The sequence below is a fragment of the Malus sylvestris genome, chromosome 10, assembly GCF_916048215.2.
Source record: "Malus sylvestris chromosome 10, drMalSylv7.2, whole genome shotgun sequence".
Classification (NCBI taxonomy): Eukaryota; Viridiplantae; Streptophyta; class Magnoliopsida; order Rosales; family Rosaceae; genus Malus; species Malus sylvestris.
Window position 1 is genome coordinate 14,959,441 of NC_062269.1, and position 72,089 is coordinate 15,031,529.

A 72,089-nucleotide genomic window follows, 5' to 3' on the forward strand; every position below is an offset into this window, starting at 1 on the left:
TCAAAGTTTGTTTTCAAAGTTTCTGTTTTCAAAGTTAAAATCGTCCAAAATCAATCCCCCTTTTCTTAGTTGAGTCATAATAGTTAGACATCACTTTCGTTTGTGTTTTTAAGTATCTTAGGTCAAGTTAAAACCAATTTTCATCCAAGTTTGTGTCTAGTGTTCAAAACTGCCCAGATTGTGGTTTTAAGGCAGTTTTGAGTGTTTTTGGGTTGTTTTGAGTCTTTTGGTTTGTTTTGGTGTTTTAAAGTTTAGTTTTGCATTCTTTGAAGTCTAGTTTAGTGTTTTAAACTTGTTTTTACGTATTTGAGTCAGTTTTCAAGTGATTTTGCAATCCCTCCTAATCCCCGGTTTAGAACGATCCCTACTTACATACTTTGCTACAATTGATAAAAAGAGGGTTAATTTGAGTGTCAACATAATTTTCACATCAAATTTTGGCGCCGTTGCCGGGGATTAGCAAAGTTGCTAATCCCTTGGATTATTTTATTTCAATTTGTTGATTTGAGTCCAGATTTTTACTTTGTTTTTGTTTTGTGTTTTTAGGTACTAGTTTATGACTCGGAGCTCTCATCCGGTTCGTGAACACATCTTGGACTTTGACGACGATTTTGAACCAGAGTTGAGACGAAAGAGGAAGAATCCAGAACCTAGTGAATCAAGTTCAAATTCAGAAGTCGAAGTTGAGATTGAGGAAGAGGAACCCACGGCACAAGTGGGTGAAGTTGAGACAGTCATGGCACAAGACAATCGTACAATCAAGGAGCTCTCGTCTTCGGGATTGGACAATGCCACACCTCTATGTATTCAATATCCGGCGGCTGCCCAAGGAAAGACCGAGGAATTCGAGTTAAAGTCAAGTTTGCTCCACCATATTCCGAAGTACCATGGGTTGTCCATGGAGGATCCTAACAAGCACTTAAAAGAATTCGAGGTGGTGTGTTCAAGCATGACTCCAATCAATGTCGACGGGAGTATATTGAAGATGAAGGCCTTTCCCTTTTCTCTCCTGGAAAAGGCGAAAGATTGGTTATATGAATTAGCTCCCGGAACGGTCACATCTTGGGAGAGCATGAAAAGAGCTTTCTTGGAGAAGTTTTTCCCAACTTCTCGAGTCATCCTCCTACGAAAAAGGATAAGTGGAATTCAACAAGAAGAAGGTGAGTCTTTTCCTACATATTACGAACGTTTTAAATCACTTGTTGCTTCTTGTCCACAGCATCAAATGAAGGAGGAGCTTCTTCTACAATACTTCTACGAGGGACTTCTACCAATCGAACGACAAATGCTAGATGCCTCGGCGGGAGGAGCCTTGGTGGACAAGACCCCTACGGCAGCAAAGACATTGATTGCCAATCGAGCATTAAACGCTCAACAATACGAAGGTGTTGGACAAAGAGGCACCCCACGGCAACACCAAGTGAATGAGGTAAGTGCCATAATCGAACTTCAAAATCAAATGGCTAACCTTACTACTTTGCTTTCTCAGGTTGTGGAAGGGCCAAAAGTTCAAAATGTAAGTGCGTGTGGCGTATGCTCCATGCAAGGACACCCTACGGACAAATGCCCACAATTGATCGAGAACGGAGGGTGGGAGACCCTCAATGCCGTGGGCTTTGGGCAACAATACCAACAAAGGAATGATCCCTTTTCTAACACCTACAATCCCGGTTGGCGTGATCATCTAAATTTCAAATGGCGAGAACCCCAACAAGGCCAACAACAAAGCATGTTTAGGCAACAACCCCCGGGTTTCTATCAAAAGCCGTTTGCACCAAATCAAACCCAAGCACAACCCGCCCAAAAATCAGGTTCTTCTATTGATAATGATCAAATTTTTAATTTACTAACTTCTATGGCGCAGGGCATGCAGACTAGGGACAAGAAGGTGGACGAGTTGGAGAAGCAAGTGGGGCAAATTGCCGAGTTTATGGGACAGTTTCGAGACCAAGGAAGACTCCCTAGTTCAACCGTTGCAAATCCAAAAGGGGGATTCGAAACCGCCAAAGCAATTACATTAAGGAGTAGCAAACAAGTTGGAACCGAACCCCAAGCATCCAATTCAAGTCAAAAAGAGGATGAAAAGCTATCGTTTGAAGAAGAACCCCAAACCTCAACCACGGCAAGGATGGAACATCCTTTGCCGCAGCCATAAGTGAGAATGTTTCCGCTGTTTTGCAAAGAAAACTACCCCCTAAATGCAAGGATACGGGTAGTTTTACAATTCCATGTGTTATAGGCAATACTAAATTTGAACATGCTATGTTAGATCTAGGAGCTTCAATTAACGTCATGCCATACTCAATCTATGCATCCATGAACTTAGGAGAGCTTAAAAACGATGGTGTTATAATTCAATTAGCCGATCGTTCTAATGCATATCCGAAAGGAGTTTTGGAAGATGTGTTGGTGCAGGTGGATAACTTGATATTTCCAGCGGATTTCTATGTCTTAGAGATGGAGGACTCACCAAATGTCACCCCATTGCCGATTCTACTTGGGAGGCCCTTCATGAAAACAGCACGCACCAAGATCGATGTGTTCAAAGGGACGTTGACAATGGAATTTGATGGGGAGATTATTAACTTTAACATTTCTGAAGCTATGAAATTTCCTAAAGATGATCATTCTTGTTTTTCTATTGATATATTGGATGAATTGGCGCAGGATTATCTTGATATGTTGGAAGACGATCCCCTTGAAACGACGATAGCACAAGGACTTGGCATAAAGCCCAATCTGGCCGTACTTAAGGAGGAGCATGCCGAGCTTGTGGCTCCCTTGGAATCATTGCCCCAACATCGTGGTAAGCCTTCTAACCCAATTTCAATTCCCGTTTCCACTAATACGTTGTTACCTTCCGTGATTCAGGCCCCCGTTCTTGAACTTAAACCGTTGCCGGATCATTTAAAGTATGTATTCTTGGGAGATGAAGAGACGTTGCCCGTCATTGTCTCTTCATCACTCACGGCATTAGAGGAAGAAAAGTTGATTCGGGTGTTGAAAGAGCACAAAACAGCCATTGGATGGACATTGGCCGATATTAAGGGAATTAGCCCTACAACATGCATGCATCGCATATTTCTAGAGGAGGGGGCTAAACCAACTCGAGAGGCTCAACGCCGGCTCAACCCTCCGATGATGGAAGTCGTGAAAAGGAGATTATAAAGCTTCTCGATTGTGGAGTGATTTATCCAATTTCGGATAGCCGTTGGGTCTCACCGGTTCAAGTTGTCCCGAAGAAGTCCGGAGTTACTGTGGTGAAGAATGCTGAGGATGAGCTTGTGCCAACCCGTATTCAAACAGGTTGGAGAGTATGCATTGACTATAGGAAGCTCAACAACACCACAAGGAAGGACCACTTTCCACTACCATTCATCGATCAAATGTTAGAAAGGTTAGCCGGTCATTCTTTTTATTGTTTTCTTGACGGTTATTCGGGATACAATCAAATTGTCATAGCTCCGGACGACCAAGAAAAGACCACCTTCACGTGCCCATTTGGTACTTTTGCTTACCGGCGCATGCCATTCAGATTATGCAATGCACCGGCCACGTTCCAACGATGTATGGTAAGTATCTTTTCCGATTTCATTGAGAAGATTATTGAAGTATTCATGGATGATTTTAGTGTCTTTGGCGATTCGTTTGATGGGTGCTTGGAAAATCTCACATTAATCTTAAAACGATGCGTTGAAACGAACCTTGTTTTAAATTGGGAAAAGTGTCACTTTATGGTAAAACAAGGCATCGTTTTAGGGCATATCGTTTCTGAAAGGGGAATTGAAGTTGATAAATCAAAAATAGATCTTGTACGCTACTTACCCTCTCCAACTTCGGTTAGAGAGGTTCGTTCTTTTTTGGGCCATGCAGGATTCTATAGGCGATTCATCAAGGATTTTTCGAAGATTTCCACACCCCTATGCCGACTTCTCCAAAAGGATGTGACCTTCGATTTCAACGAGGAGTGTGAAAAGGCATTCAAGCACCTCAAAGAGATGCTAACTTCGGCCCCCATCATTCGGCCACCAGATTGGAGCATTCCCTTCGAGCTTATGTGCGATGCGTCCGATTATGCTCTAGGCGCTGTTTTGGGACAAAGGAAGGACAAACAGCCACACGTCATCTATTATGCCTCTCGGACCTTGAACGATGCTCAGTTGAACTATTCCACAACGGAAAAAGAACTTCTCGCCGTTGTTTTTGCTTTAGATAAGTTTCGTTCGTATTTACTTGGTACTAAAGTCATAATTTACACTGATCATGCAGCGTTGAAGTACTTGCTCACAAAGAAGGAGGCTAAACCAAGGCTTATTCGATGGATGCTTCTTCTCCAAGAGTTCGATATCGAAATCCGAGACAAGAAAGAAAGTGAGAACGTTGTGGCTGACCACTTGAGCCGTTTGGTGCATGAAGAAGAGGTTGTGCCGATCCCAGAGACATTCCCGGACGAGCAATTGATGTCCATTGAGGTTAGTATGCCATGGTATGCGGATTTAGTTAATTATTTAGCATCTAAAGTCATTCCAAGTGAGTTCAATAAAAACCAACGTGATAAACTTAAGTATGATGCACGAAATTATGTGTGGGATGATCCGTATTTATGGAAATATTGCTCTGATCAAATCATTCGTAGGTGTGTGCATGATTCTGAATTTCAATCTATTTTAAACTTTTGTCACACTTATGCATGCGGAGGTCACTTTGGCACTCAAAGGACTGCACGTAAAGTACTTGAATGTGGTTTTTATTGGCCTACTATCTTTAAGGATGCTAGAACTTTTTGCATGGCATGTGATCGTTGTCAACGAACTGGAAGTATAGGACCAAAAGACCAAATGCCGCAAAGTCCCATCTTTAATGTTGAAATTTTTGATGTGTGGGGCATAGATTTCATGGGTCCCTTTCCTTCATCTCATGGTTTTGTTTATATTCTACTTGCGGTTGATTATGTTTCGAAATGGGTGGAAGCAAGAGCCACCCGTACTAATGATTCTAAAGTGGTTGCAGATTTTGTTAAGACTAACATTTTTGCAAGGTTTGGAATGCCGCGGGTACTTATAAGTGATGGGGGCTCTCATTTCTGCAATCGCACCATTGAAGCGCTACTCAAGAAATATGGTGTCACGCATAAGGTGGCAACACCTTATCATCCTCAAACAAGTGGACAAGCGGAGGTGTCCAATAGAGAAATCAAGCAGATTTTGGAGAAGACCGTAGAGCCAAACCGGAAAGATTGGAGCTTGTGCTTGAATGATGCATTATGGGCGTATCGTACGGCCTACAAAACACCAATTGGAATGTCCCCATTTCGGCTCATTTATGGGAAACCATGCCATCTTCCGGTTGAATTGGAACACAAAGCACATTGGGCCATCAAAACCTTTAATATGGACATTGATGCCGCAGGTCTTCATAGGAAACTTCAATTGAACGAGCTTGAGGAAGTTAGGAATGAAGCTTACGAGAACTCTCGTATTTACAAGGAGAAAACGAAGGCATTCCATGACCGGATGATTCGGAACAAGACGTTCTCTATCGGGCAGAAAGTGCTACTTTTCAATTCTCGCCTTCGGTTATTTCCAGGTAAGTTGCGTTCTAAGTGGATTGGACCTTTTATTGTTACTAATGTTTTTCCGCATGGTGCAGTTCAAATTCAAAGTCTGAAGACGCAACAAGAGTTCAAAGTCAATGGACATCGTTTGAAGCCATATTTCACACCTTTTAAGGAGGAAACCGTGGAGGAAGTCAATCTCCAACCCGTGGGCCCTATTCCAGCTTGATTGGAAGCATCGTCCGGCTGGAAGACGTTAAAGCAGGCGCTTCTTGGGAGGCAACCCATGCAACAGAGGACCTAGGAAGCTCCGGCATCATAATCAGATTTGCGTTTCTAAACCCTACTCTTTATTGCTTTTACTTTGCCATATTTGTCATGTTTGCTAGTTGTGTTATTTGCTTGTTTTTGTGTGAGTCTATGTTTGAAACATTGAGGACAATGTTTGGTTCAAGTGTGGGGGGGTAAACAAAGTGTTTTTATGTCAAAATTCGAAGGGTTTTACCACCTAACATTTCAAAGGTTGTTTTTCATTGTTTTTAAGTGTTTTTAGAAAGTTTTGATGTGTTTTGATGTGGTTTTACCAGAAAATCCGAAAATTCAAGTAAAAAAATAGAAAAAGTTTTGGACAAACCCAAAAAAGAGTCGTTTTAAAGTTGTTTTTGTTTGTTTGTGTCGTAGAGTACCTTCCAACACAATGATGAGGATTCGGTTTTTAATTGCATGACTGTTAAAGAGAGTTATAAACATGGATGGACGTTTGATTTACTCTTTGGTTTATGCTTGGTTGTGGTTATAACTTATGAATTCACATGTAATCAAAAAGAAAAAAAAATCAGTTTTTGTGACATGCTTGAAGGAAGGAACTCAAACTAATGCTACAACCCTGTGAGACTTGAGCCTAAACGTTTATTTGGAGAGTTAATAATCTGTGAATTTGTTGTTTTCTAAAGTCGTTGCATGATCTCATCATTCTTTGCTTGGTTGCTACTTAGAAGGCGTGTCATCATTATAGATCCAAATATTAGAACTCATACCTATTTCATTCAAAGCATAAAAAATTGATTAGCATAACTAACAAGATGAAGTTGCTTAGTAGTTATCACCAGAGCCAAAAAGCCTTCAACCCATGCATTTGTTTTTGTAGGATTAGCCCCTTTGAGCCTTATTTAGCCTATTTTGTTGTTAGCCACATTATCCTTACCTAGCCTAGATTAGGACTATCCATACCCTTGTTCTTAAAGGATAATAAAGCATGACTTAGAGGGAATTCCTTTTGATCAACATTGTGCAGAAAACTAAGTGTGGGGGAAGGAAAATTTTGTGTGCCAAAATAAGTAGGAGGGCACGGGTTAGAAAAAGAAAAGAGAAAAAATTCGTAGAAAAAGAAAAAATGAAGAAAACAATGTGAAGAGTATGAAAAAGAGTTGAAAAAGATGAGAAAATAAGCTCTAAGTTGTTGGTTGTTGAAGAAAGGGTCCAAAAAGCTTGAATTTGGCCCTAAGTGTTGCATGAGTCTTCCCCTTGTGTTTCAAAATCGTTTTTTTTTTTTGCATGCAAAAGTGAATTCTAAGTGTCAATTTCATTACTTTGCTTATTATTCTTTAAGAATGTTTGTTTATCCTTACCTTTCTTTGTTAGCCAATACCTTAGCCCCGTTACAACCCTTTGCTTCCATCTTGATTGTTATGTGTTTCAATATGTGGAGTTTGGAATTGGTATGAGCATATGATATCCCTGGTTCTCGCATCTAAGTAGTAGCATTCCATTCATGAGATCATATCTAAAATGCTTATTAACTCCCGACAATGTTTTCTTTGTTATACATATGTGAGCGTTCGTTTTCATATTTACATCAATCTTCTCACATATAACTAGTATAGGGTGTGGAGTTAGAAAATCTGTGTGAAAATTGAGTGAATATCTAGTAAGGAATTGAGCAAATTCTCTAAGGCATGTTACTACATTCAAAATCATGTTTTAAATGGTTATATGTGAACTAGTACGTAGTGACTATGATTAAGTATGTGCTTAAGTGTGAAGATGACTAAAATCTATGGGAATGATGATTTTTAATATGTCATGTACATTGGGAATCCCTGAGGCAAATGTTGGAAGGTTTAGGTTATGTTCTGATTATTTTGTTTCGTTTATGTTTTGTTTCATTGTTTTGCTCGAGGACTAGCAAAAGCTAAGTGTGGGGGAATTTGATAGGAGCATATTTATGCGCTTTAGTTAGTTAGTTCTTATGCATTTATGTTATGTTTTCTTAGTTAAGTTAGTCTTTTAAGCTATTTTCATGTGTTTTCAGGTTTTAGAGACAAAGTGAGCAAAAGGATGCAATTTGGAGCATTTTGGAGCAAAATTGGGCTAGAATGAAGTTCATGCACATGAAGCACAAGGGATGGACGAATTTGAGGAATTGATGAAGCTAGGAAGGCGTTTCAAAGTTGAAGAATTGAAGATACAAAGTTTCCTAGTTGAAGAAGGAAAGGGCTTAAACGAAGAATTCCAAAATGAAGAAGGATTCCTAATCAATGTAGGAGTCCTAATTGAAGATGGATTCCTAGATGAATGAAGTTTCCTACTCAAGCAAGGTTTCCTACATGAAGAAGAAGAATTAAAGCCAATGAATCAGCTCAAGATAAGGTATCTTATCCAAAACCTCATCCATAACCTTATCTTAGCTTATCTTATCCAAATAAACCTTATCTTATCCTATCTTATCCTAATCCTAAACTATCCACATTCCAGCCATTTAGGAGGGTTTCTAATTAGATTAGGATGCTTAAATTGGGATTTCTAGAAGACCTTATCTTATCCTACAAAGATGACACCTAGGAACCTTTCTAGAAGCCTAAAAATCTGCCTTGCATTATCTTCTAGAACCCTAGATCCTTGCCGCACCTAATACCTATTTCCCTTGGGATTTTTGGTTTCTAGAAGCCTTATCTTTTCACACTCTTTGTGCTGCACATTATCTCCCAATCCCTTTGGGTTTTTAACTTGTTTTCCTTATAGGATTGGATGTTATTATCCTATGCAATTTAGGCCTTTAAAACCTTGTCCTTTGCTACCTAGGAGATGGGATTTTCAGCCTATATATACAACCTATTGCCGCACCCTTTCACTCACCACCCTCTACCAGATTTTCACTACACCATTCACCAATCATCCCTCATTGTGCCGTGAGTTTGCAAGGAGAAGAAGGAAGACAACTTGGAGCCGTGTATGCCATTCAAGACGTTGGATTGTTGGAGCGTTTCTAGGTGTTTTCTATCTTTGTTTCAATGTTTAAATTTATTTATCTTTGTTTATTTGCGAACATGAGGAACTAATTTCTTTATAGTTAGAGGGGAATTCAAAGCCATGATCATATGTTTTATATGACTTGATTTCCTCCAGTTATGATTTCATAAATCGTGAATGTGGTTTACTTATCTATTTGATTGATAACTTGTTCTTGTGTGTTGATTAAGGATGCATACTTAGTTTGCATGCATGAATTTGATGCTAGAATATAAGGGAATTTCACCTAATCGTTATTAACTTATATTCATAAGTAGTAAAAGTCGCTAGTCACGATTGTGTTAAGTAAATCCTTGGCAAGAGTAACATGCGTATTCCATAGTTATGAATGCCTCGTCAATGCTTATGATTTCCATTGAACTTAATGATCTTTGATATGTGTCTCTATCATGCGTATTCCATAGTTAGGGTCCTTGATAAGAATAATTTGGTTGTAATGCGTATTCCATTCAATTCAATGAATCTAGGGAAATCTGAGAATTAATTGGTGCAATCTAGTTAATTTGGGCCATTGTCATTCATGGTTTGTCGAAAGAATAACTGGAAATCGAGTCGTATGCATATGTTTCATGTGTGGAGAAGGAACCTTCTAACTAGCCTTTCACCATCTTAATTTTCATCAAAACGTTTTTGTCAAAGTTTGTTTTCAAAGTTTCTGTTTTCAAAGTTAAAATCGTCCAAAATCAATCCCCCTTTTCTTAGTTGAGTCATAATAGTTAGACATCACTTTCGTTTGTGTTTTTAAGTGTCTTAGGTCAAGTTAAAACCAATTTTCGTCCAAGTTTGTGTCTAGTGTTCAAAACTGCCCAGATTGTGGTTTTAAGGCAGTTTTGAGTGTTTTTGGGTTGTTTTGAGTCTTTTGGTTTGTTTTGGTGTTTTAAAGTTTAGTTTTGCATTCTTTGAAGTCTAGTTTAGTGTTTTAAACTTGTTTTTACGTATTTGAGTCAGTTTTCAAGTGATTTTGCAATCCCTCCTAATCCCCGGTTTAGAACGATCCCTACTTACATACTTTGCTACAATTGATAAAAAGAGGGTTAATTTGAGTGTCAACATAATTTTCACATCATTGCACATTCACTTGCCTTCATGGCTAAGTGGCTTAACCCCAACTATGCCGTGGACACCCGCGAATGAAGTGACTTTGACATAATCAAAGATCAAGGACCTAACCACAAGACAACTATGATGCCTCAGGTCAAAGGACTACTTTGCATTATCCCAACCATGAGTTCTCATGTGACATGAGTATGAGAACTTTTCGTTGATCGTGTTCAGAGAACTCATTCCTTTTTGAGCACCTACGTACTTGTCTTGGTGTCAGTCACACCAATGACTCGAGACCAGTCACTCTCACTAAGAGAAGACATAGCACATACTGATCTTAACGGATTGTTAATGCCCAATTGGCAATCCTATGATCATGAACGTTTAGGATATGTATACGAAAGAGAATGGTCTTGTGAATCTAACTTCTTTAAATTACATTCTCCTAATTACATATTCCTTGGACTCATCGTTTAAGCATATAACATTTATATGAGACGGCTTAAAACAATAATCTATGCCCTTGATATTAAACTAGATTAGTTTAACATGTGAAATGTCCGTAAAGTATCATCATATGATTGGTTTTAGGGCACATTTCCAACAATCTCCCACTTGCACTAGAGCCAATCAGCTTGGTCATCAGTGATGATACCTCTTTTGTAGTCATTTCAAAAAATGGCTGAGTAGTAGGCTTAGACAATGGATATCTATATGTTATCCATAGAAGCAACCTTGAGAATAACGACGTCACCATTATACATGATTCTCAATCATGTGGTTCAGTCTCTCATTTGAGTTCGGATCTTGATGAGACCTTGATTCCCTGGCTTGACCTATCGCCCCATTAGTGTTGTAGTGTCGGTACACTAGAGACACTTTATGGTTGGAACCGAATAGATAGTTCATAAATGAACTTTCCCATCCAAACAGCATTGTTGTAAGCTTCTATAAGGCAATATATTTTGCATTCATAATGGAACACACTAAAGTCATTACTTTTAATGTTTCCATCCAAATATCTCTTTTAGTCATAATAAACAGATATCTGATTATCTCTTCATTCATAATGAAGAAACATCCAATGATGGATTAGATTCATAATCTAATACATTTACGCTTCCATTTCGTTACTCTAATTCTTCCTCATTCTTTGAGGAATCTATCCTTTAGTATTTCTTAAATACTCAAGGAGTCACTTGACAGTTGCCATGGTTCTGATCCTGGGCTTGCACTGATATCGTCTTTTACCTTTCTAGGTACAACTCATATCAATGTTTTCATACTGGAAGAATAGGTTTCTCCAAGTTCTCAAAGTTGAGAACCTCTAAGTCTCCACACCAAGGAAAGATTGATGAAGAAATGAGTGACCTAGAGGAAGTAAGATTACTAGCTATGTTCCTCTAGGGTGGCTGGCCTCTTAGAGAGAAAAGAGAGTTTGTGTTCTCATCTTTTCTCCAAAAGAAAACCTTAAATGAATTTTGGCTATAAAGTCATATTTATACCTTCCTTCATTGGAGTGGCAAACTTGTAATTAAAGCAAGTTCACTACCCTCCTCTAAATGGCCGGCCTTAAGGGTTTATTGGGCTTTCAAGCCCTTTGTTTATTCAAGTTGTCATACAACTTGAGTTAATGGGCTTGACATTCAAATCCCATTGGGCCTTGCGGCCCAAAACTAACCCTAGGTCTATAACAAATTTATTCATTTGATTAATTAACATATTAATTAATCCTAGCCATAAATAAATAATTAAACCATTTAATTATCCTTACTCATCTCCGTTGTTTCTTCAATCTCTACCTTACACGGTGTACGATCCATTGGGTTCCTTTTAGCGAGGCAGTGGGTGATTGTTACTCTTAACGATCGATTGTGAATTGAAACTTACTTTCAATTCTCCCTTTAGTGATTACTCGCCTTTAGGGCTACCACAAACCATGAGTGACACCTAGCAGTATGTCATGGCTACCCAAGCTAATCAGAAGATGTGGAGAACCTATTCAGTTTAGGATTACAATGCAATACGGTCTTTCTCTAATACAATACTCTTGATCACATTGTTTGGTTTGATAGTTTATTCATGTCTACTATCCAATGTGATTCATTTACTTATATGATTACTTTGAATGTGATTTGGAACGACTTCCTAAATCTCATTCATACTCTGGCCCGAGATTCTTAATCATATCATAGAGTATTCTTCCTCAAACGGTTTGAAGGTTAGAGATCCCTTGTTGCACATTCACTTGCCTCCATGGCTAAGTGGCTTAACCCCAACTATGCCGTGGACCCCCGCGAATGGAGTGAGTTTGACATAATCAAAGATCAAAGACCTAACCACAAGACAACTATGATGCCTCAGGTCAAAGGACTACTTTGCATTATCCCAACCATGAGTTCTCATGTGACATGAGTCTGAGAACTCCTCGTTGATCGTGTTCAGTGGACTCATTCGTGATTGAGCACCTACATGCTTGTCTTGATGTCACACACACCAATGACTCGAGACTAGTCACTCTCCTTGAGAGAAGACGCAGCACGTACTGATCTTAACGGACTGTCAATGCCCAATTGGCAATCCTATGATCAGGAACGTTTAGGATATGTCTACGAAAGAATGGTCTCATTAATCTAACTTCTTTAGATCACATTCTCCCAATCACATATTCCTTGGACTTATCGTTTAAGCGTATAACACTTATATGAAATGGCTTAAACAATAATGTTTGCCCTTGATATTAAACTAGATTAGTTTAGCATGTGAAATGTCCGTAAAGTATCATCATATGATTGGTTTTAGGGCACATTTCCAACAGTTGGAACTTGTTTAGGGTGTTGGGAACTTGTTTAGACACCAAATACTTGACCAAATCAGCATACCAAGGCTCACTTACTTGAATGGACAGTAGTTGCTCATCTAGAAACATTCTGGAATGGGAATGGACTCCTCTTCACGCACTAGTCTGCTTAGGTTATCAGCCACCACGTTGTCACTCCCCTTCTTAACCTTAATTTCAATGGCGAACTCTTGAAGTAGCAGCATCCAATGAATGAGTCTAGGTTTAGCTTCTTTTTTTGTGAACAAGTACTTCAAGGCTGCATGATCAGTAAAAACAATGACTTTAGTGCCAATTAAATAAGATTTAAACTTATCTAATGCAAAGACAATAGCCAAGAGCTCTTTTTCAGTTGTGGAATAGTTTAATTGAGCATCATTTAAGGTACGAGAAGCATAATAAATAACATGTGGTTGCTTGTTTTTCCTTTGTCCCAAAACAGCCCCAATTGCATAATCTGATGCATCACACATGAGCTCAAAGGGAATGCTCCAATCTGGTGGAGTGATGATGGGTGCCTAAATGAGCAAGGTTTTGAGATGTATGAATGCTTCCTCACATGCCTCGTTGAAGTCAAATGATGCATCCTTTTGGAGTAAATGGCAAAGAGGTTGTGCAAGCTTTAAAAAATCCTTGATAAATCTTCTATAGAAACCTGCATGCCCAAGGAAAGAACGAACCTCTCTAACCGAAGTTGGAGAGGGTAAGTGACGTACAAGATATACTTTGGATTTATCTACCTCAATTCCACGTTCAGGAATTATATGGCCCAAAACTATACCTTGTTTAACCATGAAATGACATTTTTCCTAATTAAGAACAAGGTTAGTTTCAACGCAACGTTTTAAGATCAAACTAAGATTATGCAAACAACCATCAAATGAATCACCAAAAACACTGAAATCATCCATAAAAACTTCAATAATTTTCTCAACATAATCAGAAAATATGCTCAGCATGCATCTTTGGAAGGTGGCAGGTGCATTGCATAAACCAAATGGCATACGACGATAAGCAAATGTTCCAAAGGGACATGTGTAAGTGGTCTTTTCTTGATCGTCTGGGGCTATGACAATTTGATTATAACCAGAATATCCATTAAGAAAACAATAAAATGAATGACTCGCTAACCTTTCAAGCATTTGATCAATGAATGGCAATGGAAAATGATCCTTTCTTGTTGTGGCATTGAGCTTCCTATAATCGATGCAAACTCTCCAACTGGTTAGGATACGGGTGGGCACAAGTTCGTTCTCTTCATTCTTCACTACCGTGATTCCAGATTTCTTTGGAACGACTTGAATTGGTAAGACCCAATGGCTATCTGAGATTGGATAGATCACTCCACAATCTAGCAGCTTGATAATCTCATTTTTCACAAATTCTATCATTGGAGGGTTAAGACGGCGTTGAGCCTCTCTAGTTGGTTTGGTCCCCTCCTCAAGAAATATGCAATGCATGCAAGTGGTAGGGCTTATCCCCTTGATGTCGGCCAAGGTCCAGCCTATGGCAGATTTGAATTCTTTCAAAACACCCACTAGTTTCTCTTCTTCTTGGGCTGTGAGTGAGGAAGACACAATGACAGGTAGGGTCTCTTGTTCCCCCAAGAAAATGTACTTGAAATGGCTTGGTAATGGTTTTAATTCAAGGGTAGGTGCCTGAATTACTGAAGGAAGCATTTTATTAGTCGAAACGGGAATTGACTCAAAGTTAGAAGGCTTACGATCATGCCTTGGCAATGATTCAAGGGCAGCAACTATCTCAATAAATTCCTCACAAGGGGGCACAGCATGGAATTCCTCAAATGGGTCGTGGGTTAGCATAGGTGCCCATCCTTTGTTGTTGAGTTGCATTCCTCGTGTAATAGCCGTTTCAAGTGCATCGTCATTCAATTCTTCAAGATATCCCTGTTGGAAATGTGCCCTAAAACCAATCATATGATGATACTTTACGGACATTTCACATGTTAAACTAATCTAGTTTAATATCAAGGGCAAACATTATTGTTTGAGCCATCTCATATAAATGTTATATGCTTAAACGATAAAGTCCAAGGAATATGTGATTGGGAGAATGCGATCTAATGAAGTTAGATTCATGAGACCATTCTTTCGTAGACACATGCTAAATGTTCCTGATCATAGGATTGCCAATTGGGCATTGACAGTCCGTTAAGATCAGTACGTACTGTGTCTTCTCTCAGGGAGAGTGACTAGTCTCGAGTCATTGGTGTGTGTGACATCAAGATAAGTACGTAGGTGCTCAATAGAGAATGAGTCCACTGAACACGATCAACGAAGAGTTCTCATATTCATGTCACATGAGAACTCATGGTTGGGATAATGCAAAGTAGTCCTTTGACCTGAGGCATCATAGTTGTCTTGTGGTTAAGTCCTTGATCTTTGATTATGTCAAAAGTCACTCCAAAAGGAGGGTGTCCACGGCATAGTTGGGGTTAAGCCACTTAACTATGGAGGCAAGTGAATGCGCAACAAGGGATCTCTAACCTTCAAACCGTTTGAGGGAGAATACTCTACGATATGATTAAGAATCTCTGGCCAGAGTATGAATGAGATTTAGAAAAGTCGTTCTAAATCACATTCAAGGTAATCATATAAGCACACGAATCACATTGGATAGTAGACATGAATAAACTATCAAACCAAAAAATGTGGTCAAGAGTATTGTATTAGAGAAAGACCGTATTGCATTTGTAATCCCAAACTGAATAGGTTATTCACCTCTTCTGATTAGCTTGGGTAACCATGATATGCTGCTAGGTGTCACTCATGGTTTGTGGAAGCCCTAAACGTGTGTAATCACTAAAGGGAGAATTGAAAGTAAGTTTCAATTCACAATCGATTTGAAAGAGTTCTAATCGCCCACTGCCTCGCTAAAAGGAACCTAATGGATCGTACACCGTGTAAGGTGGAGATTGAAGAAACAATGGAGATGAGTAAGAATGATTAAATGGTTTAATTATTTATTTATGGCAAGGATTAATTAATATGTTAATTAGTCAAACGAATAAAGTTCGTTAAAAGACCACGGGTTAGTTTTGGGCCTCAAGGCCCAATGGGCTTCGAACGTCAAGTCCATTGACTTAAGTTGTATGACAACTTAATTCACATAGGCCCAAAAGCCCAAACAAAACCCCATGGCCGGCCATTTAGAGGAAGGGTAGTGAACTTGCTTTAATTACAAGTTTTCCATTCAAATGAATAAAGGTATAAATATGACTTTATAGCCAAAATTCATTTAGGGTTTGTTTTGGAGAAAATTGGAGAGAACATGTCTCTCCATTTCTCTCTAAAGAGGCCGGCCCCTTGGAGGGTGTATCTAGCCATACTAACTACTCCAAGGTCACTCATTTATTCTCCAATCTAACCTTGGTGAAGATACTTAGAGGTTCTCAATTTTGGGAACTTGGAGAAACCTTTTCAACCATCCAAATCCATAGATTTTAGATGCAAGGAATGAAGGCCCTCTCTTTGGGTGATTAGCCTTTGCTTATGCAAAGAGGAATCTACAAAGGTATCAATTTCAACTCACTTTGATTTGAGTTGAGTCTTGGTTCACCAATCTACTAGGCTTTGAATTTCATGGGTAATGTTTTGTTTTTGAATGCATGCAAGCATGATTCCGCCTTTTAATTGTTAAATGCATGCTATAGATGTTATTCAAATGAACATGTTTTCACAAAATCTTCCTTCAATCCCTGCACCAAAGAATCAAGTATATTAATAGAGAAACAAGAATGATCATCACTAGGATATCTCATGGTTTCAGAAATATTGAAATCAATAACTTCCCCATCAAATTCCATTGTCATTGTTCCTTTAAACACATTGATCTTGGTGCGGGCAGTTTTCATGAATGGCCTTCCAAGAAGAATTGGCAATGTCAGAGATAGGTCCGAGTTTTCCATGTCAAGTACGTAGAAATCCGCTGGAAAGATTACTTGATTGACCTGCACCAAACATCTTCCAAAACTCCTTTTGGATATGCATTAGATCTATCGGCCAATTGAATAATCACACCATCATTTTTTAACTCACCAAGGTTCATAGATGCATAAACTAAGTAAGGCATGACATTAATAGATGCACCTAAGTCTAGCATAGCATTTTCAAAACGATTATTGCCAATAATACAAGGAATTGTAAAACTACCCGGATCTTTACATTTAGGGGACATTTTACATTGTAAGATGGCTGAGACATTTTCACTTACCTTTAATACCTTCTTGTTTGAAATTCTCTTCCTAGTTGTGCAAAGTTCTTTCAAAAACTTGGCATACCTTGGCACTTGCTTGATTGCATCAAGGAGTGGAATGTCGACTTGAACTTTCCTAAATGTCTCTAAAATGTCCTTTTTAGCTTCCTCTCTCTTTGTTTGCATGAACCTGCGGGGAAAAGGTACATTCGAAGGAATAACGTTAGTAGGAATTAAATTGGACACGTTCTTACCTTGAATGGACAAATTTGATGGTGTAGGATCACTTAGGGCCTGCGACAAAGGTGTTTCCACCCTTGTTGTGGGTTGAGTGTACTCCTCCTCTTCCATTTGCAACCTTTCATCTTCCTTGTGACCTGATTTTGATGATTGAGAACCTGCCCCAACTTCCTTGCCACTTCTTAAAGTGATTGCCTTGGCCGTTTCGAAACCTCCCTTTGGATTTGCAATGGTGGAACTAGGAAGTTTTCCTTGGTCTCGAAACTGCCCTACAAACTCGGCAATCTGCCCAATTTGCTTCTCCACTTGATCCAGCCTTTTGTCTTGGTTTTGCATTGCTTTGGCTTGATTTTCTTGCCCTTAAGACAAATTGGTGAGTAACTTAAAAAGTGTGTCATTATCCAAAGAATTACCTGAAGTGTTTTGGGTAGTTTGTTGTGGGGCTTGAGTGGGTGCGTATGGCTTAGTATAGAAGCTCAAGGGTTGCTACCTAAAGCCTCCTTGTTGTTGGGTTTGTTGGGGCTCCATCCACTTGAAATTTGGATGGTTTCTTCAACCGAGATTATATGTATTGGAATATGGATCGTTTCTTGGCTGATTTTGTCCTTGAAATCCAATAGCATTAGCGTTTTCCCATCCACCATTCTCAATTAGTTGAGGGCACTTTTCAAAGGCATGTCCTTGGATAGAACACACGCCACACACCATTGGTCCTTGGATCTTCATTCCTTCGGCCATCTGAGACACAATGGAAGTAAGATTAGCTAATTGAGATTGAATATCGGATGTGAAACTTACCTCATTCACTTGCTGCCATGGGGTGTCCCTTTGCCCAATGCCTTTATATTGTTGTGCATTCAATGCATGATTTGCAATTAGTGTCTTGGCAGCCATGGGTGTTTTGTCCACTAAAGCTTATCCCGCTGAGGCATCTAGCATTTGACGTTCAATTGGTAGAAGCCCTTTGTAAAAGTATTGAAGAAGAAGCTCCTCTTTCATTTGGTGCTGTGGACATGAAGCAATAAGCGTTTAAAATGTTCATAATAAGTTGCAAAAGATTCACCTTGGTTTTGCTGAATGCCACTAATCCTTTTGCGTAGAAGAATGACTCGAGAAGTTGGAAAAAAACTTCTTCAAAAACGCCCGTTTCATACTCTCCCATGATGTGACAGTTCTGGGAGCGAGTTCATACAACCAATCTTTCGCCTTGTCCAAGAAAGAAAAGGGAAAGGTCTTCATCTTCAAAATACTCCCATCAACATTCACGGGAGTCATACTCGAACAAACAACCTCAAACTCCTTCAAGTGTTTATTAGGATCTTCCATGGACATTCCATGGAACTTAGGAATATGGTGCAATAGGCTAGACTTTAATTCGAACTCGTCACTCTTGTCTTGGGTAGCCCATGGATATTGAATGTATAATGGCATAGCATTGTCCAATCCCGAGGCATAAAGCTTTTTTATTGTTCGATTGTCGGCTGCCGTGACTTGTTATTGTTCTTCTTCTTGAGTCGTGGGCTCTTCTTCCTCTTCTAAAACTTGTTCTTTAAGGTCAGGTTCAGGAATAGGTTGGTTATGATCTTGCTGATTCCTATTCCTTCTCAAAGTCCTCTCAAAATCGTCGTCGAAGTCCAAGATATGCTCACGAATAGGTTGGGACCTTCGAGTCATAAACTAGTACCTAAAAACAAGAAAACAAAACAAGTCAGCAACTAAAAATAAAAACACACGAAAATAAATAAAAAGAAACAACGAGGGATTAGCAAAGTTGTTAATCGCCGACAACGGCGCCAAAATTTGATACGAAAATTAACTTAACACATAAATTAAACCCTTTTGTTGTCAAATTATAGTACAGATAAGTAGAGATCATTTTGGACCAGGGATTAGGAGGGATTGCTAATCTACTCTAAACTGACTCAAATATATAAAAATAGGCTAAAAACACTTTAACTAGACTCAAAGAACTCAAAACAAACTCAAAAGACTCAGAACAAGCTAAAGGCACTCAAAACTGCCTAAAAACATCAACTCGGCAGTTTCTGACTCTAACACAACTTTTGGACGAATTTTGGTTTTATATTGACTCAAAACACTTCAAAACACAATCTAAGACAAGTTCTAACTAATATGACACTCTAAAGTAAAGGGGGATTTGGTTTTGGACGAAAATAAAGTAACATAAAGAAAGAACTAGAACTAGACAGATTTGCACGAAAGTGATTGAATTAGATGGATGATGGGCTAGCTAGAGGGTTCTTCTCCACACATGACACACTTGCATTCAAATTGATTTCCAATTGCTTCTTTCAATAAACCAAGAAACTCAATACTGCAAGTTAACTGTGACAGCACTTTTTTAACCTTCAAGTGTTGGAAGTATGCCCACAAAGCCAATCATTTGATGTAATAGCTTTTGGAATACTTATTGTATTAAACTTTTATATGTTTAATGAAGGGCAAAGCTTATTGTTAATCACTATTTATTGTATCATGTGTTTAAGCAATAAGGGAATCCAAGGAATGTATTTGATCTAAGAGACAAGTGATTTAAGTAAGTTAGATTAACGAGACTTTTTTCTTATGTTCATTCCTAAAACGTTCCTAGCCATAGGATTGCCAATTGGGCATTGACAATCTGCTAAGGTTAGTATGTGTTATGTCGACTCAAGCGTGAGTATGACTAGTCTCAAGTCATTTGGTGTTGGACACTTAGACAAACACATAGGTGCTCAAAAGAGTAATCGAGTACACTGAACTACGATCAAAAGAGAGTTCGAACATACATGTCATGTAAGAACTCGATAGTTGCAATATGCAAAGTAGTCCTTTGACCTGAGGCATCATAGATGTCTAATGGTTAGGTCCTTGACCTTTGATCATGTCAAAGGCATTCCATTGGAGTGTCCATGGCATTGTTGGGGTCAAGCTATCTAGTCATGTAGGCATATGAATGCACAACAAGGGATCTCTAACCTTCCATGGTGGAAGGAGAATACTCTAAGATATGATTCGAGAGTCTTTGGCCAAAGCATATGAATATGACTTAGGAAGTTTGTTCCAAATCTTATTCAATAGAATCATATGGAGAAGTATCACATTGGATAGTAGACATGAAACAAACTATCACTTAAACAATATGATTAAGAGTATTGTATTAGAGAAGGACCGTATTGCATTGTAGTTGTAACTGGATAGGTTCTCCAACCAATTCTACTTAGCTTGGGTAACCATGACATGCTGCTAGGTGTCACTCATGGTTTGTGGAAGCCCTAATGATTAGCAAACACTAATTTTAAGGGAGAATTGAAATGTGGTTTCAATTCACAATCGATCGTTATGAGTAACAATCGCCCATTACCTCGCTAAATGGAACCTAATGGATCGTACACCGAGTAAGGATGAAAGTGAAGAAATTAAATGAAATGGATATGCAATTAAATGGTTTAATTGAAGAATGGTCAAAGTTAATTAATTATACGAAATGTTCGTATTGGGCTTTTAAGTTGGTTTTGGGCTTCGGGGCCCAAAAGCGTTTTGGTCCACAAGGCCCATTATGTTTAAGTTGTATGACAACTAAAACAAAATGGGCAATTAGCCCAATAACATCAACATGGCCGGCCATAGGGTGAGTGGATGCAAACTTGGATTAATTACAAGTTTGCCACTCACATGTGATGAAGTATAAATTCAACTTTATAGCTTTATTTTCATTTAGGATTTTCTTGATGAAAAGAGGTGAAACATTTTCTCTCTTTTTCTCTATAGAGGCCGGCCACTTAGAGAAGTTTTAGCTAGCAATCTATTCTTCTCTAAGTCATCCATTTCACCTTCACAATACATCCTTGGTTAAAACTAAACACATTAAAACTAAACACATATGTGATTGAGTGTATATCCCGTGAGAAGGTTACTAGTTTGCATATGATGATTTTAAAAATAAAAACTTGAAATTGCATTAGCATGGCTATCTCACACACTACACTTCAAGGATGATTCAAAGATTACTGCTAATATTTGAATAAGGAAGATGAACTTGGATTAATTTGTTTGGTGCTAGCTATGGTTCTTGATGATTTGTTTTCTTGAATGAAATTCTATGAGGGTCACATAGAGGGAAACTAATGTTTTTCATGTTATTACTTTTTCATGTTCTCTTTGTTTTGCTCGAGGACTAGCAAAAGCTAAGTATGGGGGTAAAGTGATCGGATCATATTTATATATATTTTTACTTCAAATTCACTCGTCTTTTCTTAGTTAGTTCCTTATATTTTTGAGCTATTTATGTTATTTTTGTGTTTATAAGATCTGTTATGTAAAGAAAACAAAAATAGCACAAATAAGATCTATTTACGTTATTTTCATGACTGCTTTCTTTTATTTGCTATTGTCAATTTGCTGAGTTATGCTTTCCATATATTTATTTTAAGCACCACATGATTTCAGGTTAGTGCTTGCTTGCACACTGGAAAACTTGCTGCCTTGGTAATTTTGGTCTCTGGAGGAATTGTATTACAAATTTTGGCAGTGTGGTTGGTGAAGCAAATAGAAAACAAAAAGAAACAGAAAATGATAAAAGCAAAGAAACAGGCAGACAAAATGGATTAGTGGAAGAATAAAATATAAGAAGCAGTTAAGTGGAGGGGGAGGTGAGCACGGGGGGAATAAACAAAGAGGGTACTGACAGAAAATAAAAAAGAAAAGGAAATAAGAAGCAGCTTATAGCTGCCTTGGCGGGTCAGCAGCAAGAGGGGGGGATTGGTGGAAGGCAGAGAGCTGCCTTTGGCAGCGAGACTGACAGTCCACAGAAGGAAAGAATAGGGGCTGCCATTTGGCAGCTTGAGCAAGGACTGGTCAGCAAGTCAGTAACGAAAGGGAGAGATTAGGTGCTGCCTTTGGCAGCAAGAGACTGGCGCAGCCAGAGGTTAGTCAAAGTGGGCAGCGTGGGGAGAGATTGACGCGGGGAGAGAAGGCTGGACGAAGAGACAGCTGCCTTGCGGCAGCAGAAAACCGAGAAGGCACGGGCAGCACAGAAAACTGTGCGGACAGAAGTCAGAGGGAGAGAACCGAGAGCTCTTGCTGCTCTTGGCAGCGTGAAACAAGGCGACGTGCAGAGGCGGTGGGCAGGAAAGGAAAGCTGCCCTACTGAGGGCAGAACCAGCGTGAGAGCACGGATAGAAACAGAAACAGCAAGCTTCTACTCTTTCGGTTAAAACTTTCCAACTTATGTTTAATTTCTGGTTTAATTTGATAATAATGTGTAACTAAATTTATTTTGGCTAGAGGTTAATTCAAGCCATGAATATATTTGTAATATGAATTGATTACCTTCAGTTGTGATTTCTGAGTTGTGATTTAATTTGCTTAACTGCTTGATTTATAACTTATTTTTGTATGTCGATTAAGGATGCATACTTAATTTACATGCATGAATTTGATGCTAGAATATAAGTGAATTTCACCTAATCGTAATGAACTTATATTCACAAGTAGTGAAGGTTGTTATCCACAATCGTGTTAAGTGAATTCTTGGCATAAGTTTCATGCAAATCATAGTAACGAGTGCCTCGTCAATGCTTATGTTTTTCATAGAACTTAATGATTCTTGCTTGTATCTCTATTATGCAATTCATGTAGGGAACTTGTAGGGAATGTTTTGGGTTGTCGTATGCAATCATCCAACCCAATAACTTGTGGAAAAACTGAGGGTTAATTAGTGCAATTCACGGTTAATTTGGGGCGTTGAGATTTACAATTTATTGAAAGAACAACTGAAAATCAATTTAGGTTGCATATGTGTCATGTGTGGAGAAGAACCCTCTAGCTAATCCATCACCTATCCTTTCACCTTATTTTCATGCTTTTGTCAATTCTGTAATTTATTTAAGTTTAATTTACTTCTCATCAAAACCAAACACCCCCCATTATTAAATTATATTTTTTAGTTAGTTTTCATTGTTGTTAGTCTTTTAATTCAATTTTCGTCCATTTCAGTTCCTAGTGTCTAATTTGATTGTTTTCATTATTTTAAGTCATTCTAAGTGTGTTTCGAGTTATTAGAGTTTTTAGCCTAGTTTTGTGTCATTGAGTCTTGTTTAATATTTTTAAATTAATTTAGAATAGATTAACAATCCCTCCTAATCCCCGGCCTAGAACGATACCCTACTTACATCTATACTACAATTGTCAAAAAGAGGGTTTAATTTGTGTGTCAAGTAATTCTCGCATCAAATTTTGGCGCCGTTGCCGGGGATTAGCAACTTTGCTAATCCTTTTATTTTTGTTTATGTTTATATTGGTGTTTGTGTATTTTACTTTTGATATTTGATTTATTTTTCTTTCTTTGATTTTAGGTTCAAATGGAGCCGAGGGAAATTTAAAGGAAAGATGCGTCCGGCTAAAGACGTTAAATCAAGCGCTTCTTGGGAGGCAACCCAAGCATTCAACGAAGGGAGACTTTGGAATCACTAACCCAATCAGCTTTGCATTTTTCCACCCTTATCTTTACTGCTTTCATTTTGTTTTGTTTAGTTAGTTGTGTTATTTGGTTGATTTATGTGAGATTGTGTTATTTAGTTTAAGTGTGGGGGAAGGTTAACCAAAGTCTCTTTACATTAATTTACATATATATAAAAAAAATAAAAAAAAAGAGATAAAATTTAAAATTAATGAAAAAAAAAAATTACATAAAAATAAAAAAAAATTAAAAATAAAAAAAAAAAAAAAAGTACAAATATTTTACAATGATGTAAACTAATAGTATTCATTGGTCGGGTGGGGCTTCAGCAGTCGGCGGGGCCACAGAAGGAGGAGGCGGCAGAGGTTGATTAGTTGGAGCTTCACTACGCGGTGCCGCTCCAGAAGACGAAGGCAGATGTTGTTGGAACAAACCCACAAACCTCCGATGATCAAGTAAAATTTGACCATCGGTGTCCTGCATCTGGTCAATCTTCCTCTTCATGCTGGTGTCATAGCTGTGTGCGAGCTTGTGCAATTCCTTATTCTCATGCTTGAGCCCTTTAATCTCTTGCTTGAGACTCTGTATTTCAGCCACCAACGATTCAACATGACGGGTTCGGGCAAATAGGCGTTGGGCCATGTTGGACACAGAACCAGCACACTGCACGCTAAGAGCCAGAGACTCCTTAACCGCCAATTCATCAGACCGTCTAGCGAGCAGTCTGTTATCTCTGGGAGTGACAAGGTTCCGGGCCACCACCGCAGCGGTCATGTCATTTTTTATCACCGAATCCCCCACGGTAAGAGGACCAGTAGGGGATATGAAAGATGGACGCCATATGTTGTCTGGTGAAGGCGGAGCTGCCTCTTCACCACGGTTCAAGTCAAAACGACGATCGGAAGGGCCAGACATTTTTCAGAGGTGGTGAAGAAAGAAGAGAGTCGGACTGATCAAGATTAAACAAGTGCAAGAAGGGAGTGTTTACTGGAGGGATAAGTGTGTTGTGGAACAAGATTAACGCCTCTATAAAAAGGAAGAAATCGAAGAAGCGTCCTCTCGCAAATCGAAGAGTCGGGGCTCCGTTCTCAAAAGCCGGATTCTTTTCTCAAAAGAGGCATTTAATTTCTTAAAAGTTGGGCTTGCTCAGAAACCACGAGCCGAATCCCGGATTTCGAAAGATCACTTTGTCCAGACGTGTCGTCACTCATCACATGCAACCGGTAGCTTTGCGGAAATTACGGGCAGCTTTGTCAGAAAGCGCGTAATTTGTACTATTCATCCATCCACCGGCTACCGACAATGAGTGAGATAACAGTTCCGGTTGTGAAGAGAAGTCTTATAAGTTTCTACCTTCGCCTTCCACAGCAGAGGCACACCCTCTCAGCACTTCTCTCTCAGCACTTCTTCATCTTTGAAAATGCATTCCCAAAGAATCCTCCTAAGTTACTCTGTGTTCCTCATTCCTTGGGATACTCCTGCGAACAACCCATTCAAAGCAAAAGTATTTCATATCATAAAGGTTGAAAGCAAGAGTATCTCATATCATGCATTCTCCATGTCCTTTTCCTTGTCTTTGTTCTAACCTGCAGGACATGGAGAAATTGCTCTCGAGTACTCGTCTTCCACTGTTGATGTACTTCCAAAGAAGCTGCCACATCTACCTGAAGAACAGATAAGGCAAGCGAAAATGATACCAGCAGCATGTGGAGACAACGTACAGAAGAAACAAGCAGAGAAGAATGCAGCTTGCACAATCATCCCAGCGGAAGGAGTCCGAGCTGAAGAACTAGAGAAGCTGCCACATCTGCTTGGAGAACAAATTAGGAACTGCAACATAACCAAAGAGCAAAGCTTCGCCGTACAATATCATCAAATCATCACTTGCAAGTAAAAAGCTAAGTGTCACCCAGTTCAAGAGGAAAGCTGTGGAAAGTCAACAAGCACGACCAATGATCACTTATTAGTTCTATTCATTGTCTTTTATCGTGATTTTCAATTTTTCGTTTGCAATTCTTTTCTTTATATATATTTTCTTGTGTTACTTAACTGAATTATTTCTTTTCTTTGCAGGAAAATTTGGTTATTTCCACCCTTGAAGTTGATTGCAGAATTTTAGCTTGGGGGTCATCGCTTGATTTTACTGCAAATTAGGGAAGTTTTCAGTCCACTTGTTTTATTTTGTTTCTTATTATTTATTTTATTTTTATTTGCATTATAGTGTTTTCTGACATTGGGGACAATGTCAAGTTTAAGTGTGGGGGTAGAAATCTCTAGAATTTCATTTGTTTATGTGTGTTGTTTTTTGTTTTCTTTAAAAAAAAAAAAAAAAAAATTCGGAAAATTTAAAAATCAAAAAATATTTTCTTGTTTCCCTTATTGTTTTGAATTAGATTTTTGTTAGTTTCCCGACCCAATGATATAATTAGATCAAATTTGAACCATGATCATCAAGAACTTAGTTAACATGTGTTTGGTGAAATTCCTAATTCTCTTGTTAGTTTTGTACATGTTTGATCATCTTTGAAAAACCAAATGCACATAGCCTTGCTAATGTGAAACTAAAGTATGAATTAAAGCTTCATATGTGAATTTAGTGACCATATATATCCTATGTGAGTTTTTGAGCCGATTGAAAGTGTGTGCATTTTTCATACACTCCTATTCTTTCATGTGTGATGAACTTATGTGAAATACATCTCTAGAACTTGCGTAACGATCTTTCGAAATGTTTGTCATTGATTGCATGAACTTGGAAATGATAGAGGCATTAGGTTTACCACCATGGCCCAAATAACCATGTATCCCAAAGAAAAAAATGATATCATTAGACTGCCAATTTGAGCCGTGTATGTTGAGCCTTTTATTTCTTATCACCAGATATGTCTACCCTTATATCTGAAACATTTTTCCTTACCCTTTCCAAGCAAGCTAGTGAGCAATGTGAGATTGTCTTATGAGAAATGTTTGTGAAGTACTCTGAAGGTGTTTGGCAAAAGAATAAGTGTGGGGGTATTTCATGTTTGTATTAAAAAAAAAAATAAATAAAAATAAAAATAAAAAAAAAAAAGAAAAGAAAGAAAGATTGTATACGAAGAAAATAAAAAGTTTTTAAAGTTTCAGTTTAAGGGTGTGATTGGAGGTATTAGAAGAATTGTTGGAGAGCTTGAGTTCTTATAAATCTAAAGAAAAGAATTGCTTGCAATGTAGCTTGGAACTTGTGTTTTCCTATTCTATCGTTTCAATAACCCTATCCCTAAGCCTCATTATATCCAATAAAAGTCCTCTTGATTTAAGTTTTGCAATTATGACTGTGGAGAAGTGATCTTTATGCAAGCTTATGGTAGAAATTTCACATTTGTTTCTTTGAGCGAAACACATTAAAACTAAACACATATGTGATTGAGTGTATATCCCGTGAGAAGGTTACTAGTTTGCATATGATGATTTTAAAAATAAAAACTTGAAATTGCATTAGCATGGCTATCTCACACACTACACTTCAAGGATGATTCAAAGATTACTGCTAATATTTGAATAAGGAAGATGAACTTGGATTAATTTGTTTGGTGCTAGCTATGGTTCTTGATGATTTGTTTTCTTGAATGAAATTCTATGAGGGTCACATAGAGGGAAACTAATGTTTTTCATGTTATTACTTTTTCATGTTCTCTTTGTTTTGCTCGAGGACTAGCAAAAGCTAAGTATGGGGGTAAAGTGATCGGATCATATTTATATATATTTTTACTTCAAATTCACTCGTCTTTTCTTAGTTAGTTCCTTATATTTTTGAGCTATTTATGTTATTTTTGTGTTTATAAGATCTGTTATGTAAAGAAAACAAAAATAGCACAAATAAGATCTATTTACGTTATTTTCATGACTGCTTTCTTTTATTTGCTATTGTCAATTTGCTGAGTTATGCTTTCCATATATTTATTTTAAGCACCACATGATTTCAGGTTAGTGCTTGCTTGCACACTGGAAAACTTGCTGCCTTGGTAATTTTGGTCTCTGGAGGAATTGTATTACAAATTTTGGCAGTGTGGTTGGTGAAGCAAATAGAAAACAAAAAGAAACAGAAAATGATAAAAGCAAAGAAACAGGCAGACAAAATGGATTAGTGGAAGAATAAAATATAAGAAGCAGTTAAGTGGAGGGGGAGGTGAGCACGGGGGGAATAAACAAAGAGGGTACTGACAGAAAATAAAAAAGAAAAGGAAATAAGAAGCAGCTTATAGCTGCCTTGGCGGGTCAGCAGCAAGAGGGGGGGATTGGTGGAAGGCAGAGAGCTGCCTTTGGCAGCGAGACTGACAGTCCACAGAAGGAAAGAATAGGGGCTGCCATTTGGCAGCTTGAGCAAGGACTGGTCAGCAAGTCAGTAACGAAAGGGAGAGATTAGGTGCTGCCTTTGGCAGCAAGAGACTGGCGCAGCCAGAGGTTAGTCAAAGTGGGCAGCGTGGGGAGAGATTGACGCGGGGAGAGAAGGCTGGACGAAGAGACAGCTGCCTTGCGGCAGCAGAAAACCGAGAAGGCACGGGCAGCACAGAAAACTGTGCGGACAGAAGTCAGAGGGAGAGAACCGAGAGCTCTTGCTGCTCTTGGCAGCGTGAAACAAGGCGACGTGCAGAGGCGGTGGGCAGGAAAGGAAAGCTGCCCTACTGAGGGCAGAACCAGCGTGAGAGCACGGATAGAAACAGAAACAGCAAGCTTCTACTCTTTCGGTTAAAACTTTCCAACTTATGTTTAATTTCTGGTTTAATTTGATAATAATGTGTAACTAAATTTATTTTGGCTAGAGGTTAATTCAAGCCATGAATATATTTGTAATATGAATTGATTACCTTCAGTTGTGATTTCTGAGTTGTGATTTAATTTGCTTAACTGCTTGATTTATAACTTATTTTTGTATGTCGATTAAGGATGCATACTTAATTTACATGCATGAATTTGATGCTAGAATATAAGTGAATTTCACCTAATCGTAATGAACTTATATTCACAAGTAGTGAAGGTTGTTATCCACAATCGTGTTAAGTGAATTCTTGGCATAAGTTTCATGCAAATCATAGTAACGAGTGCCTCGTCAATGCTTATGTTTTTCATAGAACTTAATGATTCTTGCTTGTATCTCTATTATGCAATTCATGTAGGGAACTTGTAGGGAATGTTTTGGGTTGTCGTATGCAATCATCCAACCCAATAACTTGTGGAAAAACTGAGGGTTAATTAGTGCAATTCACGGTTAATTTGGGGCGTTGAGATTTACAATTTATTGAAAGAACAACTGAAAATCAATTTAGGTTGCATATGTGTCATGTGTGGAGAAGAACCCTCTAGCTAATCCATCACCTATCCTTTCACCTTAATTTCATGCTTTTGTCAATTCTGTAATTTATTTAAGTTTAATTTACTTCTCATCAAAACCAAACACCCCCCATTATTAAATTATATTTTTTAGTTAGTTTTCATTGTTGTTAGTCTTTTAATTCAATTTTCGTCCATTTCAGTTCCTAGTGTCTAATTTGATTGTTTTCATTATTTTAAGTCATTCTAAGTGTGTTTCGAGTTATTAGAGTTTTTAGCCTAGTTTTGTGTCATTGAGTCTTGTTTAATATTTTTAAATTAATTTAGAATAGATTAGCAATCCCTCCTAATCCCCGGCCTAGAACGATACCCTACTTACATCTATACTACAATTGTCAAAAAGAGGGTTTAATTTGTGTGTCAAGTAATTCTCGCATCATAAAGAATCTCTAAATCCTTTATTCTCTTTAATGTTGTTAAAGAGTTTGTTGGTTCACCATTCACTAGGCTTTGAAAGTCATGGGTTTTATGAATTGTTTTGAATGCATGCCTACTTTAATGTGTTAATAGTTTGCATATGTATTCAAATATTCTCACATGTTCTTAGCTAGGACAAAATTTTTCCTTCATCAAGTTCTCCTTAAGTTAATGAATTGGATGGGAAAGCACATACAACAATTCAAAACATTCTCTAAAAGTCACCTACGTGAAAAGCACAATAAAGGTACAATCAAAGATCATTAAGCTTCATGAAAACTATAAGTATTGACGATGCATTCGTAACTATGATGAGCATGATACTCTTGCCAAGAATTCACTTAACGCGATCGTTTATAAGCGACCTCCACTACTTGTAAATATAAGTTTGTAACTATTAGGTGAAACTCCCTTATATTTTAGCTTCAAATCCATGCATGAAAACTAAGCGTGCACTCTTAATAAACATACAAGAATAAGTTATCAATCAAACAGTTAAGCAAATTGAATTCACAACTTATGAAATAACAATCGAAGGTAATCAATTCATAATGTAAGTATAATCATGGTATTGAATAGCCCCCTAGCGAAGAAGGCTTAGTTCCTCATGTTCACAAAACAAAGGAAAACAGATTTATACATTGTACAAAAAAGAAAGAAAACACCTAAATGCTCCAACGATCCAAATTGAACAGCAAGAACATTCAAGCACTTATTCTTCCCTTCCTTTGCTGCGGCACAAGGTTTGGTGGTGAGTTTAGGGGGTTATGGATGGTGCAGAAGGATGGGTTTATGGTCAGGATAGGTGTATGGTGTGGCAAAGGTTGTTTTAGGTCAGAAACTATGGAGAATGGTGAAAGATGGGTGTGGCAGAGAGTGGGGATGGATTTCTGGCGTGAATGGGTGAATGAATGGATGCTTTAAGGCTACAAAAAGGAAGTCTATATAAGGTTTTCAGAAATTCAAACCCTAACTTATTTAGGTTAACAGAAATTAAGTCAAAAGCTTATAGAAAAAGGAAACAAAATCAGAAAACTAAGGGAAAGTGCAAGGGATATGCGGCAAGGACTTAAATTAAAAGGGAATGTGTTTTAAATGCAAGGAATTGGAAAGAAGGGCTTTCCCTTGCATGGCAAGGGAAAGAAAAGGTCAAGGGAGGTGCGGCTGGATGTTTGGGAAAGGGATAATGTCCTAAAAAGAAAGGGAAAGAAATTTAAGGCAGAAATTAGGAAAGAAAGTGTCTTGCTTGCACGGTAAGGAAGAGGAAAGGGGGACAACCCACGGCAAAGGTTTGTATGGTGCAAGGAACCCTTAATTTGTGTCCTAAAATGCATAGGAAATCTTCAAGGTTGCTGGAACTTAGGGACATTTAGGATTAGGAAAGATCAAACCAAAATAGGAAACCTTGGCTTAACTTTCCTACTTCAAGTAGGAATCCTCATTCTTTTAGGAATCCTCTTTCAATTAGGAATCCTCACATCTTTAGGTCTTCAATTTCGTCCATTCCTTTAGCTCCAAGCATGTGATATTCATTCCAAGCCCAAAATTGCTCCAAAAAGCTCCAAAATGCACTTCTTTGCTTCATTGATCCTTTGGACCTACAAACACACGAAAATGGCTTAAAGTACTAATTTAACTAAGAAATAACAACATAAATGCACAAGAACAAGCTAACTTAGTCGCATAAATATGCTCCTATCATATATATGCAAACACCATATGCATATTCTAAATATAAAACGTTTGGCAAGGCAATTCAAATCACAACTCATTTAAATGCATTTTCTGGGTAAATATCAAGTATATAAGTATATACTGAAAACCAAAAGCCCACTCACTGGTATGTCAAAGGGTCATAGCCCCCAAGTCGCCCTTGACTACCCTCGTCCTCGGGATAAGCCTCCCCTATATGCGAACCAACTATAAAAATGTTAATTTAAAGCACATAACCAATACTAGCTAATAAGTTCTCATACATTGCTCAATTGAGGTATATAAATATACCATCGTGATCTACACAACCTCATGAACACCTCCATATTTTTAAAATAATTTTTGGAGCCTTCACACGTCGTCAAGCGCCGGCAAGGGCATGGCCCTACGCGCAGGGACACTAATAGAATCTCCTAACCCCGTTAGGAATATTCCATTAAAAAGTAACGGAAACCATTAAAACTAACCAATGCTGTTAAGAATATTCTGTCATCCCCTACCTTTGATATCTCAGTCAATTTGAAAAACTAGGAATATTCCATCATCCACGCGCAAGAGCCTTCACGCGCCGTCGCCGGAAAACTGGGAATTTGAAAAACCTTGATATCTCAGTCAATTTTCAACCAAATTCCATGAAACTTGAACCAAATTGAAGCTTAGGACAAATAGAACATAATCTTACCAATTCCAAGCTCCAAAAATCAAGGGATCTCGCCGGAGAAAACACAATAATTCCGGCCAAACTTGAAATGCATATATCTTGATTTCCCAACGTCCAAATCATGCCATTTTTCTTCTCCGAGCATTGTGAGGATGATTCAAAGCTCCCTAGAAGCTCAAAATCTCCTAAAAACCCTGCAATAATTAGTGCATGAACAGTACCTAAATCGGAGTTCGTGAGAAACTAGGGTTTTCGAAGGTTTTAAGTCCAAATAAAGGTATAAATCAACTCCTAGGCATGCAAAGAGTTTGAAAGTTACCTTTAAAACCTTGATCCGTGCCTGAAATGGAAGGCATGGAGTTCGTCCGTACAAAGTTGACGGAAACAAAAGAAAATTGAGAGGGAGGAGAGAGAGAGAGAGTTGGGGTATGTGTGTGGTCCAAAGTTGTCCACTCCAACCAACCAAAACAACAAAACAACTAAATTTCCAATTAGTTCCACATACTAAGGAAAATAACTTAGACCTAAAACTAAGTCATGTACACACACCACTACCCACGTTTAAGGGTAAAACCGTCCTTTCACACCGTCAATAAAATTATCCCAGGAGGGTTGTGATCATCTACCCACCTTATAAAATTTCATCCTCGAAATTTATACAATCATGCAATCCACTAATAATCATAAAATAGGTGTGGATACATCTCTCTCATTCGGTCCTTTGTCTCCCAAGTAGCTTCTTCCACTGAATGATTCTCCACAAAATCTTTACCAAACGCACTGTTTTATTTCTCAGAATGTTGTCTTTCCAATCCAAAATAGTCACTGGTTCCTCATCATAAGTCAAATCTAAATTAATCTCTAAAGGTTGATGAGGTATCACATATGAAGGATCTGAGACATAATGTCGAAGCATAGAAACATGAAACACATCGTGTACCTTGGACAACTCTGAAGGCAACTCAAGTCTATAAGAAACTTCACCAACTCTTTCAGTGATCAAATACAGTCCAATGTACCTAGGACTCAGCTTGCCTTTCTTTCCAAATCGTGAAGGGAAATCTTAGAGATTAATATGGGATTTCGAAATGACTAGCATGCATATACAATTCAAAATTAATATACATAAGCAACGGAAGCATGTTATCAAATAATATGAAAGCTATAGTCATGCAAATCCCCTTCAAGGTTCATACGTTTATATATAATGCATCTAAAACTTTTAAGCTAAGAACAAAGTGAAGGAATAGATCTATACCTCTTGATCTAGATTTTAGACCAAGGATGGACCACCTCCAAGCCCTTTGCTCCTTGAACTCCTTGAGCCTAGCCTCCCTCCTTGCCTCCTCCACTTTGTTGGTAAGAGTGCTCCTAGTTTCTCCTTTAGTCTCCAAAGGAGAAGACCTCTAAAGATCCACACCTACTAGTGTAGTGAGATGGATGGAGGAATAACCAAAAGAGTGAAAAAGGATTAGCTAAATCACACTTAAGGTGGCCGGCCTTTGTGTAGTTTTAGAGAGCTATTTCTTTTGCCTCTTTGTTGTTTTAAACACACAAAAACCCTAAGGAATAAATCTCTATAAAGTTCCTTATATAGACAAAAAGAAACCTAGTCAACAACTTGACTTAATATCTCTCCCTCTCCACTTTAAATGGCCGGCCCTTTGTGTTGGTTTGAGCTTTAGGCTTTTATTTATTTCTAGTCATCCAATGCTTGAATAAAAGCCCAATGGGCCCATTTAAACCCGAACGTTTCTTTAAGCCCAAAACGATCTTTTATCGCTTTTATGATTTCTTTAGACTTTCTAAATTAATCACAACACTTAATTAATCCAATTAATTATTTCCATCATCCATTAATTAATCACCACAAGAGTCTATCGGTGTACAATCATTTTAGGTTCTAATTAGCAAGGTAGTGAGGTGATTGACATCAATCCAATTGATTATATTTAAATCAATCACATAGTGAATTAAAACTTCCTTTTAATTCACCTTCTTCTTTGATGACTACATTTAATCATCTAGAAGAACTCACAAGCTATGAGTGACATCTAACCATATATCATAGCTACCCAAGCTAATGTAGAAGTTGTTCGGAGAACCTATTCAGTTGGAATTACAATGTAATTCGATCCTTCTCTAAAACAATACTCTCAATCACATTACTAGGGTATGGATATATCATGTCAAACCCCTAATGTGATTATTCCTTCTTATATGATTCAATTGAGTCGTATAGGAACGCTTTCCTTTATTACGCTCGATACTTCGGCCAAAGATTCCCGAATCATATCTTAGAGTATTCTTCCTCTCTTATCGAGGATTAGAGATTCCTTGTTGCGCATTCACTTGCCTTCATGACTAAGTGGCTTAACCCCAATTATGCCGTGGACACCCGCGAATGGGGTGACTTTGACATAATCAAAGATTAAGTACTTAGCCACAAGACAACGACGATGCCTCAGGTCAAAGGACTACTTACATTATTCCAACCATTAGAGTTACTTGCTTGACATGTGAGTAAACCTCCATGCAAGTACTCTCGTTCGATTGTGTTCAGTGAACTCATTCCCTTAATGAGCACCTACATACTTGTCTTAGTGTCACCACACGAATGGGATGAGACTTTCCATCCTTCCATTTGAAGCAGACACAGTACGTACCGGTCTAAGCATTGTCAGTATCCCTCCGACAATCCAATGACCAGGAACCTTTTTGGACATTATGGTTATGTGAAGAAGGTCTCTGTAGTCTAACATCATTAGATTACTTCTTCAATCGATCCATTGTCCATGGATTCACTATTTAGGACATATATCGTTTATTGAGATAGTCCTAATTAGTATCTTTGCCATTTGATGTATAAGAATCATCTATACATCCATTCATTTGTCCTGAAAGGTTTCTTCCAAAGATTGACTTTCAGGGCATATTTCCAACAATCTCCCACTTGCACTAAAGTCAATCACTAGTGTATCTTATACATGCTAGTTGAGAGAGCTTATGCTCGTAGGTTAACTCGGTTATGTATTAATCCCTTTTATTATTTAAAAGGGATTTACTTATCAAATGTTTCCAAAACATTTGATGATGTCTCTTTCTTGTGTTCGAATACTTTGATGAGACCTTGATTCCATGGCTTGAGCTATCGCCCCATTACGTCGTAGTATCCTACTAACGACCTTATGGTTTGGATTCAATCATTGGTTCTATAAGAACCCCTTCATTCAAAACACCTTTTTGAAGCAGTTTCTAAAACAATATATCGTCATATATTTCGTTTGTATACTTTATACAAACTTTGCTCCAACCTTGAGACCATTGTAGTACAATACTAACAATTCATTCATATGATTAGTACTTCATCCATTATGAAGTTCCATTTGTTAAAATGGCTTATTTTCACTTTGCTTAACAACCTAAGTGAATGCATGCTTCCAGAGTCCCACTCTGATGTTTCTTTCTTTAAAGGCAATAATACTTTTTCAGTTGCTTTCGTTCTGATCCTGGGATTTAGTAATATCTTATAGTGACAACCCCTGTGGTTCTTCACTTTTGGATATCTACTTCACAAGTCCATACATGTGTCCCTTTTGTGATTTTGTGACACATTCATTATAAGGGTTATGAAAGTGATTTCCTATCACATAGGAAAATGCTTTCTTAAATCTACAACATTTGAGATTTAATTTCCCTATTTAATATCCTTGAGATAGCCTTGCTATATCAATAAGTCCAATTTCCAGTCTATACTTCAAAATTGACCGTGTCATGTTTTGTCATTTCTCGAGTAACATCTATGTTTTATCAAGTCTATCAAATAGACTTTATTCACATCTTGTTGCTCAAATTATGACATCACTCCCACTGGCCTTGTTGTAACTTATCATTCATTCAAAAATAACAATTATATTTTCTTGATTTGAATGCATATTGCTCCCACTTAACTTAAATGAATCATACACAAAAGAATTCCTTCTCAAGTGATTCCATTTGAAATGTGTGACTTGTTTCATTAAGTCTATTCATTTAAATTATATGGTGTCATACACCATACTTCAAGTTTTAGTCATACTGAGACCTCTAACGTAGTCATATAAGAATTATCCAAGTCTTTAGTGGAAGCATGGCTCCTACTAAGGATATAGAAACTCAACCATTCCTTCTAGGTGGTTGATATAATTCTTTATCAAAACTACATAGAGCGTTATAGTTACTTGAGATGTTGAATTTGGATTGTCTTGTTGTTAAACCATATGTTGTGACTCATTTTGAAACTATTTCCCTTTTGTTTCATCAACTTGTCCATATGCTTAGTTATTTAGCTTGTTCTCATAAAAGAGAATGATGGACAACTCCCAACATATAACCATTTTATGCTAGGTTGACGAAACCAACATTCAAAGACTATTCTTTAGAATGTCACACAACATAGAATTTTAACGTTTGAAGAGCTTGATTCATTTTAACAATTAAAATTACAAACTTTTAATAATAGTCAAGTACTATTATTCTTTAGACAACTATAAACCAATCACATTCAAGTTTATATCCATTTTCACACCTCCCACTATTTCTCATGACTTTAATGAGAAATCATTTCATACATTCAAAATGTATAAAAGTGGAGTATATTGGAAGAAGACATTGTGTAGTAGCTTTAAAACATTTCAAGCTTATTTGTTTCAATCTTCACTAAGTTAATGTCTTGTTATTAAGTGACTAAAGTCTTTAAACATTTTATAGATTTAGAAACTTCTTTCTTGGTTTAATCAGTAACACAATTGACATTTTAAAACCTTTTAAAGAATGCCCAATTAGTTGTTCAAAACTACTAATTGAATCAAGAGTGATCTTGATCATTGTGTTTCAAGTGATAACCATATAAGAAACGTTTTTCTTATTACTTATATCATTATAATGTGATCTTCCTTTTCTTCAAGAAAGGATACTCTAGACTTTTGTCAATTCATATAGAACTCATAGGTAGACAAATGGAACCAAATCTAAAGATTCATTGTATCCTTTTATGTCCTACATGTGAGATCTATCCATAATTGATAAATCTAAAGTTTGGTTATCACATTACAATAAGTGATATAACTCTTGTATCTCATCTAGGATACAACATGACAATTTTCAATTCATAACACTACTTTAAGGAAATAGTATATTAAAAAGGCATTCTTCACATTACATTAATATGATAATTCAAACATTCATAATGTTTAATACAAAAAGTATTAGCACTATTATTTAGAGACTAATTTAAATACCTTTATACATTTAGGCACTAATAGTGGTATTCCATCATATGAAGCCACATAATAAGTTCTTATCAAAATAAGAAAGTTTAAAGACAATCTTTAATGCCTAACAAACTTCCTAAGTAGTGATCAAAAAACATAGTGGCCGAACCCTTCTCCACATTTTTCCTTGCTTGTTCCTCTTCTACTTGGCTCCTCCACCTATATACAATTATACAAGTGATTAGCCCTTTATATCAAATATAAATATTTAGAAGATCTAACATTTAGAATTGAAGATAAGAACATAAACCATACCTTGTGGCTTGTCCTTAAGAGTTGCAAGGTATAACCTGCAATTCCTCTTCCAATGCCCCTCTTTTCCACAGTGTGGCAAGTCCCCTTGGGTTCCATTGCCTTCTTTTTCTTCACTCCTCCTTTCGGCTTAGGAGTGGATTACTTCTTCTCCTTCCCTTTGCCTTTGCCTTGCGGCTTGGCCTTGGAAGAGGATGGCTTGTTGTAGGCTACTGCAGAAGTCCCTACAACGTTCTCTTTCTTCATAGTCTTCTCGGTAGTTACTAACATATTTAGTAACTCAGAGAGAGTACTATCCATCTTATTCATATTGTAGTTCATTACGAACTGCGCGAATGAATCAGAAAGAGAAGCCAATATGAAGTCTTGGGCCAATTCCCCGTCAAGTGGAGTACCAAGGTTCTCCAATTGTTCAATGAATCCTATCATCTTCAGTACATGTTGGTGTACTGGAGCCCCCTTGACCATCTTGGTCTTCACAAGCTCACAGATAGTGCTAAAGCGACGGTTGCGCGTCCCTTCACCATATAACTCCGTAAGATGGAGTATTATGGAAGATGCACTGTCCATGCCCTCGTGCTGTCTCTGTAGCTCCTCATTCATGGAAGCCAACAGATAGCACTTGGCTTGTGTGTCATCGTCAACGTGCTTGTCATACTTAGCACGTTCATCCTCAGTAGCCTCAGGGCCGAGAGGTATGTGAGGTGGAGCCTTGTCTAGTACGTAAACAATCTTCTCCAATGTTAGGAGAATCTTGACATTACGATACCACGATGGGAAATTGTGCCCCTCTAGGCAATGTTTGTCGAGTATTTTCGCGAGTGTGCTTCCAACCATATCTAAATACATAAACAATAAAATAATTAGTTTGATTGTCGATTAAGTCAAACAATTTGGGTCTTTAAACCGAATGACACCACCCACCAATTTTTGGCAAATTCCGTATCCCTCAAGATGGAATCCGGGAGTTTTCAAAGAAAGCTCCTAGTGGGTTATGGGAGGCTCACTATTACCAAGCCCACCTCACGATGATACGATGTTGGCTAGCAAAAATAATAATGAGAGGGTACACTTACCCATTCACAACAACCTCTTGTGATTACCCATCTTTTTGGCCTCTAGAGAACAATGCCTCACGATGATACGATGTTGGCATCATTTCTCTTAGTTAAGTTCTTTCCCACCATGCCGGTTTAGATAGGGGTTCAAGCATGACCTCACGATGATACGATGTTGGCCACACTCGTTGCCTACCTTAACCTCATCAAATGTTTTAAATAAACTCCTCCTGAGTATAAGCATGCACTTTGCACTCCCCCATGATAGGGTGAAGGCGGTGTACAAGTCATAAACGATTGGAGCCTACCACGGTGGAAGGCCACGAAAAAGTGTTCAAAGCACTCTTACGCTTTCAACTTAATATTGTATGTTGGTTGAGGGATTTTAAGGTCTCATCAATTTTATTTATTTAATCACATTCAAATAAATAATGTCCTATTACAACTACTAGTCCAAAGTTAATGAAATTAGTAGCATATGATATCCCCACTATTCGTTTTCATAAAACAAATCAATATCAAAATATTTTTCAAAATATTGGAGATATATATAACTACTAATTGTATTCATTATAGTTTAGTAGCGTATGATACTCCCACTATTTGTTTTAAGAAAAACAAATCAATATCAAAAACGAATTTTTCAAATATTGGAAGTAACTACTACTACTAAGGTTTTTGCATTCCTTTTAAATTGGACTTTATAGTTATCTTAGGCTCTTGGATGACCATGGACTTATTAGGTTATTGCAACAACGAGCCAACCTTGTTGAATATAAACTCGGGGAGGTTGTGTCAATTTAATTACGTGCTTTTCAATCCAATTAAAACATTTTCATTGAGCCATTAGAAATGAAAGACAATCATTCATTGCTAATTAGGGCATTGGACCCATTTAATCTTTAATCTCATGTCAAAACCCTCTTTTAGTTATGTCTCCTTACCAATAGTTAAAGAAACTCTAGTCTAGCACTAGAGGGAATCAACTAACTAAAAGAGATTAAGAAATAATAAGAATTACAAACCGATTTGTACAAATTCCTACAAATTACACATACTAAGAGGGAGAGATAGATTAATGTCAAACGTGACAAGGTCCAATTAAAACAGTAATTAAAACACATTCCCAAGGTTCAAACAATTTGATTTTAGCGCCTTATCTCATAGCTCAATTATCGTTTAAGGTATAAGTCCATAGTCACCCATTTTTCTAATTACTTAATCACATTAAATAATCAAATGGAATGCAACATAAACAATTAGATTTAGTGCATATGGGCATAATAGTATTATGAGTTTAAACAACTAACAAAATTAAAATCAAATATTTTAACTTTCTAGTTAGTAGGGGCCTAAATGCAAATATAAAAAGTTAGGGGTCAAACCGTAAATACTTAAAAGTATAAAATATCTTTTTCCAAATTACAAAAAACCCCACAAGTGGATAAATCCACTAGGGTGGCCGGCCACATTAAGGGGAGATGGGAAGTCTCACCCATCTTGCTTTAATTCAATGCAAGGTAGAAAAATCCAAATTTGCTTGTCACTTGGTTTTGTCATTAAAAGGGTGATGGAAATTTCCTAGTCAAGTCTAGGATTTAAAAATTTTTGGGAAGGCTATGGATGATAAGTATATCATCCAAAACCATAAAACAATTTATTAAAACCAAATAAAACCATTTTCACCCAAAAAAAAACCATGAACACCAAGAACAAAACCATGAACACTTTTTCAAGATTTGTGTATTCTTGGTGATTTTTCAAACCCAAAAACTAAAGTGACAAGGGCTCTACTTTCTACCTTTAAAATGATGTGTGAGTGTCTTACAATAAAACACAAACACATGCCCAAAAAACCCCCTTAATGCCGTGACTACCACAAGGAAAAAAACCCCAAATTTTGTTCAAAACTTACTCTTCATTCATGCATCTAAAACACCTTTTACATGCATATCTTTTTCAACTCTTTATTTGTATTTTTCAACCATTGAAAAACAAAAGATAAACATACTTTAAATGAAGAAATAATATGTCAAACTAGTTCAAAACTCAATTTTCATTCATGCATACAAAACATCTTTTGCATACATATTTTCTCAACTATTGAAAAACAAAAGATAAACATATTTTGAATGAAGCAATAATTATGTCATACACAATATTAATACCCATATGCATAAAATCCAAAAGGACACATTATACATAAACCTTTGGCTCTGATACCACTTGAAGGGAAATCTTAGAGATTAATATGGGATTTCGAAATGACTAGCATGCATATACAATTCAAAATTAATATACATAAGCAACGGAAGCATGTTATCAAATAATATGAAAGCTATAGTCATCCCCTTCAAGGTTCATATGTTTATATATAATGCATCTAAAACTTTTAAGTTAAGAACAAAGTGAAGGAATAGATCTATACCTCTTGATCTAGATTTTAGACCAAGGATGGACCACCTCCAAGCCCTTTGCTCCTTGAACTCCTTGAGCCTAGCCTCCCTCCTGGCCTCCTCCACTTTGTTGGTAAAACCGTCCTTTCACACCGTCAATAAAATTATCCCAGGAGGGTTGTGATCATCTACCCACCTTATAAAATTTCATCCTCGAAATTTATACAATCATGCAATCCACTAATAATCATAAAATAGGTGTGGATACATCTCTCTCATTCGGTCCTCTGTCTCCCAAGTAGCTTCTTCCACTAAATGATTCTCCACAAAATCTTCACCAAACGCACTGTTTTATTTCTCAGAATGTTGTCTTTCCAATCCAAAATAGTCACTGGTTCCTCATCATAAGTCAAATCTAAATTAATCTCTAAAGGTTGATGAGGTATCACATATGAAGGATCTGAGACATAATGTCGAAGCATAGAAACATGAAACACATCGTGTACCTTGGACAACTCTGAAGGCAACTCAAGTCTATAAGAAACTTCACCAACTCTTTCAGTGATCAAATACGGTCCAATGTACCTAGGACTCAGCTTGCCTTTCTTTCCAAATCGTGAAGGGAAATCTTAGAGATTAATATGGGATTTCGAAATGACTAGCATGCATATACAATTCAAAATTAATATACATAAGCAACGGAAGCATGTTATCAAATAATATGAAAGCTATAGTCATGCAAATCCCCTTCAAGGTTCATACGTTTATATATAATGCATCTAAAACTTTTAAGTTAAAAACAAAGTGAAGGAATAGATCTATACCTCTTGATCTAGATTTTAGACCAAGGATGGACCACCTCCAAGCCCTTTGCTCCTTGAACTCCTTGAGCCTAGCCTCCCTCCTGGCCTCCTCCACTTTGTTGGTAAGAGTGCTTCTAGGTTCTCTTTTAGTCTCCAAAGGAGAAGACCTCTAAAGATCCACACCCACTAGTGTAGTGAGATGGATGGAGGAATAACCAAAAGAGTGAAAAAGGATTAGCTAAATCACACTTAAGGTGGCCGGCCTTTGTGTAGTTTTAGAGAGCTATTTCTTTTGCCTCTTTGTTGTTTTAAACACACAAAAAACCTAAGGAATAAATCTCTATAAAAATCCTTATATAGACAAAAAGAAACCTAGTCAACAACTTGACTTAATATCTCTCCCTCTCCACTTTAAATGGCCGGCCCCTTTGTGTTGGTTTGAGCTTTGGGCTTTTATTTATTTCTAGTCATCCAATGCTTGAATAAAAGCCCAATGGGCCCAATTAAACCCGAACGTTTCTTTAAGCCCAAAACGATCTTTTATCGCTTTTATGATTTCTTTAGACTTTCTAAATTAATCACAACACTTAATTAATCCAATTAATTATTTCCATCATCCATTAATTACTCACCACAAGAGTGTATCGGTGTACAATCATTTTAGGTTCTAATTAGCAAGGTAGTGAGGTGATTGACATCAATCCAATTGATTATATTTAATTCAATCACTTAGTGAATTAAAAACTTCCTTTTAATTCACCTTCTTCTTTGATGACTACATTTAATCATCTAGAAGAACTCACAAGCTATGAGTGACATCTAACCATATATCATAGCTACCCAAGCTAATGTAGAAGTTGTTCGGAGAACCTATTCAGTTGGAATTACAATGTAATTCGATCCTTCTCAAAAACAATACTCTCAATCACATTACTAGGGTATGGATATATCATGTCAAACCCCTAATGTGATTATTCCTTCTTATATGATTCAATTGAGTCGTATAGGAACGCTTTCCTTTATTACGCTCGATACTTCGGCCGAAGATTCCCGAATCATATCTTAGAGTATTCTTCCTCTCTTATCGAGGATTAGAGATTCCTTGTTGCGCATTCACTTGCCTTCATGACTAAGTGGCTTAACCCCAATTATGTCGTGGACACCCGCGAATGGGGTGACTTTGACATAATCAAAGATTAAGTACTTAGCCACAAGACAACGACGATGCCTCAGGTCAAAGGACTACTTACATTATTCCAACCATTAGAGTTACTTGCTTGACATGTGAGTCGACCTCCATGCAAGTACTCTCGTTCGATTGTGTTTAGTGAACTCATTCCCTTAATGAGCACCTACATACTTGTCTTAGTGTCACCACACGAATGGGATGAGACTTTCCATCATTCCATTTGAAGCAGACACAGTATGTACCGGTCTAAGCATTGTCAGTATCCCTCCGACAATCCAATGACCAGGAACCTTTTTGGACATTATGGTTATGTGAAGAAGGTCTCTGTAGTCTAACATCATTAGATTACTTCTTCAATCGATCCATTGTCCATGGATTCACTATTTAGGACATATATCGTTTATTGAGATAGTCCTAATTAGTATCTTTGCCATTTGATGTATAAGAATCATCTATACATCCATTCATTTGTCCTGAAAGGTTTCTTCCAAATATTGACTTTCAGGGTATATTTCCAACAAATCGCACAACACCTTTCCATGGTGATAGCTTTAGAAATACCCAATCACCTACTTTATACACCCGGTCAGTGGCATGCTTGTCTGCTAAGCTCTTTTGTCGATCCTGGGCCACTTTCAGGTTAGATATAATTACTTGAATATTCTGAGTAGTCTCCTCCACTATCTCAGAACCCACTAAAACTCTTTCACCAACCTTTGACCAGCATAATGGCGTTCGACAAGACTTGCCATAGAGTGTTTCAAATGGTGCCATACCAATACTCGAATGGTAACTGTTGTTGTAGGCGAACTCCATCAAATCCAAACAATCATGTTAACCATCGTTAAACTGCAACACTGAAGATTTCAGCATATCCTCTAATGTCTGAATAATTCTTTCATATTGTCTATTTGTCTAAAGATGATATGCCGTACTATAAAGTAATCTCATACCAAGAGCTTCCTGGAACGCTATCCAGAAATTAGAAGTGAATCTAGGGTCTTGATCCAAGATAATATCAACTGGAACACCATAGTACTTCATGATCTTCGATATGAATAACTTAGCTAATCGGCCTAATGAGTATTTTTCCCTCACTGGAATAAAGTGTGCTGACTTAGTGAGCCAATCAACTATCACCCAAATGTCGTCATAACCATTCTGTGTACGAGGTAGCTTGTACACAAAATCCATGGTAATATTTTCCCATTTCCACTGTGGAACGGGAAGTGGCTGCATCAATCTAAAAGGTTTCTTTCTTTCAGCTTTAACCTGTTGGCAAATGGCACACCTACTTACGTACTCGGCAATTTCTCTTTTCATACCTGGCCAATAATAAAATGGGCGTATGTTATGATACATCTTGGTACCTCCTGGATGAAGGAATATTTTGTGAAAACATAAATATTTAAGCAACATCAATAAGCATGCAATTAACAATTAAAGGCGGAATCATGCTTGCATGCACTTAAAAACAAAACATTAACCATGAAATTCAAAGCCTAGTAGATTGGTGAACCAAGACTCAACTCAAATCAAAGTGAGTTGAAAAATATACCTTTGTAGATTCCTCTTTGCATAAGCAAAGGCTAATCACCCAAAGAGAGGGCCTTCATTCCTTGCATATTAAATCTATGGATTTGGATGGAAGAATAGGATTCTCCAAGTTCCCAAAATAGAGAACCTCTAAGTATCTTCACCAAGGTTAGATTGGAGAAGAAATGAGTGACCTTGGAGTAGTGGGATTGCTAGATGCACCCTCCAAGGGGCCGGCCTCTTTAGAGAGAAATGGAGAGACATGTTCTCTCCAATTTTCTCCAAAACAAACCCTAAATGAATTTTGGCTATAAAGTCATATTTATACCTTTATTCATTTGAGTGGCAAACTTGTAAATAAGTCCAAGTTCACTACCCTTAACCATATGGCCGGCCTTAGGGTGTTATTTGGGCTTTTGTGAATTAAGTTGTCATACAACTTAAGTCAATGGGCTTGACGTTCGAAGCCCATTGGGCCTAAACGTCCAAAACTATCCCGAGGTCTTTAACGAACTTATTCGTTTGATTAATTAACATATTAATTAATCCTTGCCATAAATAATTAAACCATTTAATTATTCTTACTCATCTCCATTGTTTCTTCAATCTCCACCTTACACGGTGTACGATCCATTAGGTTCCTTTTAGCGAGGTAGTGGGCGATTCAAACTCTTTTAAATCGATTGTGAATTGAAACTTACTTTCAATTCTCCCTTTAGTGATTATACACGTTTAGGGCTTCCACAAACCAAGAGTGACACCTAGCAACATATCATGGTTACCCAAGCTAATCAGAAGATGTGGAGAACCTATTCAGTTTAGGATTACAAATGCAATACGGTCTTTCTCTAATACAATACTCTTGACCACATTGTTTGGTTTGATAGTTTATTTATTCATGTCTACTATCCAATGTGATTCGTGTGCTTATATGATTACCTTGGATGTGATTTGGAACGCATTCCTAAATCTCATTCATACTCTGGCCAGAGATTCTAATCATATCATAGAGTATTCTCCCTCAAACAGTTTGAAGGTTAGAGATCCCTTGTTGCGCATTCACTTGCCTCCATGGCTAAGTGGCTTAACCCCAACGATGCCGTGGACACTCCAATGGAATGACGTTTGACATAATCAAAGATCAAGGACTTAACCACAAGACAACGACGATGCCTCAGGTCAAAGGACTACTTTGCATTATCCCAACCATGAGTTCTCATGTGACATGAATATGAGAACTCTTCGTTGATCATGTTCAGTGGACTCATTCTCTATTGAGCACCTACGTACTTGTCTTGATGTCACACACACTAATGACTCGAGACTAGTCACTTTCCTTGAGAGAAGACACAGTACGTACTGATCTTAACGGACTGTCAATGCCCAATTGGCAATCCTATGATCAGGAACATTTAGGATGTGTCTACAAAAGAATGGTCTCATGAATCTAACTTCATTAGATCGCATTCTCCCATTTCCTTGGACTTTATCGTTTAAGCATATAACATTTATATGAGACGGCTCAAACAATAATGTTTGCCCTTGATATTAAACTAGATTAGTTTAACATGTGAAATTTCCGTAAAGTATCATCATATGATTGGTTTTAGGGCACATTTCCAACACTGGATGCATTGCATATGCTGAAATATGTGCTTCATCAAGGAGTTCTTTCTTTAACTCTGCATTATTCGGTACATACATTATGCTCTCTTACATAAGCATGCCATCAGTTTCTTGAATTCTGAAATCTTTCTTCTTCCCCTGATTCCTTGGTTGAATTATTTCCTGGGTCTCTTCATCATTCATCTGGGTTTCAAGCACACGATCAATTAAAATTGGCCTAACTTGAAAATTAGCAAGTAAGGCTTCCTCTCGATCTTCCATTCCTAACTCAACTCTAGTGGACCTCAAATTTGCAAGAAGAGGAACATGACAATCATAGATAGCATTAAGTCTAGTTGGAGTCTTCCTACTAAGTGCACCCACCACTGCATTTGCACAACCAGGGTGATACTCAATCGTGCAATCATAATCGCTAAGCAACTCAATCCACTTCCGCTGCCGAAGATTTAGATCCCTCTGAGTAAAAAGTGAAGGAAATCTTTTGGGAAAACATGTTCATTTGAGCAACATCATATAGCATGCAATTAACAATTAAAGGCGGAATCATGCTTGTATGTACTAAAAAACAAAACATTACCATGAAATTCAAAGCCTAGTAGATTGGTGAACCAATTAATCAACTCAAAACAAAGTGAGTTGAAATTAATACCTTTGTAGATTCCTCTTTGCATAAGCAAAGGCTAATCACCCAAAGAGATAGGGCCTTCATTCCTTGCTTCTTAGATCCATGGATTTGGATGGAAGAATAGGTTCTCTAAGTTCCCAAAATTGAGAACCTCTAAGTCTCTTCACCAAGGTTAGATTGTAGAAGAAATGAGTGACCTTGGAGTAGTAGGATTGCTAGATGTACCCTCCAAGGTGTTGGCCTCTTTAGAGAGAAAATGGAGAGACAATTCTCACCAATTTTCCCCAAAAATAAACCCTTTAATCCTTAATGAATATTTGGCTATAAAGTCATTTATATAGTCACTTCTTTAAGTGACCTAAATAACCAAAACCCTAATTCATTCCATATGGCCGGCCATTTAGGGATTTTTGGGCTTTTGGGCTTTAATGAATCTTTATTCATTAAATTGTCATACAACTTAAGTTAATGGGCTTGACGTTCGAAGCCCATTGGGCCTTAAGGTCCAAAACTATCCCGAAGTCATTTAACGAACTTATTCGTTTGATTAATTAACATATTAATTAATCCTTGCCATAAATAAATGATTAAACCATTTAATCATTCTTACTCATTTCCGTTTAATCTCCAATCTCTACCTTTTATGGTGTGCGATCCATTAGGTTCCTTTTAGCGAGGTAGTGGGCGATTAAAACCATTTTACATCGATTGTGAATTGAAACTATTTTCAATTCTCCCTTTAGTGATTACACACGTTTAGGGCTTCCACAAACCATGAGTGACACCTAGCAGCATATCATGGTTACCCAAGCTAATCAGAAGAGGTTAGAGAACCTATTCAGTTCGGGATTACAAATGCAATACGGTCTTTCTCTAATCTAATACTCTTGACCACATTGTTTGGTTTGATAGTTTATTTTCTCATGTCTACTATCCAATGTGTGTCTTGTGCTTATATGATTACCTTGAATGTGATTCGGAACGCATTCCCTAATCTCATTCATACTCTGGCCAGAGATTCAAATCATATCAGAGAGTATTCTCCCTCAAACGGTTTGAAGGTTAGAGATCCCTTGTTGCGCATTCACTTGTCTCCATAGATAAGTGGCTTGACCCCAACGATGCCGTGGACACCCTCCTGATGGAGTGACTTTGACATAATCAAAGATCAAGGACTTAACCACAAGACAACTATGATGCCTCAGGTCAAAGGACTACTTTGCATTATCCCAACCATGAGTTCTCATGTGACATGGAATATGAGAACCCTTCGTTGATCGCGTTCAGTGAACTCATTCTCTATTGAGCACCTACCGTACTTGTCTTGATGTCACACACACCAATGACTCGAGACTAATCACTCTCCCTGAGAGAAGACATAGTACGTACTGATCTTAACGGACTGTCAATGCCCAATTGGCAATCCTATGATCAGGAACGTTTAGGATGTGTCTACGAAAGAATGGTCTCATGAATCTAACTTCATTAGATTACATTCTCCCAATCACATATTCCTTGGACTTTATCGTTTAAGCATATAACATTTATATGAGACGGCTCAAACAATAATCTTTGCCCTTTATATGTAAAACTAGATTAGTTTAACATGTGAAATGTCCGTAAAGTATCATCACATGATTGGCTTTAGGGCACATTTCCAACAATCTCCCACTTGCACTAGAGCCAATCAGCTTGGTCATCTTGATGATACCTCTTCTGTAGTAATTTCATAAATGGCTGAATAGTAGGCCTAGACAGTGGATATCTATATGTGTTATCCATATAAGCAACCTTGAGAATAACGACGTCACCATTATACATGATTCTCAATCATATGGTTCAGTCTCTCATTTGAGTTCGGATCTTGATGAGACCTTGATTCCCAGGCTTGAGCTATCGCCCCATTAGTGTCATACACTTTCTGGTTGGAATCGAATAGAGAGTTCATAAATGAACTGTCTCATCCAAACAACATTGTTGTAAACTTCTATATGGCAATATATCTTGCATTCATAATGGAACACACTAAAGTCATTACTTTAATGTTTCCATCCAAATATCTCTTTAGTCATAATAAAGAGATATTCGTTTATCTCTTCATTCATAATGAAGAAACATCCAATGATGGATTAGATTCATAATCTAATACATTTACGCTTCCATTACGTTACTTTGATTCTTCCTCGATCTTTGAGGAATTTATCCTTTAGTATTTCTTAAATACTTAAGGACTCACTTGACAGTTGCCATGGTTCTGATCCTGGGCTTGCACTGATATCGTCTTGTACCGTTCTAGGTACAACTCATATCAATGTTTTTCATACAATATGAAATACATAAATAACCTTTCTGCGTATGCATAAAGGATTCAATTTACGCATTATTTCTTTGGGAGTCAAAGGGTACATTCCCTTTGAGAAGGGCAACTTGCTAGTCTCACTAGAATCGTCCTTCTTATTGAAGTTTATCATCATATGAGAAACTTCCTAGCATCCATTGTCTATTATTAGGGATTGATATAATCCAATTATATCATGAAATATATCATTATAGATTTCCATCCCATGTATATAGACTATATCTCCCATATACATTCTATCTTCATATAATGTATTAAAGTCATAACTTTAACGAAGAAGTATTCTTTTCATTTCCAAAATTAATATATCATATATATTTAAATTTTTAGGAACATGATTAACTCCCACTAATCTTTTGTAAAACTAGTAAACAAAAGATTCATTTACATCTTTATGAGAAATCAAACGATTTGATCCTTTTTCTCATAAAATGCAAATAGCTCCCACTAACTTGCTAAGATCCATGATGGATGGATCTCTACAACTTACATGTCTTGTGATTTATAGTTTTAGACATATATTATCAAGACTATCTTAATAATGGTTTCGGAAATCCATATTATGTCAAAACATTGAATCACCATTTAGTTGTAGCTAGCAATCTTCGAATTAATTGAAACTAAGACTACGTCAAAAATGGTTCCTTTAAAGTCAACCATTCTCTTTGATTGTAGTCACCTTAAGCTACCAATTAGCTACGAAGGTTTCATTATTTCGAGTCAAATGGTACTTTACCATTTTCTTGAGTATATATCGTATATGCACTCAATGTAGTCATAAAGTTCAAAACCATTCAACTGAGACGGTTTATAAATCCTTATCGACTACCTTGGAGCTTGTGGTATAGGAACTAGGTTGTTATATTTGTTGATTACTATCTTGTCTCTCAAAGAACCCATTCTTCGAGTTCTATCTCTCGTTCATTTGCTTTTAGGCAAATCACATTGTAGAATTACAATGAACTACCCAACAAAACAACATTTGTTAGTTGGTTTATAGAAGCGATATCCAAAAGTTATTTTAAGGATATCCTACAAGATTATTATCAAACAAATATTGCTTGTTAGCACACAACCCCAAATCTTTAACATGCTTAAGATTTGTCTTTCTTTCCAACTACATCTTATGGAGTCATGAAAATATTGGAAGATCTTCTCATTGACAATCATATTGTTTTTAGAAGTATATATCCTATATATGGGTAATAGATAACATCTAACGAACTAAAACTTATTCGAGTTCGTTCTTCTCCTAATGGAGAAATACATTATCTTATGATGCTTATTTCCTTGATATCTTTCAAGGAAATTGTTCTAAAGTGTTACCTTATCTTGGATCAAATCTAAGGAGGTAAATACTTTAGACGTCTTACTCATCAACTTACATTTCTTGAATTCTTTGAAACATTTTGCAAAGTATTCGGACTTGTGTTTATTCAAAATAAACTATAGTCCAACCGAGAGTGATCTTCGGTGAATAGTATCCAACATGAGTAATATTATGTTTGTGGACAAGTGCCACTAACATTTAAGTGAATTAACCTCAACAACTTTGTGATTCTTTCTTCTTTCCAAAAGAATAAAGATTCGAACATTTCGCCTCCATACAATTTTAACAAGAAGGTATTGGATCCGGATCTAACGATCCAAAGCGTTCATTTATGACCAACTCGTAATTTATATTTTAGAGGTATCACAACTTTAGTTGGGATTAGTCACTACCTTGCAACCTTTTGGGTTTTAAGCATCATTATTTTCTAAACAGTTAACACTACCATATTATCTCTACTATAGAGATAATTAATTAGATTACCATAATCCAATCATTGATTAATAAAGAACATTGTTTTGTCAAACAAAACATTTATCCATTTCACATAGTGACGGAATTTAGTTCCTTAAAATTGGAATATTAAGACAATCTATGTTTTTCCAATTTCTATGGTAGTTCATATGAGGAAGTAAGTACCAACTGCTTTCGCAGAGATCTACATTTGATTCACGTTTCGAATGTGAAGTACTTTCTCTTCTCTCATTAATCTTCTACTTCTTATTAGCCACACTTTTACAACGATTGTAAAACATAGTTACTAATACGGAATCATGCATTCAAGTAGAAGAACCAACTGTTTTGAACTATTCAAGAACAATTTTACAACACCTTCGAAAGGTGTGTTCTTGACACTTGCAAGACATTTCTTGCAAATACCCCTTCCAATGTCCATCCTTTCATAAAGAAAGTTTGTTCCCTTGGAGTTATTTATCTTCTTTATTTGACTTCTCATTTGACTACGATAGTCATGGTCCCTAAACTCCCACTATCTCTCTTGAAACCTTTTTCAATTGTGTTATACACATCAAACATTTTGGAGAGAGTGCGATTATTGTTCACTACACAGTTTACAATAAACTTAGTGAACGATTAGTATAGGGAAACAAAGGTGAAGTCCTTGCCTAGTTTCCGTCTCGTTAAGTGGTTTATCACTTCAACACTCAATGATTCAAAATCATCATAAGTCCATGTTAATGGACTATTTTTGTCAACCAACCATTATGTTCTAAACATAATTACAAACCTTCAAGAGTTGTACAAGGCAACTCTCATTTCTTCATACAACAATTGTAAATGAAGAATCATGGCACATTAACGTGTCCATGCCTTTGTGCTTTCTTCTCAAGTTCCTTGTTCATTTAACAAAGAAACAAGCACTAGTGTTTGCATTGACTAAGGGTTGTTCAAAGCAACTATTATTTCTTCATACAACGATTTGTAAGTAAAGAACTAATAACACTAAAAGTGTCCTTGTCATTTATGCTAATCTTCGTAAGTTCCTTTGTTCATTTAACAAAGGATTAAGCATTGGTTGTTTGTGTTGTCCTCTTCACGATAGACTATTCTAACATGTTCTTCCAATGATACATTATCATTAGGAAGATTGTGAGGATGAGACTACTTAGATACATATACAATCGATGTATGACATTCTTTGGGATTGTTGTACCAAGTCCGGAAACTAAAATATTCGGTTTTTATTTGTCAAGTGTTGGATAGCGTTTGCAAATATATTGGTAAACAAATACATAACGAATATAGATTGATTGATTTTAAGCCATTTGATTCGGGTCTTTAAATCAAATAGCACCACCCACTATTTTTGGCAAATTCCATATCCCTCATTGGAATTCGAGAGTTTTGGATGAAACTCTTAGTAGGTTATGGGAGACTCACTACTACCAAGCCCACCTCAGAATTATATCATGTTGGCTAGCGTTAATAATAATGAGAGAGTACGCTTACTCATTTGCAACAACCTCTTGCAAGTACCCATCTAGTTTGGCCTCTAGAAAATGATGCCTCAGAATTATATCATGTTGGCGTCATTGTACTTAGTTAAGTCATTCCCACCATGCCTAGTTCGTGTAGGGGTTCAAGCATAGCCTCAGAATTATATCATGTTGGCTAAACTCGTTGCCTACCTCACTTCATCATGTATGTATATAGAACTCCTCCTGAATGTAAGCATGCACTTTGTCCTCCCCCATTATAGGGTGAAGCCGGTGTACGAGTCACAAACGATCGGAGCCTACCACGGTGGAAGGCCACGAAGAGATATTCTAAACATCTCTCGGCTTATCAACTTAATATTGATTTGGTTGAGGGTTTTAGGTCTCATCACATATAAACATTCATTTTAATCTCTATTAAAACAATTTTGGTCCTCTTACAACTATTGGTCCATTTGATTGTTTTAGTTGTATATAATACTCCCACTATGCTTATAAAACGATTTTTAAAGCAAGAGTATATAATACTACTAACATAAACTTTGCATTCATTTGATGGACTATATAGTTGCCTTAGGGCCTTAGGATGATTATGAACCTTTGTTTAGATTCAACACGAGCCTTGTGTTGAATCTCGGTCTAGGAATGGTGATTGATTTTAGTTACGCGTTTAATCACATTAAGGCGTGTTGTCTTATGGGCGTTGGACCCAACTACTTCATTTTCATGCATATCAAATAAAGCAAGAAAGAAGTACTTCAAAGTAAAAGAGAGCTTATGCTCATTACAACATTTGCATATAACAAATTACTTTAAAGTAAAGAAGAGCTTAAGCCCTTTTACAACATTTGATCAAATCAAATTACAACCAAAATCTAATCTACACATTCCCATGGTTCAAACAAATTTGAAACGCCTTTCACATAGCTCAATTATATTAGGCTTAGGTTCATAATCACCCTTTATTAATTAACACTTTAACTAATTAATTGAATGCAACATTTTCATTTGGTTTTTGTATCCATAAAATTAATTTAAATGGAGCTAAACAAAATGAAAATCCAATTCTCATTTAAAGAGACAAAACAATTTTGTTCTCATCCTATTTGGGCCATCATGCAATTAACCTCAACTTTTGGGCCATATTGCAATAACAAAAACTTTTGGGGTCACTTTGTACAATACACAAAAGTCACTACTTCATGTAAATACAACTAGAACCCAAACTTTTAATAATGCAAAAACTTCATTAAAGGATCAAAACAATTTGTCCTTTAGCGTTTTTGGACCTAAACGTAAAAACGTAAACTTTTGGGCCAAAGTGCAAATACACAAAAGTATCAAAACTTTATGTAATTGCATAAAAGCCCCAAAAGTACTCCCTTTGAGGGAGTGGCTGGTTTTGGGGGAGAGATAAGGTTGGTGTGTGTGTTGATTTGTGAGTTTTGTCAAAAACATGCAAGTGTATGTAAGATAAGTTTATGAAATAATTCAATCACAATTATTTCAATCATCATTTATACAAATATCTAACACTTTAAATACATGATAAATCATTTAAAAACATATCACATAAACTTTATGAAATAAATCAAAACTTTGAATCAAAACACCAAACCTTTTTGTTCTTGGCAAGAACATCAAGAACAATGAAGAACATCCATGAAAAACCCAAATTTTTCCATGAACTTTTTTCACCCAAAAACATTCCAAAACCATTCTTACTTAAGGGAAATAACATCTAACCAAACTAGGGTACTTAGGGGTTCCAAAGAACACATTAAAACACTTTTAACAAGTCAAACAAGAACCCAAAAATCCACCCTTTGGTTTTGGCCGAATTTTCCCAAAAGCATGGCACCAAATTTTAGCTCCAATATTCATGCTCATATGAACAACATCTACAACATTTGAGATAGCAAATTTTCCAACAAAATTTACTTTCAAAGAAGCAAGAATAAAGCTTGTAACAATTACAACTTTTAAATCACAAACTTATGAACTACAAAACACAAAAGGATTCACCAACTACTAGACCTAGGCTCTGATACCACTTGAAGGAAATCTTTTGGGAAAACATGTTCATTTGAGCAACATCATATAGCATGCAATTAACAATTAAAGGCGGAATCATGCTTGTATGTACTCAAAAACAAAACATTACCATGAAATTCAAAGCCTAGTAGATTGGTGAACCAATTAATCAACTCAAAACAAAGTGAGTTGAAATTAATACCTTTGTAGATTCCTCTTTGCATAAGCAAAGGCTAATCACCCAAAGAGATAGGGCCTTCATTCCTTGCTTCTTAGATCCATGGATTTGGATGGAAGAATAGGTTCTCTAAGTTCCCAAAATTGAGAATCTCTAAGTCTCTTCACCAAGGTTAGATTGTAGAAGAAATGAGTGACCTTGGAGTAGTAGGATTGCTAGATGTACCCTCCAAGGTGTTGGCCTCTTTAGAGAGAAAATGGAGAGACAATTCTCACCAATTTTCCCCAAAAATAAACCCTTTAATCCTTAATGAATATTTGGCTATAAAGTCATTTATATAGTCACTTCTTTAAGTGACCTAAATAACCAAAACCCTAATTCATTCCATATGGCCGGCCATTTAGGGATTTTTGGGCTTTTGGGCTTTAATGAATCTTTATTCATTAAATTGTCATACAACTTAAGTTAATGGGCTTGACGTTCGAAGCCCATTGGGCCTTAAGGTCCAAAACTATCCCGAAGTCATTTAACGAACTTATTCGTTTGATTAATTAACATATTAATTAATCCTTGCCATAAATAAATGATTAAACCATTTAATCATTCTTACTCATTTCCGTTTAATCTCCAATCTCTACCTTTTATGGTGTGCGATCCATTAGGTTCCTTTTAGCGAGGTAGTGGGCGATTAAAACCATTTTACATCGATTGTGAATTGAAACTATTTTCAATTCTCCCTTTAGTGATTACACACGTTTAGGGCTTCCACAAACCATGAGTGACACCTAGCAGCATATCATGGTTACCCAAGCTAATCAGAAGAGGTTAGAGAACCTATTCAGTTCGGGATTACAAATGCAATACGGTCTTTCTCTAATCTAATACTCTTGACCACATTGTTTGGTTTGATAGTTTATTTTCTCATGTCTACTACCCAATGTGTGTCTTGTGCTTATATGATTACCTTGAATGTGACTCGGAACGCATTCCCTAATCTCATTCATACTCTGGCCAGAGATTCAAATCATATCAGAGAGTATTCTCCCTCAAACGGTTTGAAGGTTAGAGATCCCTTGTTGCGCATTCACTTGTCTCCATAGATAAGTGGCTTGACCCCAACGATGCCGTGGACACCCTCCTGATGGAGTGACTTTGACATAATCAAAGATCAAGGACTTAACCACAAGACAACTACGATGCCTCAGGTCAAAGGACTACTTTGCATTATCCCAACCATGAGTTCTCATGTGACATGGAATATGAGAACCCTTCGTTGATCGCGTTCAGTGAACTCATTCTCTATTGAGCACCTACCGTACTTGTCTTGATGTCACACACACCAATGACTCGAGACTAATCACTCTCCCTGAGAGAAGACATAGTACGTACTGATCTTAACGGACTGTCAATGCCCAATTGGCAATCCTATGATCAGGAACGTTTAGGATGTGTCTACGAAAGAATGGTCTCATGAATCTAACTTCATTAGATTACATTCTCCCAATCACATATTCCTTGGACTTTATCGTTTAAGCATATAACATTTATATGAGACGGCTCAAACAATAATCTTTGCCCTTTATATGTAAAACTAGATTAGTTTAACATGTGAAATGTCCGTAAAGTATCATCACATGATTGGCTTTAGGGCACATTTCCAACAAAAAGATACTGAAGACTCTTATGATCTGTGAAGATCTTACATTTCTCACCATAAAGGTCATGTCTCCAAATCTTCAAAACAAAAATGATAGCCGCTAACTCCAAATTGTGAGTAGGGTAATTGTTCTCATGAGGTTTTAATTGTCTTGAAGCATAAGCAATCACCCTACCATGTTGCATCAATACACAATCCAGGCCATTCAAAGAAGCATCATTGTAGACCTTGAAATTACCACTATCATCTGGGAGCGCTAAAACAGGTGCATGAGTGAGATAATACTTCAACTGCTGAAAACTTTGCTCACAATTATCATCCCACTAAAACTTAACTTTTTTTCTGGTCAACCTCGTCAATGGTAAAGCAATCACTGAAAAATCCTTAACAAACCGTCTATAATAGCCTGCAAGGCCAAGAAACTCCGTACCTCAGTAATGGTTCGTGGTTGCTCCCAATTCTCCATAACTGCTACCTTTTGAGAAAACAATCGAATGCCTTGAGCTGATATAACATGTCCCAAAAATGCCACTTAATCTAACCAGAATTGGCATTTGCTAAACTTAGCATATAACTGGTGTTCCCTCAAACTTTTCAACACCAATTTAAGATGTCTAGCATCCTCTGCTCTAGACTTAGAGTATACCAGAATGTCATCAATGAAAACAATGGCAAACCTATCCAAATACGGCCGGAATACTTGATTCATTAAATTCATGAAAGCTGCTGGTGCATTAGTTAACCCGAATGACATCACAAGAAACTCAAAAAGACCATACTGAGTCCTAAAAGCTGTTTTAGGGACATCTTCACTTCTAATCTTCAACTGGTAGTAACCAAACCTTAAGTCAATCTTAGAAAACACGTAGGCACCTCAAAGTTGATCAAACAAATCATCTATACGAGGTAACGGATAACGGTTCTTAATTGTTACTCGATTCAGTTGCTTGTAATCAATGCATAGTCTCAAGGTTCCGTCTTTCTTCCTCACAAATAAAACTGGAGCTCTCCAAGGTGAAGTACTAGGTTGGATAAATCTCTTATCAACCAATTCCTGCAATTGAACTTTCAATTCTCTTAATTCAGCAGGAGCCATTCGATATGGAGTCAAAGATATAGGATCCGTACCTGGAAGCAAATCAATAGTGAACTCCACATCTTTATCTGGCGGCAATCCAGGCAATTTATTAGGGAACACATCCAGAAAAAACCTGACCACACGCACATCCTCCACACTACTAGGAGCATTATCATTCAACACCACATGAGCCAAATATCCCTGACAACCTTTCGACAACAACCTTTTGGCTTTCATGGCAGAAATAACACCATGCCTCACCCCGCTAGGCTCTCCTACAAATGTAACTTCAGGTAATCCAGGACAATGGAAAGTAACTGTCTTTTCATAACAATCTATCTTGGCACGATTATAGTGTAACCAATTAGTGCCCAAAATCACATCAAAATCAACAATGTCTAACGAAATAAAGTTAGCTGGGATAACAGCATCCTCCACCATCACTGGATGTCCTAGATATACCTGTTAAACATAACATCTCTCCCCTATAGGCATAGAAAACTCTAAATCATATCCTAGAGGTGTAGGATGAGGTTGCATCACTTGAGCAAATGTATGAGAAACAACAGAATGCGTAGCACCATAATCAATCAATACTCTAGCAAAATGACCAAGAATATTTAACATACTCATGATTAAATCAAGATTGTTCTGAGCATCTTGCAGTGTCATGTTATGGATACGTCCTTGATTCTGCTGTCGTCCACCACGACCTTTGCTAGCATGAATACCTCGTCCTTGTCTTGGCTGACTAGACTGCCTTAAAGATCCTGCACTGCTAGCAGCAATCTCTACCTGCTAAGGTTGTCCCCTTTGGTACCACTGGGATCCACCTACTGAATGTGGCTGATATGGCATAGAACCTCCCTGATACTGAGGGTAACCACCTTGATAATGAGGATCTTGGGAGGACTGATACTGCCCTGTAGTATAAGGAGCGGCATCGCCATGATAATGATAAGCACCTCCACGACCAGTCTGAGCATAACCACTAGATCCTGAAGCTTACTGGGTCGGCGCACGTGGTGGTAAGGAAGGCTATTGGGGTTTTAGCTGATTTTGAGGGCAATGTGTAGCCTGATGCCCCATCTATCCACAAGTATAACATGCACTGCTGCCTCTCCTAAACTCCCCAAAATGTCTATTATTACACTTGCGGCATAAAGGAGCACCTGAACCACCTGAACCATCAAAGTCCCTCTGCCTCTGAAATCTCGGGCCTCCAAAAAATCTACCACCTGTCCTCTGCATATTAGAGCTCAAACCTCCACTAAAAGAGTTGGAACTAACACCACTTCTCTTACAACGCTGAGTCTTGCAAGGTCCCTGAGATGATTGACACCACTTTTCTTAACATATTAATTAATCCTTGCGATAAATAATTAAACCATTTAATTATTCTTACTCATCTCCGTTGTTTCTTCAATCTTTACCTTACACGGTGTACGATCCATTAGGTTCCTTTTAGCGAGGCAGTGGGCGATTAGAACTCTTTCAAACCGATTGTGAATTGAAACTTACTTTTAATTCTCCCTTTAGTGATTATACACGTTTAGGGCTTCCACAAACCATGAGTGACACCTAGCCGCATATCATGGTTACCCAAGCTAATCAGAAGAGGTGGAGAACCTATTCAGTTTAGGATTACAAATGCAATAAAGTCTTTCTCTAATACAATACTCTTGACCACATTGTTTGGTTTGATAGTTTATTCATGTCTACTATCCAATGTGATTCGTGTGCTTATATGATTACCTTGAATGTGATTTAGAACGACTTCCTAAATCTCATTCATACTCTGGCCAGAGATTCTTAATCATATCATAGAGTATTCTCCCCCAAACGGTTTGAAGGTTAGAGATCCCTTGTTGCGCATTCACTTGCCTCCATGGCTAAGTGGCTTAACCCCGACGATGTCGTGGACACCCGCGGATGGGGTGACTTTAACATAATCAAAGATCAAGTAGCTAACCACCAGACAACTATGATGCCTCAGGTCAAAGGACTACTTTGCATTATCCCAACCATGAGTTCTCATGTGACATGAGTATGAGAACTCTTCGTTGATCGTGTTCAGTGAACTCATTCTCTATTGAGCACCTACGTACTTGTCTTGATGTCACACACACCAATGATTCGAGACTAGTCACTCTTCCTGAGAAAAGACACAGCACGTACTGATCTTAGCAGACTGTCAATGCCCAATTGGCAATCCTATGATCAGGAACGTTTAGGATGTGTCTACGAAAGAATGGTCTCATGAATCTAACTTCTTTAGATCGCATTCTCCCAATCACATATTAAACTAGATTAGTTTAACATGTGAAATGTTCGTAAAGTATCATCATATGATTGGTTTTAGGGCACATTTCCAACATCTTCATTATGAATGAAGAGATAATCAGATGTCTCTTTATTATGACTGAAGAGATATTTGGATGGAAACATTAAAAGTAATGACTTTAATGTGTTCAATTATGAATGCAAATATATTGCCATATAGAAGCTTACAAACAATGTTGTTTGGATGGGAAAGTTCATTCATGAACTCTCTATTCGGTTCCAACCAGAAAGTGTCTCTAGTGTACCGACACTACGACACTAATGGGGCGATAGCTCAAGCCAGGGAATCAAGGTCTGTTGGAAATGTGCCCTAAAACCAATCATATGATAATACTTTACGGACATTTCACAAAGTTAAACTAATGTAGTTTAAATATAAAGGGGCAAAGATTATTGTTTGAGCCGTCTCATATAAATGTTATATGCTTAAACGATAAGTCCAAGGAATATGTGATTGGGAGAATGCAATCTAAAGAAGTTAGATTCATGAAACCATTCTTTCGTAGACACATCCTAAACGTTCCTGATCATAGGATTGCCAATTGGGTATTGACAGTCCGTTAAGATCAGTACGTGCTGTGTCTTCTCTCAGGGAGAGTGACTAGTCTCGAGTCATTGGTGTGTGTGACATCAAGACAAGTACGTAGGTGCTCAATAGAGAATGAGTTCACTGAACACGATCAACGAAGAGTTCTTATATTCATGTCACATGAGAACTCATGGTTGGGATAATGCAAAGTAGTCATTTGACCTGAGGCATCACAATTGTCTTGTGGTTAAGTCCTTGATCTTTGATTATGTCAAAGTCACCCCATCCGTGGGTGTCCACGGCATCGCTGGGGTTAAGCCACCTAGCCAGGGAGGCAATTCAATGTGCAACAAGGGATCTCTAACCTTCAAACCGTTTGGGGGAGAATACTCTATGATATGATTGAAAATCTTTGATCAGAGTATGAATGAGATTTAGGAAGGCGTTCCAAATCACATTCAAGGTAATCATATAAGTAAACGAATCACATTGGATAATAGACATGAATAAACTATCAAACCAAACAATGTGGTCAAGAGTATTGTATTAGAGAACGACCGTATTGCATTTGTAATCCTAAACTAAATAGGTTCTCCACCTCTTCTGATTAGCTTGGGTAACCATGATATGCTGCTAGGTGTCACTCATGGTTTGTGGAAGCCCTAAACGTGTATAATCACTAAAGGGAGAATTGAAAGTAAGTTTCAATTCATAATCGGTTTGAAAAAGTTCTAATCGCCCACTGCCTCGCTAAAAGGAACCTAATAGATCGTACACCGTGTAAGGTAAAGATTGAAGAAACAACGGAGATGAGTAAGAATAATTAAATGGTTTAATTATTTATGGCAAGGATTAATTAATATGTTAATTAATCAAACGAATAAGTTCATTAGAAGACCACGGGTTAGTTTTGGGCCTCAAGGCCCAATGGGCTTCGAACGTCAAGCCCATTGACTTAAGTTGTATGACAACTTAATTCACAAAGGCCTAAAATCCCATTAAAACCCTTGTGGCCGGCCATGTTAGAAGAATGGCTTTTTGGATCTTTAGGTCACTTATTTGAAGGGACTATATAAAGGACTTTATAGCCTAAATTCATTAAGGGTTTCTTTTGGAGAAAAGATGAGAACACAAAGCTCTCTTTTCTCTCTAAAGAGGCCGGCCACCCTAGAGGAAATTAACTAGCAATCTTGCTTCCTCTAGGTCACTCATTTCTTCATCAATCCATCCTTGGTGTGGAAACTTAGAGGTTCTCAATTTTGGGAACTTGGAGAATCTATTCTTCCATCCAAATCCATGGATCTAAGAAGCAAGGAATGAAGGCCCTCTCTTTGGGTGATTAGCCTTTGCTTATGCAAAGAGGAATCTACAAAGGTATAAATTTCTCAACTCACTTTGATTTGAGTTGAGTCTTGGTTCACCAATCTACTAGGCTTTGAATTTCTTGGTTAATGTTTTGTTTTTAAGTGCATGCTAGCATGATTCCGCCTTTAATTGTTAATTGCATGCTAATAGATGTTGCTTAAATGAACATGTTTTCACAAAATCATCCGTCAAGGTCTCATCAAGATCCGAACTCAAATGAGAGACTCAACCACATGATTGAGAATCATGTATAATGGTGACGTCGTTATTCTCAAGGTTGCTTCTATGGATAACATATAGATATCCATTGTCTAGGCCTACTACTCAGCCATTTTTGAAATGACTACAGAAGAGGTATCATCACTGATGACCAAGCTGATTGGCTCTAGTGCAAGTGGGAGATTGTTGGAAATGTGCCCTAAAACCAATCATATGATGATACTTTACGGACATTTCACATGTTAAACTAATCTAGTTTAATATCAAGGGCAAAGATTATTGTTTTAAGCCGTCTCATATAAATGTTATATGCTTAAACGATAAGTCCAAGGAATATGTAATTAGGAGAATGTAATTTAAAGAAGTTAGATTCATGAGACCATTCTTTCGTAGACACATCCTAAACGTTCCCGATCATAGGATTGCCAATTGGGCATTGACAGTCCGTTAAGATCAGTACGTGCTGTGTCTTCTCTCAGGGAGAGTGACTAGTCTCGAGTCATTTGTGTGTATGACATCAAGACAAGTACGTAGGTGCTCAATAAGGAATGAGTTCACTAAACACGATCAACGAAGAGTTCTCGTACTCATGTCACATGAGAACTCATGGTTGGGATAATGCAAAGTAGTCCTTTGACCTGAGGCATCATAGTTGTTTTGTGGTTAGGTGCTTGATCTTTGATTATGTCAAAGTCACTCCATTCGCTAGTGTCCACGACATAGTTGGGGTTAAGCCACTTAGCCATGGAGGCAAGTAAATGCGCAACAAGGGATCTCTAACCTTCAAACCGTTTGAGGGAGAATACTCTATGATATGATTAAGAATCTCTGGCCAGAGTATGAATAAGATTTAAGAAGTCGTTCCAAATCACATTCAAAGTAATCATATAAGTAAAATGAATGACATTGGATAGTAGACATGAATAAACTATCAAACCAAACAATGTGATCAAGAGTATTGTATTAGAGAAAGACCATATTGCATTGTAATCCTAAACTGAATAGGTTCTCCACCTCTTCTGATTAGCTTGGGTAACCATGACATACTGCTAGATGTCACTCATGGTTTGTGGAAGCCCTAAACGTGTATAATCACTAAAGGGAGAATTGAAAGTAAGTTTCAATTCATAATCGATTTGAAAGAGTTCTAATAGCCCACTGCCTCGCTAAAAGGAACCTAATGTATCGTACACCGTGTAAGGTAGAGATTGAAGAAACAAAGGAGATGAGTAAGAATAATTAAAGGGTTTGATTATTTATTTATGGTAAGGATTAATTAATATGTTAATTAATCAAACGAATAAGTTCGTTGAAGACCTCGGGATAGTATTGGACCTTAAGGCCCAATGGGCTTTGAACGTCAAGTCCATTGACTTAAGTTGTATGACAACTTAATGAATAATGATTCACAAAGGCCTAAATAGCCCAATAATACCCTAAGGCCGGCCATTTAGGGGAAGGGTAGTGAACTTGCTTTAATTACAAGTTTGCCACTCCAATGAATAAACGTATAAATATGACTTTATAGCCAAAATTCATTTAGGGTTTTTTGAGGAAATTGGAGAGAACACAAGGCTCTCCTTTCTCTCCAAAGAGGCCAGCCACCCTTGGAGGGATTAGCTAGTAATCTTCTCCAAGGTCACTCATCTCTTCTTCACATCTTACCTTGGTGTGGAGACTTAGAGGTTCTCTATTTTGAGAACTTGGAAAAACTTATTCTTCCATCCAAATCCATGGATCTAAGAAGCAAGGAATGAAGGCCCTCTCCTTGGGTGATTAGCCTTTGCTTATGCAAAGAGGAATCTACAAAGGTATAAATTTCTCAACTCACTTTGATTTGAGTTGAGTCTTGGTTCACCTAACTACTAGGCTTTGAATTTAATGGGTAATGTTTTGTTTTGAGTGCATGCAAGCATGATTCCGCCTTTAATTTGTTAATTGCATGCTATAGATATTGCTCAAATGAGCATGTTTTTCACAAAATTTCCTTCATTTGGGTTAGTAAGGGGGTGCGGCAAAGTAGAGGGATGGTGTGTAGATGTATTTTTGGTTCTGTTAAATGGTTGTGGATTGTGGTGGAGGATGGATGAAATCTGGTACTCAATGGCTATTACACACACTTACTTAAATAGCAAAATATGTCAAAACACTAGTGAAATACAGCTAGGGTGCGGTAGAAAAACCAAGGGAAAGAAAGTAGTGTTTGTAAAAGGATTTTTAACTCTAAATCAAATCATAATCCAAGGAAAACGTTAAGGGGACAAGGTAGAGGACACAAGGCAAGGGAAAGGGAAAGGTTATGACACAATAGTGAAAGCGAAAGTGAAAGTGAAACTTGTGGCAGAAATCTAGAAGAAAGGGGAAGGAGTGCACAGTTAGGGATAGGAAAGGGAGTGGTGTGACAAGGAAAAGGGAAGGAAAGGCAAAAAAGGTTAAGGCTACAAAGAGGGAGACATGGATGTGTGCACGGCAAGGAAGGTGAAAGGTGGTGGAATGGTTCAGCAAGGGGACAATGAAGGGGACAAGAATGGTGTGCACGGCAAGGAAGGTGAAAGGTGGTGTGGCACCCCTTTGTGGCTGAGATTAAGGCTTCTAGAATCCTTTATTTAGTGTCCTAATATCTTTGGGAACCCTCATTGTGGCCGGAACTTAGTTGGATTAGGATTAAGAAAGGTTAAATCAAAATAAGGTAACTTGACTCTTGTTTCTTCTTTTCTGGCTGACCTCTTTATCTTCTTTAAATTAATTCTTCTTTCTCTTTAACACATTCCTAGCCTCTTTAGTCTTCAATTTCGTCCATCCACCTTGCTCCATGCATGTGCTATCCATTCCAAGCCCAAAACTGCTTCAAAATTCACCAAATGCACCTTATTGCTTCATAAGGCCTATGGACCTACAAACACATGAAAATAACTTAAAATACTAAACTAACTTAGAACTAATTAAGTAAATGCAAGGAAACAAGCTAATTAAGTCGCATAAATATGCTCCTATCAATTTTATCCTAAAAATGTCTCTCTACCAACCGTATAAATACATCTATCTACGGTTCATCTATGGTAACACAATCGTAGTACTTGAATTCTCTTGCCACTACTTAAGTCTAAATATAATTCACTTACTTGACCATTAGAGAGCCTTTGGCCAGTGAACCCCCTCTGGTCTTCGGCTTGCTCATGGTTGTTCTCTGTTTTGTAAGTAGTCCAGTTTGTGCATCTCTTCCATACACGGCGGTTTGCGAATTTGGTTCCAACAATTCCCATCTCCCGCATTCTCCCTCAAGAAAATAGTCACACTCTTCAACTCCTCCACTTGAAACTTTTCAAACATAAACCAGGTGCATAACTAGGCCATTTAAGCTTCTAGTAGGATGCGAAGTTGCAATGGAGGGGCACTGTTTTCATCATTATGGTCACCGATCACATTTTTCTGATGTTGTCATCCAAGGGCTTGATTAAACCGAATGATGAATTCAATCAAAGAGTGTTTCCTATGCACAAATTGCTTGAAAAAGGAATAAGAACTCTCTGCATGTTGACTACTCAACATTGTTGCGGAAAAAAAAAACATGCTTACAAAATGCTTAAATCCAATTTTAAGGCAAGTCATAAATGTTCTTAAGTCACACTTTATCAACCAACTCACGTTCTTCTACCAACCCCTTCCACCTTGCCTCAAATTCTTCTTTACTTTCGATATCCATATGTACTCATACATATCCTTGAAAACGGCCACAACCCCAACCCTTGTCATGAATTTGTTAATAATATGCCATATGCAGTATCGATGAAAGGTGGTCAATAGTCAATCGTCTTTGCTATGGCCCTATCTTGATTCGTAATTGTGACTTTAGGCGGCTCACCCAACAGAGCTTTAAGCATTTCTTCAAACAACCTCTCAAAACTCTCGGTCTTTTCATTTTTCAAGAATGCACAACCCCGATACCATGGTTTGATCATGGTTATTATCTCCTAACAAAGGAGGAAACATCATCCCATACACATTGGTGTTGAACGTGGTGTTAAACACAATCACATCGCCAAAATTAGCATAACCACATCGTGACTTAGCATCAGCAAAAAAGAAATTGGTCAAGTGTTCCGCCTTTGTTAATCTCCATCTTGAAATAAATCGTCTTTCTCTTTCACATCCTTAAAATGCTCTTTAGGCATTTTCTCATCATGCTTGATTAGATGAGCTCACAATTCATGTTCGGCATTATACATATCCTTAGGGGGCGCCGGGGGGGGGGGGGGGGGTGCAACCAATATTCCCAATTCCTTCACATTGCACCTCCAGTAAACCGCTTGTTTACTTATGAAAATATTTGTTTGCGCACATTATTCAATCATCACCTTCTTTGTCTCTGAAACTAGACGATAACAACAAACTTTTCACAACCAATTCCCTATACAGTGCAAGTTTTGCCTTGCACTTAGTCCTAGCATCTCTCTTCCTACCATTTTGATTCGGTTTGGGATTAACCACCCAACATTATGGATTCTGGTAGGAGCATATTTTTGCGACTTAGTTAGTTTGTTTTCTTGCATTTATGTTGTTAGTTCCTAGTTATTATAGTATTTTAAGCTATTTTCGTGTGTTTGTAGGTCCAAAGGGCTAAAGTAGCAAGAAAGTGCAATTTGGTGCATTTTGGAACTGTTTTGGGCTTGGAATGGATAGCACATGCATGGAGCAAGGTGGACGGACGAATTTGAAGATCAAAAAAGGCTAGGAATGTGCTGAAAGGATGAAGGAAATAAATTCAAAACAAGAAGGATAAGGAAGCTCAGCAAGAAAGAAGGAATGTAAACCAAGTTACCTTATTTTGTCCTAATCCTTTCCTAATCCTACACCACCTAATTTCCAGTAGCAAAGAGGATCCTTAATTATTCTAGGACACTTGAATAATGATTCTAGAAGACCTAAACCCATTCCTATAGGGTGCTGCACCTTTCTTTATCTCCCTTTCCCCTTGCCGCATTTCCTTTTGCCCTTTTCTTCTAGGATCTACCACATATTTCTTTCTCCTTTTCCTAAAGGACCGCCGCACCCCTCTTACCCTTTTCCTCTTGCATTCTGACATTGAATTACATTTTTTCTTTGAGGATGTGGTGTACAAATCTGTCTCCAAAATTAATTAGGGTTTTAACTCTCTTTTCATATATATTCTAAGCCTTGCCGCACCTAAGGGAGAACCATCACCCATTCACCATACGCAAGAGCCTATTTTCAGAACCATTCACCTTATGTCGCAGCAAAGAAGAAGAAGGAGTTCCCTTGGACGTGCTTGCCATTCAAGCTCGGATGGCTGGAACATTCTTAGGTGTAATCCATCTTTTGTTTTCAATGTTTAAGTTTAATTATCTTTGTTTTGCGAACATGAGGAGCTAAACTCGTTTTAGCTAGAGGAGAATTCAAAGCCATGAACATATTTGCAATATGAATTGATTACCTCAAGTTGTGATTTCATAAATCGTGAAAGCAATTTGCTTAACTGTTTGATTTAGAACTTATTCTTGTTTGTTGATTAAGGATGCATACTTAGTTTGCATGCATGAATTTGATGCTAGAATATAAGGGAGTTTCACCTAATTGTTATGAACTTATATTCATAAGTAGTGGAGGTTGCTAGTCACAACCGTGTTAAGTAAATTCCTGGCAGGAGTATTATGTTGTTCATAGTTATGAATGCCTTGTCAATGCTTATGATTTTCACAAAACTTAATGATCTTTGATTGTATCTCTATTATGTTTTTCATGTAGGGAACTATTGAAGAATAATTTGGTTGCCGATGCGTTATCCATCCAATTCAATGGCTTAAGGAAAATCTGAGGGTTAATTAGTGTTGTTCACGGTTAATCTGGGGCGTTGAGGTTCATTGTTTATTGGAAAAGCAACTAGAAATCGATTTGTATGCAAGTGTGTCACGTGTGGAGAATGACCCTCTAGCTAGCCAATCACTCATAATTTCCCTCAATTTCGTGCCAAACTTGTTTAAGTCTTTAATCTACTTGTCTTTACTTTAAATTCGTCAAAAACCCAATCCCTTTTACTTTGTTGTGTCAAATTAGTTAGAATCTGTCCAAACTTGTGTTTTGAAGTGTTTTGAGTCGAGTTAAAATTAGTTTTCGTCCAAATCACCCTTTAGTGTCTAGTTTGAGTCTATTTGATTATTTTGTGTTGTTTTGAGTCTCTTTAGTTTGTTTTGAGTTCTTTGAGTCTAGTTAAGTGTTTTCAAGCCTAGTTTTGTGTTTTTGAGTCAGTTTTACGTAGATTAGCAATCTCTCCTAATCCCCAGCCTAGAACGATCCCTACTTACATCTTTACTACAATTTTCAAAAAGAGGGTTTAATTTGAGTGCTAGTTTATAACACATCATATTCAAATAACAGAATTTTAAATATTGTACAAACGTACTCGAAGTTGGTTTTCAGAATCAAAATTGAACGTAAATGGATTAACTGATAGCTCATAACCTACCTTTACAATCTAGGTTTCTTAGAGGTTCTAGATGAACTACAATTGTCAACTCCAACCCAAGTAGAGCTTCAATCCACACCAAATTGAGCACTCACACCTGTGGATGCAAATTTTCTTCTTCCTTTGATTGACGAATATGCACCTGCAAAATAATAACACCTAAGATTAAGGCCAAAAGTTAGAATTCTGAAAAGAATGTGTTTGAGTGTTTGTGGGTAACAAAAAGCCTCCTCAATTTTGAAGATAAATGGAGTATTTATAGGAGCAGAAATGAGCATGGGTCGGCCCTTTAGGGTTTTAGGGTGGCTGGCCCTATGTGGTATTTTCGGTGGAATAGTCTAGGATATTTGTGTAAATAAATATCTTGGAGTAATTAGGCAAATATCCTAAATTAGTGGGACTAGGATTACTTACTTAAAAGAGATCTTCTCTGATTAGGAATGTATTTATGATAAGGATAAGGAATTATCCTGTCATAAATACCTTTGACATTTCTTATGGGCAGGGGTGCCTTGAGTAGTCGTTGATCTCTGCATGCTCTACCTGAGTTGCATGTGGTGAATGAGCTTCTCCCTGCTGATTTAATTGGGGTAGTCTTGTCTTTCTTGGAAAATAATCCATGTGTTAGCTCCATGATTTTTGGTATTCTTTTTGGCTCCACAAATGCTCTTATATCTGCTGGGCTGTTCGCAGGAAATGGTAGGAGGTGTAGGAATCCAAAAATTGCAATGGAGTTTATGTCCCAATTTGCTGTAGATTCCTTCTTTGATTTGGAATTTAAATTCTTCTAGGAAAGGGAATGTAATTGCCACCAAAATCTATTTAAGTTTGCATCAAGCAAGGGTTAAATAAATTTGGAGTGCAATTGAAACCCCCCACAAGAAAGAGAGAAAGCCGAAGGATATTTGTTCCTCCTCCCTTAGCAATCTTCTTCATTTGCCTGTGCAGAGAATTGTGTTTCGTTGTTTTTCTTTTTCTCCAAGGTAAGATTTTTTTTTCTCATTGTTCTTGATTTTTTGGAGCCTCGGGGCTTGAATTTTTGGCTCGACAAGGCTCAAGAAGTGGTGAAAAGGTGTAGCCGTGGGCTATTGTGCTGCTGCTGCTGTTGTAGTAGTTGAGTTAGCTTAGCACGCCACTAGGGCTAGTGCGGTTGAGTCGACTCAGTGAGCTGGGCTGCTGCACGGAGGATGAAGGGCCAAGCTTTCCAGGTGATGGCGCTAGGCTTAGGCCATGCGATGGTAGGGTTCCATAACTTGAGTAGGTTTTTTTGACTTGGACCTGACTGCCAATGAGTTTTGGTACTTCTTGACATACGCCACATCGACAGTGTTGGGCAGCTAAACACCCGCCATAGGCTCTTTGATCACTCGAGCAAAGGGGATCATGACTGGGATAGGGAAACCCTAGAGATTAGCAGAGAATGGGAATCTGACTCCTCATCTGGGTTGCGCGTTCCGACTACTTTCATCGATGATAAATAGGCTGCTTATTCCCTAAGTTGTTTTTTACTTTTGTCGAGTTTCCTTTTAATTTGTCCTCCTCACTTCAAAACACACCAAAAACACTTAAAAACAGTGAAAAAAAACTCTAGAGGTGCTAGGTAGTAAAACCCCATGAAAATCAATGAAAAACACTTTGTTTACCCCCCCCAAACACTTAAACCAAACATTGTCATCAATGTTTCAAACAAAGACTCACACTCAAACCATCAAAACAACACACTAACAAACACAACTATCATGGCAAAGTAAAAGCAATAAAGAGTAGGGTTTAGGAATGCAAATCTGGTTGTGGAGCAGGATTTATTTGAATGCATGGGTTGCCTCCCAAGAAGCGCTTGCTTTAATGTCTTCCAACCAAATGATACCTCGCTTTAAGCTTCATTGGAGCCCACGGCATCAAGGGGTATTTCCTCCACCACATGCTCCTCAAAAAGGTCGTAGTAAGGCTTTAAATGGTGCCCGTTCACTTTGAATTCTTGGTCGGTCTTGAAGCTTTGGATTTGGATTGCACCATAAGGAAAGACATTAGTAATAACAAATGGGCCAATCCATTTAGAACGTAACTTACCGGGAAACAAACAAAAGTGGGAATTAAAAAGTAACATTTCCGAGTTAGTTATCTAAACGCAACCCACAGTGCATCATCTAAATGCAAACTCCAATGTTTCTGAGTTAGTCCAACGGTCTTCTCCAAAATCATCTTGATTTCTTTATTCAAAACTTCGGCTTGGCCACTTGTTTGGGGATGATAAGGTGTCGAAACCTTATGCGTGACATTATACTTCTTGAGCAGCGCCTCAATGGTTCGAATGCAAAAATGAGATCCTCCATCACTTATGAGCACTCTAGGCATCCCAAATTTCGAAAAGATGTGAGTTTTAACAAAATCTAGAACACTTTGAATCGTTAGTACATGTGGCTTTTGCTTCCACCCATTTTGACACATAATCAACCACAAGAAAAATATAATTGAAACCATGTGAGGGAGGAAAATGACCCATGAAATCAATGCCCCAAACATCAAAAAATTTCGACAGAGAGAATGGATGTTTGCGGCATTTGGTCTCTTTGACCTATGTTTCCTGTTCTTTGGAAACGATCCCATGTTATAAAAAACGTTCTAGTATCCTTAAATAGAGTAGGCCAATAAAATCCATATTCAAGAACTTTAAGTGCTGTCATTTGGGTGCCAACATGACCCCCACATGCATAAGTGTGACAAAAAGTTAAAATTGGATGAAATTTGGACTCATGATGTACCTACGTAGAATTTGATCAGGGCAATATTTCCATAAGTATGGGTCATCCCACACATAAAATCGTGCATCATTTTTGAGTTTATCACGTTGGTGCTTGTTTAGGGTGCTTGGAACTTGTTTAGCTACTAAATAATTCACCAAATTTGCATACCATGGCTTACTTACCTCAATGGATAGCAACTGCTCATCTGGAAATGTTTCTGGAATGGGTAAGGACTCCTCGTCATGCACTAAACGGCTCAAGTGGTCAGCCACCACGTTTTCACCCCCTTTCTTGTCCCAAATTTCAATATCGGACTCTTGGAGAAGAAGCATCCAGCGAATAAGCCTTGGTTTGGCTTCTTTCTTCATAAGCAAATACTTCAAAGCTACGTGATCGGAATAAAAAATGACTTTAGTGCCAAGTAAATAAGAACGAAACTTATCTAATGCAAACATAACAGCAAGGAGTTATTTTTCAATGGTAAAGTAGTTCAATTGGGTGTCATTCAAGGTCCAGGAGGCATAATAGATGACATGTGGCTGCTTGCTCTTCCTTTGGCCTAAAATAGCTCCAATTGCATAATTTGAGGCATCGCACATAAGCTCAAAAGGAAGGCTCCAATCTGGTGGAATTATGATAGGGGCTGAAGTGAGTAATTCCTTGAGGTGGTTGAAGGTTTTCTCACATTCCCCGTTGAAGTCAAAGGGCACATCCTTTTGAAGGAGACGACAAAGAGGTTGGGATATCTTCAAAAAGTCCTTGATAAACCGTCTATAGAATCTTGCATGTCCAAGAAAAGAACGAACCTCTCTCACCGAAGTGGGAGAGGGTAAGTAGCGGACAAGATCTATTTTTGATTTATCAACCTCAATTCCTTTTTCAGAGATTATGTGACCCAAAACTATGCCTTATTTTACCATAAAATGACATTTTTCCCAATTTAAAACAAGGTTAGTTTCAATGCATCGTTTCAAGATTAAAGTGAGATTAACCAAGCAATCATCAAACGAATCACCAAAAACACTAAAATCATCCATGAAGACTTCAATGATCTTTTCAACATAATTTGAAAAAATACCATGCATATTTGAAATGTGGCTGGTGCATTGCATAAACCGAATGGCATTCGACGATAAGAAACGTACCAAATGGGCAAGTGAAAATGGTCTTTTCTTGATCTTCCGATGCTATGACAATATGA